Raw genomic sequence first — 69,159 nt, forward strand, 5'->3', positions numbered from 1 at the left:
AGTTCTTTGATTAGCAGCCACAGCCACAGTTCCCAGGTACTGAGCAAACACCCAATGTCCAGTCTCAGGCTAGGAGTGTCCCACCTGGCTTACTGTGCATCTTCACAGGCTTCCTCCTCCCTGGAAGGCCTGAGCTAAGCTATGTTAGCCTCCCTCATCTGCAAAGACAGCAATGAAAGCAAAGGACATCTATCCAGTGTTATTTTTGTTTTGGTGTGTGAATGTTTTGTTACATGTCTGTGTACCGCATGTGTGCTTGGTGCCCTTGAAGTTTTTGGAACTGGAGCTACAGACAGTGACAGTTGTGTACCCCCACAAACCTGAGTCTAGAAGAGCAGCCAGTGCTCTGCTCTTAATTGAGCCATCATTCCAGCCCACCACCCCCTCCTTTTGTTTTTAATGTTCATTGGTGTTTTGCCTGCATGTATGTCTGTGTGAGGCTGTCAGTTACAGTTGTTAGCTGCCATGTGGGTGCTGGGAATTGAGCCCAGGTCCTCTGGAAGAGCACTCAGTACTCTTAACTGCGGAGCCATTTCTCCAGACCACCCTTTTTTGGAAACAGGGTTCTACTACATAGTCTTGGCTGTTCTGGGACTCCCTATATAGAGCAGGCTGGCCTCAAAGTCACAAGGGATCCACCTGCCTCTGCCTTCCCAGTGATGGGTAAGGCATGCACCACCATGCAGGGTTAGGATCAAGTATATTTTTCCCCTAGGGGCTCTAACAAGCCCAGTTCATGAAGAAATTATTAATATAGAGTCAAGGAACATGTGTGCAAAGTAACTGAATCTGGAAGGGGGCCAAGATTTGTCTCAAGGTTTCCAAATATCATTGTTATCTGGCCTGAGGAATAGCTCAACAGATAAGCAGGGAACAGAGGCCCAAAAACTGTGTCTGGGGACCTCATAAAGATGTTATATGGCTTAGTGGCTGTGGCAGTTTGAATGAGAACTGTCCCTATAGGCTAATACAGTTGAGTGGTTCTCAGTTGTTGGGCTATTTAGGAAGAATTGGGACAGGTGGCCTTGTTGGAGGATGTGTCACTGGGGGTGGGCTTTGAGGTTTCAAAAGCCCAGCTCTCTGCCTCCATCTGGCAGATCAGATATAAGCTCCAGCACCATGCTTGGCCTATTGCCATGACAGCCACCATAATGGCCATGAACTAATCCTCCCAAACTGTAAACAAGCCCCCAAGTAAATATTTTCTTTTAAATTGCTTTGATCCTGGTGTCTCTTACAGCAATAGAATAGTAACTAAAATATGGTTGAATGTCTGCTAGTCTTGGGTTTAATCCTCAACACAAAAATAATGTATACTAATTTATCATTTATACAAGGGGCCTGGGATGGAGCGTGTCAAGCCTTCACAAAGCCCCTGAGTTCAATGTCCAAAAAAAAATACAACCAGTAAGATTGGTGTGAATTAAGAGCTTAGGTTATGGAGATTTACTTAAAAGCTTTGATCACAAGCTGGTATAAGAAAAGCTGGTAGCAGAGAACATGAGATAGCATGTTGTCTTCATGTCTGAATTCCCAACTTAAAATGTGAATGCGTTTCTGTGTGCAGTAGCTGTTTCAGTGTAAACACTACACTAGCTTCAAATCTTAGCACCATCAAGACTCATCAGGGAAAAAGCTGAAGGCCTCTGGGAGACAATTATCCAATAAAGAAATAAGAAGCTGCGGATGAGGCTCGGTTGGTAGGACTTGGCCTGGTACTGGGCCCTGGGGTCCACCCAGAGAGCCGAATAACCTGGGCGGTGAGGTTAGGACATATCATCCTGCTATATGGTGACTTCTAAGTCAACAAACTACCTCAAAACCTCAGTTGTCAGTTCCTAACACCACATGGTGGCTCAAAACCATTCGTAACTCCAATCCCTAAAATTAAAAAACAAAAACTTCTGATATAGGACACTTTAAATCCCAGTACTCAGGAGGCAGAGGCAGGCAGATCTCTGAGTTTGAGGCCAGCCTGAACTACAGAGCTAGTTTCAGGATAGCCATGGCTACACAAACCCTGCCTCAAAAAACAAACAAACAAAAAAAAAGAGAGATTTGAGGGTACAAGGGGTGTATGTGTGCAGCATGTTTAATAAAAACTCTGAGACAGATATTGGGGTTCAACCTGAAAATCAGAGCACTAGCTGGGCGGTGGTGGCGCACGCCTTTAATCCTAGCACTTGGGAGGCAGAGGCAGGCGGATCTCTGAGTTCAAGACCAGCCTGGTCTACAGAGCTAGTTCCAGGACAGGCTCCAAAACCACAGAGAAACCCTGTCTCGAAAAACCCAAAAAAAAAAAAAAAAAAGCAGAGCACTCAGCCACTGCCTCTTACCTCTACCTCACTCCAAAAATGGCGAAACCTCAGAAATGAGACTGAGTCTGAGAGCTGTCTCCTCCTATCTTATAATCCTCTCTAGGGCTAGGATTAAAGGTGTGCACCACCACCGCCCAGCTAGAAGTATTTTTTAAATTTTAAATTACAAGTTATTTTGAATACTGAAATGAAATCCCACCCAGTTCCATTTCAGCACGCCAAGGATGTGAATCAGATTTGTGTCCAGTCTAGCACATTGTACACGTTATCATCATTCATGAAAGCAGACCACGGCTATGTTCAACTGCCTGTGACTAAGTCATCCTTACTGTACTTCATAGTGTACTCAGCACAGAAGCAGTGATGCTGACAAGTATGCTGACATAGACCTATAGTTCCAGCATTTGGGAGTCTGGGCAGAAGGACTGGGAATTTGAAATCTATCTGGAATGTACAAAGCACAAACAAGCAAACATTTTTTTAAACTTTTATTTATGCATATTGGGGGGGGGGTGCATGTAAGTGCAGCTGCCTATGGAGGCCATAAGAGGGCATCAGATGCCCTGGGGCTGGAATTACAGGCAATTATGAACCAAAGAGGGTGTTGGGACCAGACCTGGGCCCCTGAAAGAGCGAATGATCTTCACTGCTGAGTCATCGCTCCACTACCACCATTTATGTATGGGGGGGGGGGGGGGCATTAGCCAAAAAGTTTCAGGCTTTCTCCAAGGGATGAGGTAAAAGGTTTCCATTTTAAAAAAGCCAGGTAATGGTAGTGCATGCCTTTAATCCCAGCACGCAGGAGGCAGAGACAGAGACGGATGGATCTCTGTGAGTTCAAGGCCAGCCTGATCTGCAGAGCAAGTTCCAGAACAGTCAGGGCTGTTACACAGAGAAACCTTGTCTTGAAAAACCAAAAGAAATGTATGGAAATAACAGATTGTGTGAAATTGTGAAGAAAAAAGTTGCAGCTGTTACATGTGATCAATGCTTAGTTGACGTGAAATGTAAGAGGCCAGGTGTGATGGGAGATGCTGATAAACACTGGGAAGGTACAGGCAAGGGGGTTGGCTCAGCCTAGCTTAGAGCAAAGAGCACTGGCTGCACTTCCAGAGGTCCTGAGTTCAATTCCCAGCACCCACACATGGTGGCTCCCAACCGTCTCTAATGGGATCTGATTCCCTCTTCTGGTGGGCACGAAGACAGGTCACTCACATACATAAAATAAATATAAAAAGTCAAGACGGGGGCTGGAGAGATGGCTCAGAGGTTAAGAGCACTGACTGCTCTTCCAGAGGTCCTGAGTTCAATTCCCAGCAACCACATGGTGGCTCACAGCCATCTGTAATGAGATCTGGTGCCCTCTTCTGGCCAGCAGGCGTACATGGAGGCAGAATGTTGTATACATAATAAATAAATAAATCTTTAAAAAAAAGAAAAGTCAAGACGGAAAAAAGTACTGCAGGGTTCTGAGCTCAGGCTTCAGTTAGACAGGGATTTTGCTTCTGAAGCAGATCGCCAGTTCAAACCACAGGGGATTTCAAAAGTACAAACACCAGAGCCATGTTCAAAGACCCAGGCTAATCACACACAAAGTTCATACGGGACCCATGTGACCAAGGCAGCTTCTACTGCCCACCCTGTACTCCCCTTACCCACCTCACCACATTCAGAAGCTCAAGCACTAAAGTACCCCCACCTCAGGATCTCGGCACTGGCCGCTACTCTGGTGGCCGAGTAGCTGGGGCACTTGGTCCAAGACCACCTTCGCTTCGGGCCGTACTGGCCACTCTACACTGCTGTGCTTTGACTTTCATTTTCTGCCCCTCAGAAGAGAAAACTGGCCCCAAGTTCAGTCACTTGTCAAGATCACAGCAGTGACTCAGGGCACCCTGGCCTCTGAGCCTGCCAGGCACAACCTCGCAGCAGGCAGGCAATGGTCACACATTGGCTTAGTCAGAAAGGAGTTCATCAGGGGGTGGAGATAAATGAAACACCTCTACAAACCCAGCACTAGCGGCTCCACCCCTTCAGAGGAACTTTCCCCTGATTAGCCTACTGTTCCCAGCTCTACAGCCCCACCACAGCAGCTCAGGCTGCCAGGGAACTCAGGGCAATCCCCCTACCCCAGCCTTCTGGGTACTAGGACCACAGGCGCCTATCAGCTTTAATTTTCGCTCTCAAGTTTTATTCAGCATCTCCTAGTATTCAGCAAGTATATACTGAATCTGCTGATTGCTGGCACGGTGCCTGGTGGTGTTCGTGGGAACAAACATGATCATCATCATGGCAGGAACAAGAGTTCTCACACAGGAAGAAAAAACTTAACTGCCCACTGAGTGACAGCTAGGGAGGCCCCAAACTACTACAAATCAGATGGGCTAACCACAGAACCCACATGTCACAGTCATTAGGCCAATGTGGAAAGAGATGTTTCCACTTGCCTGTCTGCAACAACATGGGAGTCCCTTAGTGATACAAGCAACAGCTCTGCCCTGCTCTTTCAAATGCCACGGGGACAGTCTTCAGTGAGCCATCCCTCTGTAATAGCATGCAGAAGCCGGCCCTTCTGAAGCAGGAGTATCCTTGTGCAGCTCACGACCTGCCCAAATGCACACGGGTGTCTTTCCTGTCCTCAATAATTTGAGACCAAAAAAAACCAAAACAAAACAAAATAAAACAAAACCACCCTGCCGAAGCTGTCAATGTAGCTTAAGTTGTGGTTAATATCGTTATACTCGTGTGTTTTCCAAGATTGTGAGTGAACCCACAGAGGCCAGGAGATTCAACCTCTCCATGTGGAGGGAACCAAGGAAGACAAAATAAAACAGACAATAGTGGTGAAAAACCAACCCTCAAAAAAACCACTTTAATCACAAGCCAACAGCGCCAGGTGCAATGTCTGGGGAGACTCTGGGTACAATGCTGTGTGGCAACCACACACTCACACGCGGCTCTGAGAAGGCCCCCAAGGGGGACTTACCTTCAGGGACTGAGCCAAGGGGGGGGGGGGGGGTTTAAGGGGCAGCCCCAGAATGGGGACCGGGACACCCCGTGGGGGAAGGCGCTACTTCTTGGCAAAAGAGATCTTCATGGCATTGTTCTGCGTGATCTTAAAGCCTTGCAGGGCATCTCGTGCTGCCCCAGCCTGCACTTCGTTGTCAAACTCCACAAAGGCAATGTCGTGCCGCCCGGGGACCAGACGCACCTCCTTGAAGCCAGGGAACCTGGGAGGAGGGAAGAGCAGACCTCAGAGACCCCCTCGGCATTCCCCTAATATGTGGCACCAACAAAATGACAGAATTCACAGCACAGACCCCATACCAAAGATTACCTGGACACAACACAGGCAAAACCCCTACTATAAACACCGTTGAAAGAAAAGCCTTAACAGCCAAACCACAACGCGGCTTAAACTCTGGCACCTCTTCCTTCCCCCAAAGCCCAAAGTCCATCTTGCTTCAGTCTTCCAGGTCCCCAGACTCCAGGCGTTCACTGCCACAATACCCAGGTTTGACAGACATTTCTGTAACTAGGAAAGCTTCAGCCCTGGTCCACTCGGCAATCCCTCACTCAAGGTCTACAGGTTCCCTCGGATCGCTAGTGTCCTCAGTGTCCCTGGCCCATGCCAGTCTAAACCGGTCCCACATTTTACTCCTCTTTTACTTTTCCCTTGTTCTGCACTTCTCAGTGTCACAGACACAAAAAGCAGCCCAGGACCTCAAATACATGGTGCTCATAGCACAGTGTGCCCCATGGCCGTCTTCCTTTCCCCCTTTCACGCCTTCAGCCACCGAGCCTACCAGACTCTATAGTGACCACCGGAACACCGGAACCCACCAGCCCAGCCAGAAGCCCCACTTACTGGTTGAAAAGCATGGACAGCATGAGCTCATTGGTCTCCTCAGGCAGGTTGGTGAGGAACAGGATGTGATTGGGTGGATTCTCGGAGAGCTGTTGGGAGAGATGGCTGCCAGTGAGCAGGGGTACCCCAGGAATGCCTGCTACTGCACTCTGCTCACCACCCTGTTCAGAATCTTTCTCACATGTTCCCCAACGCACACATTGTTGTTCCTCTCCCCATAGCCAGTGCCCATAGACTGCAGGCCCAAGGCAGCGGAGACCTTCCAGCTACTGCCACTACTGTGTGCTGGGGCTAGGACAGCACAAGGTGCCCTAGCACACACACGACACCCAGATGCAGACCTTGATTGACTTAGCCTCACCCTGCTCCCCCAGACCAACACCCAAGTCAACCCCTCTGACCCAGGATGGCTCACCCACAGAGAGCGCAGCAACACCTCCCACCTGACCTAAGAGCCCCAAGTAACTGTTCCACTTCTGCATGCAAACCATGCTTGTGAGACCTTACAGTGGGGTGGGGTCACTTACAGGCTGGGCAGGCGGCATCTGTCCAGGCATGAGCTGCTGCGGGGGCATGGCCCCAGGGGGGATCTGGCCAGGAGCAAGGCCCGGTGGTGGGATCATGCCAGGTGGTGGCATGTAAGGAGGCTGGCCAGGCATGTGGTGCATGATGCGGGGAGCCTGAGTCATGGGCGGCATACCCTGTGGAGAAGAGGGCAGGACTGATGGGCTACAGGTCAGGGGTAGCAAGGTCACAGCACCCGCAATGCAAAAAAACAGAGCTATGAAGATGAGAGACAGAAGAGGAAAGACCCACACCTGAAAAGATAAAAAACAACACCCAGCGAACACCACTGAGAGCAAAACTGAAGACTTGGGACTCAAGGAGGAATGTTAAACCAGAAAAAGGGTTTTTGAAATAGTTAAAAGTACAAATAAGAGCACTGCCCAACTTTGTTCAGATATTTAAACCGAAACCAGAGGAGGACTGGAGCGATGACTCGGTGGTTAAGGGTGGGTACCACATCAGAACAGTTTGGTTCCAGGCACCGTCAGGCAGCTCACAACTTCATGTGATTCTAGCGCTAGAGGACCCAATGCCCTCTTCTGGCCTCCACAGGCACTGTACTGAGGGGGCTCAGCGGTTAAGAGCATTGCCTGTTCTTCCAGAGGACTAGGGTTCAATTCCCAGCAAACATCGCAAATCACAAATATAAATATAAACATTACATATACACATACACGTAAAACAAAGCAAATTTTAAAAAGGAAAGAATGAGAGCTATCAGGATGGCTCAGCGGGGAAAAGCACCTGCCTCCAAGTCTGACAATCTATGTTCAACCTGGTAGACGGACCTCCTCAATAAGTTGTCCTCTGACCTCTGCTCATGTCCCATGGCATGAACACTCATAAACACACACAATAAGCAAAATGTAGCCGGGCGGTGGTGGCGCACGCCTTTAATCCCAGCACTCGGGAGGCAGAGGCAGGCGGATCTCTGTGAGTTCTAGACCAGCCTGGTCTACAAGAGCTAGTTCCAGGACAGGCTCCAAAACCACAGAGAAACCCTGTCTCGAAAAAGGAAAAAAAAAAAAAAAAAAGCAAAATGTAATTTAAAATGAAATTGATAACAAGCTAAAGACACACAGACACCACCACTACCTGAACATCAAGAGACTGAAAGACTCAAAAGACAAAAGACAGAGAAGGAAGGAGGGGCAAAATCCAGCCACCTTTTGTTTTCTGCTCAGGACTTCTGGTGTCCTGCACAGAATGAAATTCCACTTCTCATGCACTCAGCAAGACGACAGGACACTTTGAAGGTTTCTTTACTATCTTTGTAGTCTGCTGTCACATGCAGCTCATGATTTAGCCTGAGTTAATTTTTCTCAAAATGAGGCCTAAAACTACAATTACACTTTTTCAGTCCCGGATAACTCTCCAGAATTGGTTCCCTCCTCCTACCATGGGACCCAAGGACCGAACTCAGGTTGCCAGGCAAGTACTTTTATCAGAATGGCCAACACATCAAGGATCATGTTGGTTTGCCCTAGATCAGTGCGTAGTGTTGTGGAATATTAGTTGAAAATGAACATGTGTTTAATGATGCAAAGATGTGCTGCATTCTTCTACATTGCATTTGTTTCACTCTGTGAAGCTGTGTTTCTTTGCCTGTCTAAAGGTCAATAGTTAAACAGGAGAGGGACAGGGAGAGCTGGCAGGCAGAGAGAATAGATAAAAAAGTACAGGAGGTACGAGGGAGAAAAGGAGAGGGGGAGATCAGGAGCAGAGTAAGAGTCAAGAAAGGTATATAGAACAGAGAAAGGGACCGGGCGGTGGTGGCGCACGCCTTTAATCCCAGCACTCGGGAGGCAGAGGCAGGTGGATCTCTGTAAGTTCGAGACCAGCCTGGTCTACAGAGCTAGTTCCAGGACAGGCTCCAAAGCCACAGGGAAACCCTGTCTCAAAAAAACAAAAACAGGAACAGAGAAAGGGGGCTCAGAGGTTAAGAGCATTGCCTGCTCTTCCAAAGGTCCTGAGTTCAATTCCCAGCAACCACGTGGTGGTCCACAACCATCTGTAATGAGGTCTGGTGCCCTCTTCTGGCCTTCAGGCATAACGCAGAGAAAGGAAAAAGCCCAGTGGCAAAGGGTAGACAGGATAATTTAAGAAAAGCTGGCTAGAAACAAGCCAAGTGAAGGCTGGGTATGCATAAGAAAGACTAAGTCTTTGTGTATTTATTTAGGGAGCTGGGTAGTAGGGCCCCAAAGAATAAAAAACAAACAAAAACACCTGCAGTGCTGACACTCAACCTCCGACCCTGCTGCGGTGATTCCCAGTGTGCATGAACAACTGACTCTTCATTCTTCCTTCCGCTTGTAGAACTAGGGATTGAATGGAGGTCTCCCACAGGCTGTCGATTGCTTTGATTTTTACTTTATAATCCACTAGTCCCTCTAAATTTGCCTATTATTTCTAACAGGAAGCTGGTAACTTTTAACTTTCTATAAAGTCACGAACTTAGCGCACACAGACACACACACAGTACTCAAGTAAAGATACACAAAACAAAACCAAGGAAAGGGAACCAGAAGACAGATGTGCAAAAGACAGATCTTCAAAGACAATCAAGTGTACGCTGGGGAAGAGGCACCCAAGATACTCCCCCACCACACGGCTCACCAACCCAATGGGACAAGTCCCCTCAGTCTACCCCCACCCCAGGACACATGGCTGAAGGCCTGACAGAGGGACATGGTCCTGCCCCCTGGCTTACCGGTACAGGCTGAACAGCGCCCACCACGGGGGCAGCTGCCCCACCCTGAACAGCCTTTTTGGCAGCTGGTGTCTCCTGACTTTTGGGCTTCCTCTTCTCTCGTTTGCGGTCCCTTTCCACAAAGGTGCCCTTCATCTTGGCAATGATGTCCGAGTCAGTCTTGGCATATTGGATGCGCTACCAACCAGAGCAGAAAGGTCAAGGCCATGGAAATCAGGGGGAAACTGCCAGAGTTTAAAATGTGACCTCTTGAGGAGCCTGCTAAGAAAAACTATATAGACTGCTTGGCCACAACTTCCTCATCTGTAAAATGGGGATATTTTCCACCTGGCAGGACTGTGGTAGGAACTTAATAGGTCTAAGCTCCTGGAAGCAGCAGCCCTGTTAATAACTGTAAGGTAGAGGAGGTGTTTACAAGTTCTCCTATGAAGAACCCAGACATGCTCAGACACAAAAATAAAATACTTGGCTGGGTGTTAGTGGTGCACGCTTTTAATCCCAACACTTGAGAGGCAAAGGCAGGCAGATCTCTGTGAGTTTGAGGCCAGCCTGGTCTACAGAGCGAGTTCCAGGACAGTCAGGACTTTTACACAGAGAAACCCTCTCTCAAACTCGCCCTCTCACCCCCAAGAAAAATTGAGACAGGGTCTCACTATGTAGCTCTGGCTGATCTGGAATTCCCTATGTAGAACAGGCTGGCCTAGAACTCAGAGACCCATCTGCCTCTGTCTCCCTAAAATTAAAAGCATGCACTACTATGCCCAGCAATAAATGACCTCCTTTCTAAAGTTCGACGCTCATAAGGAGCCCTAGAGTATTGCAAAGTGAAGTTTTCAATCCAGTGCTTAGGAAAGGACGAATAACAAAGGATGGGGACCACCATGGACACATGGAGCAAGAGAACAGCCGGGAAGCTAAGGGATGAGAAAAGCTGAGCCAGGGACTCTTAGCTGCTCAAGACACCCAGGCAAAGGGATACTAAGCTCAACTTCTGCCTGGCTACACTGAGGATTAGAGGAAGGGATAAGGTAAGGTCAGAGGGGGACAGACCCTTTGTGCTTTCTAAGAAGCTGAGGCATTGTTGTGATGAGTGATGTGTGGTCTGTAGATAGGCCTGGGGGCATAAAGGAGCACACAGGGAGCCAAGGAAAGAACAGGGCTCAGTAAGAAGGTTCCCACAGGGCAGGTGGTGGTGCACACCTTTAATCCCAGCACTTGGGAGGCAGAGGCAGACAGATCTCTGTGAGTTCGAGACCAGCCTGGTCTACAAGAACTAGTTCCAAAATATGCTCCAAAGCTACTGAGAAACCCTGTCTTGAAAAAAAAAAAAAAGTTCCCAGTGGAGTCAGGTGATTAAAGCAGCAGTGAACAGGGTGTAGGGAATCTCTGTGCACTTTGGTTCAAGCCTATTTTTGGAAGGGTTTTGAGCAAGCTCCCATTCTATACTCCAGGGTGGGTTAGAACTCTTGGCAATCCTCTTGCCTCACTCTCCTACACGCAGACATGAACCATCATGCTCAATTTCTTGATCATTTTGTGTGCCCATGGCCCCAGGATAAGGAGCACCAAATAGAAAGAACAGCAAGAAAAAGTAGCATCCAAGAGCACACTACAGGCCACAGGACCAGCCCCACCTTGGCTCCTACTTGGAGCACACACACACAACCTCCATATTCAAGATGCTCACCATGGGCTTGTCGTAGAAGGGGAACCCCTGCATGGAACGCAGGGCATTAGTGGCACTGCTGACCTCCTTGAAGATGACAAAGGCCTGGCCCCTCATCTTCAGGCTCCGAGACACCAGAATATCCAGGATCTGGCCAAACTGGGAGAAGATGGCATACAGGGACTTCTTGAGCTCTGCATTCAAGGAAGACAAGACACACTGTGACAAAAGGCCTGGCACTGTGTCCTGGGATTTGCACTATCTTAGAGGATGGACAGCCCAAATAAGGGGCCACCTGCCAACTGACAGAATATTCAGAATGCCATAGCTCAAGAACCCACAACAGCCAGGTAGTGATGGCACAGGCCTTTAATCCCAGCACTCGGGAGGCAGAAGCAGATGGATCTGTGAATTCAAGGCCAGGCTGGTCTACAGAGCAAATTCCGGGACTGTTAGAGCCACACAGAAAAACCCTGTCTTGAAAAAGCCAAAAAGAAAAAGTTAAAAAAAAAAAAAAACCAACCAACCCACAACAACAGAAACAGCCAAGAACCATTCAAGTGGAAACTCACGTTTACATAACCTTACAAGACGTGGACAGCTCTGTTCTGCTTTGAGTACTGTTTGCTACAGTGTGAAGCAGTTTGGTGAGGTTGGTGGTGCTGGATTCAGATGGGAATTGAATTGTGGTCCTGGCTGGGCCAAGTCCTTCTCAGCGTCCTTAGGATACCTGCTCTTGGCTAGGGGACATTTATGTTGTGTGTGGTGAGGGGTTGGGGAGATGAGGGATAGAGAGGAGACAATGACAGGATAACTCTGGGGAGTCAACTCTCCTCCCACCACTGAGTCCCCAGGAATTGAGTCTCCTGCCTCAGCCTTCAAATGCCCAGAACTCTTCTTCCGCAAGGACTACCCCAACTTTGGGCAACCTGACCACAGACCCAGCAAGCTCACACGGCACACACAAGGAAGTCAGAGGGTACTCGCCTCCTAGCGTGGGACCTGGGAAGGTCAGGCTAAGCACCAAGCATGCTTACCAGCCAAACTATCCTTCAGAACACTATTTCCAAAAAATTATATGCAAAAGGGGGCCAGTGTAGAGGTGGTAGAACCTCGTGACCGAGTATGGCCTCAGGAACCACAGAGGTAAGAGCCTCCCTAGAGCTGTCCTGATCAAACACGTGTGTCAACATTGATAGAGTTTGCCTGCTCCTATATCTGTGTGAGGGTGTGCTATCCCTGGGAACAGAAGTTATAGACAGTTGTGAGCTGTCATGTGGGTACTGAGAATTGAACCCAGGTCCTCTGGAAGAACAGCCAGTGCTCTTAATCACTGAGCCATCTCTCCAGGATAAGTAGGTTTCTTAGCTGCTGAGGTTCAAACCCAGAGCTCATACCAGGCAAGACTAACACTATTTGCAGTTTTGGAAACAAGGTTTTGTATGTATCCTAGGCTGGTCTGGAACTCAAGATCCTCCTGCCTCAGTCTTCTGAGGACTGGGATTACCAGCCTGCACCATCACACCCAAAGAGATTGTCTATGGTCTCTTTTTTGCCCCTTGTGCTGATCAGGTAGTCCAAACTGGCTTCACTTCAGCTCTCCCTGAGTAACTGAACTACAGCCTTCTGCCATCCAAATCAGTTCAAGAATTTACATAACCAGAGTCCCACACTTATATCACAACCATTTTTCTTGCTATTTGATCTCAGGCAAGTTATGCCACCCAAGCTCCGATTTCTTCATCTAAGAGGCTTGTGAGAATTAAATATATCCAAGACTATAGACTCCTGCACACATCCCCCATGTTACACAGCATTACGTGCGTATCTCATCACTTCTGGATGCTATTTGCATTATAGTCAACCACGAGGACCAATGCCCAGAGGTCCACAGAGACAGTCTCATGATGTAGGATCCAGCCATGATAAGCTAAATATGAACAGATCACCCAAAGGAAGTTCTTTAATTCCACCATTATCACCTGCCAGAGTAGAACTCAACCCTCAATAAGTTTAATGGAGGAATGAAGTCTCAGTAGTTTACCCTGAAGCAATACCTGGTTGCAGAAAGGACCATAAACTAAAGATTACCTGAGTACCACCCAAGAACAGAACCTCCAAAGGAAACGCCTAATGTTCTAACCATTGTAGATAGGATCACCTGCCAGTACACTCACCAGGACACCCCTAGACAAATGTCAGCCAATCAGGGGTCCTGAACCACAGAAACCCCTCACCCCTACCTTTACTACTATAAAATCCCAACTCTAACTGAGCTCAGGGCTCTCCGTTTATTCCAATACGTTGGACATGCGGAGAGACCGAGTTTGCAAACTTGCTTTTACATATGGGACTCGGTCTCCTCGTGGGCTTTTGGGAGATTTCGCGGATTTGGGCATAACAATGATAGCAGACTGAGCTGTGCTTGATGAAGAGAAAGATTCCAAAAGGCTTCACAAAAAGAAGGGGCCGGTGAGCTAAAACCTTGAAGATTATCAACAAGGCGCACAGGTTAAAGAGCAGAATGCAAAATGGTTAAGCGCGTGTTGAAAACCAAGGGCTCGGTACGTACAAAGGCCAAAGTTAACTCTTAACAAACTGAATGGGGAAGGCTGAGAAAAAGCGGGTGCTAGAGGTAGAAGAGTCAGCTCATGTGAGATCACCCAGAGTCCAGGCTATCCCGAGAACTTACCATCCTTCTTGATCTTCTCATTGAGATTGTTGATATAAATAGTGTGGTTGGGACGGGTCTCAGGAACTGCCATGGTGTGAGACGCTCACGGCTTAAAGGGAGAAAAAGAGGCGACTTCAGCCCTACGTTTCCCAAAATTCTTGGTTCTAAGGCCTGATGGGCTCTGTTCAGGGCTCTGGGATCCTTCCAAGAGTAAACTGGGTAAGCTCGGAATGGGGGGAATAAGGGCACAGCTTGGCAACAAAGCCAGCTTCTCCAGCCCGCGTGCTAGGGGAATCTAGAAGGTAACTACGAATCCCAGAATGCCCTACGAGTCCCGGCAGGCGGAGCGTACCAAGCGGCGATTTCAATTAGTCCACGCGCACGAACGGCGCCCTGGGAGGAAAAAAGAACCCGGATGTCGGAGCCAGTTAAGAAAGTAGGGACCGATTTTAGACATCCTGGTCTCTCAAAGAGAGGCCTCCCGAAATAACGCGGCCGAAGGCCCGACGCCAAGTGCTCCACTCGCCTCCCCAACGCCAAGCGGCGTCTACACCCGCGAGAATTCACCACCTGAGCCGCCGCGCCTTCCACGCTCCCCTGCTCAGGCACACAGCTTCCCGTCCTGGCCCCGGCTTCCCTCCCCGCGAGATGCTCGCCACGCGCAAACTCGGTAGGTTTTGACTGTTCGGTTAAGTCCCCGGCCTCAGCGCCTGCCAATGAAAGGAACACTTGGGTTCCCGCCTTAGTGATAATCCCCGCCCCCTTCCCTAGAGTAACCAGACCAATCGAAGAAAGCTACGAGCTCTTGGCCAATCGGGACATCACTAGGGCTCTAGTGCCTTCCAGACTGCCTTTCGGAAGCCACACCTCTTCCCCTTCGGCCAGTGGCCTTGAGCCACGTGATCAACCGCGTGGGCTGAGAAAGGACGGTGGAGTCTGGTAGGGTCAACGCCGTTTGCTCCCGGTGGGAAGCGAGCAGTTCCTGAGTTCCTAAGTTCCGTTCCTTAGTCGACCCTTGATCGCTGAGCCTCTCTTACTTCCCGACTGATTCCAGGACCCTGCCACCACTAGGCTGTTTTCCCAGCCACGTGATCTCTTGACCTAACTCCTACGGGCAACCTTAACGTTCCAAATTCGAGCCAGGGATGTGAAATGAGGCAAGTCACCCCAACCTCATCCCGGATCTGAGCATCCTTATTACGGAAGTGACCGAAACTAGCTAGCTCCGGGGGGATGAGATGACAGAATTTCCCACCTAATGTAAGTCCCATCCCCATAGCACAGCCCACCCTTCTGGAGCCTTCATCTGACTTAGCCCAGTTTCTTTTTCCACCGTTTCAAACACTAACCCAGGTTCTTCCAGACCGACTGAATTAGGTGCCATATTCTGCAATTCAACTCTAATTTTTAATTTTTTAATACAGATTTCTGTGTGCGGGCCTGAACGCCACATCCAGTTGCTCTAAAAACTGAAACTCTATCCTTGAGATTTGGGAGGATCCTTTCTCGTTCTCACATCGGCTCATCCTGAAGACCCCACATGACTTCTCCATGCTCTGTCCCCCTAAAACCCACAATCCCCCCAGTAACCCAAGACCCCAATATTCCACCTCCTTTACCCCCAGATCCTCTGGACTTAGCTTTGCCATCCCCTCCCTGTAGTCCCCAGGCTTCAGTTCCACCCCCACCCCCACTGCCTCCTCCACCCTCTACTGTGGAGGTTGCTCCCCCTCATGTCTACGGCGTGGAGAAGAGCCGGCTGCTGAAGGAGGCCTTGGAGAAGGCTGGCCCAGTCCCCAAAGGCAGAGAAGATGTGAAGAGGCTCCTGAAGCTGCACAAAGACCGGTAGGGTCTCCAAACCCCTAACACCACGCCAAGTCTCATCCAGCCCCCTGTCTCCAGATCACTTCAGCCACTCCTTGGGGTTTCCCATTTTTTTGATCTCAAACAGCCCTATGTCTTAAGTCCCCTACCTAGCTCTTCAGTGATTGGCCTCCAGCATCAGAGAAAGCGATGCTCTGTCCCTCCACATAGTGGCTCCCAGAGCAGCCAGGGTTGTAATAACTGGGTCCAAAGGGAGTGTGTGACTCAGTGGTGGCTTCTGAAAGACAGGCAGCTACGGATGCTAGGGAGCAAGTTATGGAGGCCTGTCCCTTGAGAGCAGACAGCATAGGCGCAGGTCTACAATAAAAACATACGTGTTCTCAAAGAACACAAGAGCTGGGAAAGTAGGTGAGCAGCAGTGTGGCTGGCTGGCTGGGTCTCTGACTAGTCACAAAAAGGCGTTGCCCAGAAAAGAACTAGAGTTAAGAGGGACTAGAGGTCATGAATGGAGTCCAAAGTCCCAGGAAGAAAGTGATGCACCCCAGGACACAGGCAGTAAGGGAAGAGGATAAAGAAGACACCACAGGGGCTGGAGAGATGGCTCAGTGGTTAAGAGCATTGCCTGTTCTTCCAAAGGTCCTGAGTTCAATTCCCAGCAACCACATGGTGGCTCACAACCATCTGGCGCCCTCTTCTGGCCTTCAGGCATACAGACAGAATATTGTATACATAATAAATAAATAAATTAAAAAAAAAAAAAGAAGACACCACAGGCCCCTCTCCAAATTGATAAAGAAACTCCCCCAGTGCCTGACATAGGGGCACGAGCCTATAATCCCAGTGGTCAGGAAGCTGAGCAGATGAGTTCCAGGCCAGACGAGCTACATAGTGAGACCTTGTGTTGGAAGGAAAGGAGGGAGGGAGGGAAGAAAGAGGGAATTCTTAAACTCCCAACCATACTTAAAAGGCACACCAAGTGCCTAACCACCATTATGCAAATTGGATGCAGACAGCCTGTCACCACATTAGTAAGTATTTTCTTCTTAAGACGAACCTCTCCACCAAAGCAAATAATCCCAACAGACCAAATCAAACCAAATTAAGAGATGCCCATGTTTAATGGAGTGCTCCCAGGTGGCCCTGGAAAACAAGGAGAGGGGAAGAGAGATAAGAGGAGACCACTTGTTCTTTCTCTGGGGGGGGGAAGGGGAGCAGTTTAAAGAGTCTTGACCTTCCTTGGGGAGGAATTATCCTTTGGCAGGCTTTCTTGACCCTCCCTGGGGAGGGGCTTTCTCAGAGGTGGAGTTTGGACCAAGGCAACTCCCAGGGGAGGGACCTTATGCCAGGAGCTGGGGTGCACCCAGCCAAGCAATCCAGACTTTTTATATAAAGGAAGGGGTGTTAGGGAACTGAGGTGACACTTTTGACCAAGTGTAATCAATGTCAGATTAAACGGATTTTTTTTTAATCGGGCATTGGTAATGTATGTCTTTAATCCCAGCACTCAGGAGGCAGAGGCAGGTAGATCTCAATGAGTTCAAGGCCAGCCTGGTCTACAAAGTGAGTTCTGACAGCCAGAACTAAACAGTGAAACCCTATCTTAAAAACAAAAACAACAAAAGATTTCTTTACTTTGTTTCTTGGGCTATTACTAGTTGGGTTTGGGGAGTTTGTGTGTTTTAGCTAGGGTCCCATGTAGCCCAGGCTGACCTCAAAGTCGGTGTAGCTGAGAACACCTGTTCCTTCTTCCTCCACTTCAGGAGATGACAGATGTATATTACCTTCACCAGCTGTTTGGTGCTGGTGGTGGTTTGAAACAAGGTCTCTCTTTGTACCTCTGGCTGTCCTGGAACTTACTGTGTTGACCAGGCTGGCCTTGAACTCCCAGAGATCCACCTATCTTCCCCTCCAAAGTGTTGTGATTAAAGATGTATGCCACCACACTGGTCTGTTGTGTTTGTTTGTTTGTTTGTTTGTTTGTTTTTGACCCAGTGTCACACTGTAGCTCAAACTGACAGAAGTCTGTGTTGCCCAGGCTGGCCTGAAACTCAATGGCAGTCCTGCCTCTGCTCTCAAAGGCTGTTATTACAAGCATGGATCCCCATGGCTGGCTGAGTTTTAAAGATGTGTTGCTCTCAGCAACCTCATGAAATAGGAACTGTTTCTTTCCTGTTTTCTGGATGAGAAAGCCAAGTCTCTTAGAGGGCTGGAGAGATGACTCAGTGGTTAAGAGCACTGGCTGCTCTTGCAGAGGATCTCAGTTCCCAGCACCCACATGGTGTAATATAGCCATAACTCTAGATCTAGAGGACCCAGCACCTCTTCTGGATCCCGTGGGTACCCACACAAGTGACATTAACTCTTCTATACACAAGTCAAAGGAAACGTAAATTGAAAGAAAGCTGAAGCTCTTAGGGGCAGTCACTTAGCCACAGTTCAAAGAAGGAAAGAGATCTCCATTTGAATTCCAGTAGGGGATTTGGTGCTTCTAACCACCCTGCTGTGGTCAGGAGTTACCTCAAACTAAGAACCTGGAGCTTTGTGTATTTATCATGGGTGTGAGCATCCCCATCACCACCCCTGGCTTTGCCCTCCTGCTGGCCGTGGGACTCGAGGGACTGAGATTCCCTGGTCAGCCCTTCTCAGCTTCATCTGAGGTGCTCTCTTGGGCCTTAAGCATATTGTCATCTGGTTTTATGTAAGACTGAATTAATCTATTTATTTGTTATGTGGTATATGTATGCTACAGTTTTGGTGTGAGTGAGGTCAGAAAACACTGCATGAGTCATTTCTTCCAGCATGTGGGGCCTGGGACTTGAACTGAAGTTGTCAGGGTTAGCAGCAGATGCCTTTATCCGTTGAGCCCTCAAACTAGCCTCCCATCTGCCCCCTCCCCACACACACACCTCAGACCTGGTAGAGAGAATAATCAAACGCTGGCTCTGGTAGCACACCTTTAATCCCAGCATTGGGGAAACTAAGGCAAGAACATTGCCATTGGTTGGAGGCTAACCTGGGATACATTTGAAGATAATGTCTACAAAAAAAGAAAATAAAAATCTTAGCATTTGGGTACAAAACATACCACCTTCTAAAATTTTTCTTAGAGAAATCTTTGTGATTCATGGTTGTATAGGTTCTGCATCTGCTCTGCCTTTCAAGCCCTGTGAGAAGCAGCAGGAAAAAAGCAAAATAATGATCCCCAGATGAGAAAACTGAGGCTTTGGGTGTGGGGTCTTACTGCCTCAGCAGGGGAGTAGCCTGAGGCCTTAGTCCTTCTCCACGGGTGATCTGAGAGCCATTCCCTGTGACTTATTGTTCTGCTTCAGGTTTCGAAATGACTTGCAATGGATCCTCTTTTGTGCCGACCTACCGTCGCTCATCCAAGAAGGCCCTCAGTAAGTACCCACTGCTCTGACGTGAGAGGGTCCTGCCAGTTTTCTAAGGCTAGACTGGCACTGTGGGAACAGTACTCTGCCCTGGGCATCCTAGGGAGGAGGGAGAGAAAGCAGGGCCTTTTCCTCATCATCCGTGTGTGTGTGTGTGTGTGTGTGTGTGTCTGTCTGTCTGTCCGTGTGTGTGAGTGATACAGAAGGACCATCTAAATGAGTAGCTGAATGAACCCCAATGAGTGCACAGATGAAGTGTCCCGTCTCCTTAAACCCAGGTTTGTCCCCACCTTCCAGCCTATTACTGTACCTGGCATGGGAGAGGAGATAGGTCCCCTAGACAGTACACCCCTCCCCCCTCTGAGGTCAGGGGAGTTCAGTAAAGATACAGCATGTGCTAGAGTGGGCTGTCTCTCTCAGGTGTGGACTGGTGGCCTTGTGGATGGCAGGCACTCTTCTGTCAACCCCGGACACTGACAGTGTCTCTCTGGAAAGACTGGTGCAGGTAGCCATGGAGAGAGGCTACACGGCACAGGGAGAGATGTTCTCTGGTAAGTTGGCTAGGAAATACCTCAAGCCCTAAGTTCCACTGGCTCCTCTTTCTAGGCCAGCTGAGACACTGAAGGTGCATGAGGAGGTCTCATTCCCTTCTGGCCTACCCCCTTGCAGTAGTAGACCAAAGGTGGTACCAGGAAAAGTCAAACCATCTTTATGGCCAAGTGGTTAAACAACTGACCCTTTGTGCCTCACTTGGTTTTTTGGGGTTTTTTGTAGTATTGGGAATTGAACATAGGGATGTAAGGCAGGTACTCTATTGCTGAGCCACGCCCCCAGCCCCTCACTGGGGGATTCTAGGCAGGTGCTCTACCACTGAGCCACACCCCAGCCCCTCACTGGGGGATTCTAGGCAAGGCCTCTACCACTGAGACACTCCCCCAGCCCCTCCAGCCCCTCATTGCGGGAGTCTAGGTGGGAGCTCTACCACTGAGCTCTATTTCCAGCCATTTTTTTCTTTTGAGACATAGGCTCACTAAATTGCTCAGTCTGGTCTTGAACTCACTGGGTAGCCCAGGCAGGGTTTGAACATCTGATCCTCCTAACTCAGCCTCTGAAATAGCTGGGATTACAGGTCCATGCCATCAGGCCCAACTTGTGCCTCATTTTCTGAAGTTACACAAATGATAAGCCCTTTTGAAATGATTCTCATTCATTCATTCACTTATTTAATCTATACTTTCTCCTGCTCTCTTTCCCTCCCTCTTTCTCCCCCTCCATACCCCCCCCCTCCCGCAGTGGCTGATATGGCCAAACTGGCCCAGGAGACCTTGGACTGCCAGACTGAGCTCCTCTGTGGTGGCCTGGGTGGTCCCAACAGAGATCGGGTCCTGCAGCACCTCATCACTGGACATCCCTTGCTCATCCCGCATCCTAGGACCTGGGAGGGAGCAGGGCAGGGGTGGTGAAGGGTAGGATCCAATTCCACACCACAGTTTGGACCTTAACACCAGCTCCAGCTATGATGAGGATTTCAACCATGAGCCGTGCCAAAAGAAAGGCCATAAAGCCCACTGGGCAGTGAGCGCAGGTGGGTCCACCCCACCTTTGACCGTGTGTGCCACTCCCTAGACCTCTTCACCCACTAGTAACCCCTGTTCATATTGCATCACCACTGAAGGTGCCTGCCATGCACTGCGATGTGAACAAGAGCTTGGCCACCCTCTTTCCCATGCAGTACTTAGCAGATAGCCCAGTAGGTATGAGGTCCCTCAAGCTTCTACCAGTTAGAGTTCCCTCGAACAGGCTCAGAGCACAGACTAGGGGGGAAAGGGGCTCGAGGTGCAGCCCAGGCTCTTTAGGCTCCGTAGTTCTGCCTAAATTTCTTCACCTCTCCAGGCCTATTGCCCACCTGGAAATTGAGGGGGTGGGGGAGGGGTGCTAGGTTTCCTCACAGAAGCACTTTGAGAGGTTTCTGTGGCTCATGGTCAGGGGATGGTTCATGGAAAGGAAGGCAGGGCAGCTGTTGGCTCTGCTAGTCACGGAGGAGCCAGGAACAAGAACAGCTTGTTTCTGCTTGACCAGGAAGCAGAGAGCTCCACCCAGAAATGGAAGTTGGACTATAACCCTGCACTTGCAATTCAGCCCCACCCCAGTGACCCACTTCCTCTAATAAGGTCCCACCTGCTGAAGGGTCCCCCAGCTCTCAAAATAGCACCCGAAACGGGATGGTGTACATACAGACAGTAATAGGGGCAGCACTGCCTCCCTGCTCTTCAGGCTGTATGGGCATGTGACACCTATAGAACAGGGTTGACACTGCATGTCTGTCACGAGCACTATCCTTAGCATCCTGCCTGCCTGGGAGAAGGACAGATTTGTGTACATCACCTGCCTGGCCTCTAGAAGTGTGTCTGGCTCTGTGTGTGGGTCTTTCTGGGGCAGTTGGAAATGTTGGGGTCTTCATTTCAATGCTGTCCCCCACCTTCAGTGTGCTGCAAGAGGCCCTGCTGTGTACCCACAGTCCTAACCTTGTGGCAGTAAGGCAGCACCTGGCCTGGAGGGTTATGGGATGCAGGAGCCCTGGCACCTAGCTGTAACCCAGGCAACTTACATCCTCTTCTTGTCCCCCAGGGGTCCTGATAGGTGTGCAGAGTGTACCGATATTTGGCTACACAGAAGACTCTGAGTTGCCAGGCCTTTTCCACCCAGTGCCTGGCACGCCCTGCCAATCACCATCCCTCCCAGAGGAGAGCTCCCCAGGTGCCATCTTCCTTCTCTCCAAGCAGGGCAAGAGTTGGCATTACCAGCTGTGGGACTACAACCAAGTCCGGGATAGCAACCTGCAGCTGACAGACTTCTCTCCTGCCAGGGCCGCTGATGGACGGGTGTACGTGGTACCTGCTGGTGGGGTACAGGCTGGCCTCTGTGGCCAGGTCCTGCTGCTTAGACCACAGGAGTAGAGCCATTAGCTGGGGCTGGGGCACCTGCCTTGAAGTGCCCTCCATCACCATTAGAGTACCTCAGCTTCATCCCCTGTGAGACGTCTACAGTCCAGCCTGTATCTTGAGGGCCTTCGGCCTTCTGCTAGAAATCTCTCACACAGTCACCCCATCTATGGCGTCACAAGCTTGACCACTGTCCAAAGTCTAAATTCATCACTTGCAGGATTAAGCATGCCTTTGGTTAAGGGAGACTTTTTTGGGTTTTTGTTTGTTTGTTTGTTTGTTTTGTTTTTCGAGAAAGGGTTTCTCTGTGTATCTCTAGCTGTTGTGGAACTCTTTGTAGACCAGGCTGGCCTCAAACTCACAGAGATCCACCTGCCTCTGCCTCCCTGAGTGCTAGGATTGAAGGCATGTGCCACCACAGCCCAGCTTCTTCTTCTTTTTTTTTTTTTTTGTTTATTTTTTAAAGCATAATCTCTGCCTGGGGTGGTGGCACCTACTTCTAAACCCAGCACTCAGAAGGTAGAGGACTGGTTCTCAGCCTGTGGATCATGACCCCTTTGGGGATCAATACCCTTCAACAGGGTTGCCTAAGAGCATTGGAAAACACAAATATTTACATTATGATTCATGACAGTAGCAAAATTACAGTTAAAAAGTAGCAACAAAAATAATTTCATAGTTGGGGGTCACCGACCATGAGGAACTGTATTAAAGAATCACAACATTAGGAAAGTTGAGAATCACTGAGGGACAAGGGGAATCTCTGTGAGTTCGGGACCATCCTGGTTTACATAGCAAACTCCAAGCAGCCAGGGCTACATAGTGAGACCCTGTCTCAGAAAATAAAAATAACAACAAAAAGGTCTCACTATGTAGCCTTGATTACCTAGAACTCCCTATGTAGTAGACCAGGCTGGCCTCAACCTCAGAGATCTGCCTGGCTTGGCTTCCTGCATGCTGGGATTAAAGGCGTGTTCCCTCGTGCCTAGAGGAACAGTAACGAGGATGTGCTTAGGAATGTGCTTAGGATAGTAACTCGGATCCCAGCCACGCTCCTCCCACTTGAATGCTCTCTCTTTGGGGACAGCTTTTTTGTTTTTCAGGGCGGTTTCACTGTGTAGCCCTGGCTGGCCTGGAACTCGCTATGTAGACCAGGCTGGCCTCAAACTCACAGAGATCCACTTGCCTCTGCCTCCTGAGTGCTGGGCATGCACCACCACCATCTGGCCCTTTGAGGGCATCTTTTAAGACACTGTCAGTTCACCGAACATCTACAAAAGCCTGGACCTTGTTAATCTGACCCCCATCTCCACGTTTACTCACAGAACAGAAATTAACCCAACTCCCTTCTTGGCTTACCCAGACTATCACTCACCTGCCTGACAGCCATCGTGGCGTTCAGATACCAAGACTGTAGGCACCAACACCAGCCCTGAGCTGGTGAGATGGCTAATGGGCAAAGGTGGTGCCAAGCCTGATGACCCAGGGACCCATGTAGTGGAAGGAGTGATTTCCACAGGTGGTTACCTCACCTCCACTTGGTTGCTGTGCACTCAACACAAATTCAAATAGAATAAAAGTTTTTAAAAGCTTATTTCCCCTAACTTTTCCATCTTGGCTCCAATATCATTTCCTCTTCAGAGTCCCCAGGACCCCTCTCCTTCCACGTGAGGATAAGAGAGGAAGAGGAATATGATGTAGATTTTTGTTAAAGATTTATTTATTATGGATAGTGTTATCCATAGTGTATTGTATTATTTAGTTATTATGGATAATGTTGTACATGGTGCCTGCATGTATGTCTGCAGGCCAGAAGAGGGCACCAGATCTCATTATATATGGGTTTTGAGCCATGTGGTTGCTGGGAATTGAACTCAGGACCTCTAGAAGAGCAGCCAGCGCTCTTCATCTCTGAGCAATCTCTCCAGCCTGTTTGTTTTGAAAGACAGGTCTTGTTATGTTATGCAGTCCAGGTTAGCCTTGCATATGCCACATCGTGCCCAAGGCTGGGATAGTGGTGTAGGCCTATAATCCCAGCATTTGGAAGGTAGAGGCCAGAGAACCAATTCAGGCTCATCATTGCTAAGTGACAAGTTCAAGGCTAGCTTGAACTGTGACTCTTAAATCACATAGGAAGCAGCTGTGTGTGCCTCCTACTTTATCTGTCCTAACAAACCAACTATAAAGAAAGTAATTGGCACCTGGTACACCCACTCAGAAGGGGAGGAACAAGTCTGGGGTGCTACAATGCTCCCAGCAAAAGGTCACACTTTAGGGGAGGCGTATGGTACAGTATGTAGTCACCAGCGAGTGGGGTGCGCAGCAGTCTGAATCCTGACCTGATATTTGGTTGGCACTGGGAGCCCTGTATCTAGCATAGAGCCAGGCCCAGGAGACTAGCAATACCGGCTAGGCATGGTGGCACACACCATCTCAGTACTCTAGAGGCTGAGTCAGGCGGGTCAAGGTGAGTTTGAAGCAAGCCTGGGCTACACTGTGAGTACCAAACAGTTTTGGGCTACAGAACAAGACCCTGTCTCAAAACAACAAAAAATAAAAGAAGCTGGGTGTGGAGGCCCATGCCTGTAATTCCAGCAGTCTGGGGGCCAAATGGGAGGACCTCACATTCCAGACCAACCTGAGCTACAAAATTAGAAAAGGGGCTGGAAAGATGTCTCAGCAATTAAGACTACTTGCTGCTCTCACAGAGGACCCAAGTTTGGATCCCAGAACCCACATTAGACAGCTCCAAACCACCTGTAGCTCCAACTCCTGGGGGCAGGGGGTCTAGTGCCCTTTTCTAGCCTCCTTAGGCTCCTGAACACAAATAGTTAACATATACACACATACAAATACCAATCTTTTTTTCTTTAAAGGTTTGTGTGTGTGTATGTGTGTGTTTTCAAGACAGGGTTTCTCTGTGTATCCCTGGCTGTCCTGGAATTTACTCTGCAGACCAACGAGGCTGGCCTTGAACTCAGAGATTCACCTGCCTCTGCCTCCCGAATGCTATGATTAATGTGCACACTATCACTGCCCGGATAACAAGATAAATCTTGTTTTTTTTTTTTAATCTAAACAAAAAATTAATGGCATTTTGGGGTCTTAAATGAGTGAGCGACCTCCTCAGCCTTCCTCTCCCAAGGTAACCACTACCCCATTATCCCACCCCAGCATGAAGGCCCAAGAATATGAATTTGAGCCCACATACCCAGATGCCAAGAAAATTCCACAGCATTGACTTTGTCCTGTTTATTGGGGTGCCATTGTGGGCGGGAGGCCCAATAAAGTCATTTTGCCTGGATTCACTGACACCACCCCAGCTAACTATCTCGTTTATAAATATATATAAAGTCAGTAGAAAAGGAAGACATGTTGGCCTGGAAGATGTTAGGCCTTAGGGAAGAGGTAGGTTCCTGTCCTCACCAAGCCCATCCGTGTGGGCCAGGAAGCCAAGGTTCTGGAGAGGTGCTGCAGCATAGAGATAGAGTGGCTTCTGCCCTGTTCCAGAGTACTCCAGTCTTTGGTTAGAACCAGGTAGCCCATGGCAAGGGCCTGAAGCCCCACTCACTTGTGCTTCTGGGCAACCTGGCAGTTCATTCTGTGTGTGGGTAGGGACACTTACACGGTGAAGCAAGGCAACTCTAGTTCCCAAGGAGAAACCTCCTCCCCTGCCTCACTGGAGAGCCCCGGGGTCTAGGGCAGAAGGAAGAGGCCCTGAGGCTAGAGCTAGTGCACCAAGAAAGGAAGATGGTTACAGTGCTGGCACAGGCGGACATGGCTGTGGTCTGGCTCTGCAGCAGCCTGAAGAGTTCACAGAGGAACAAGGGATCCTTCCAAGCCTCAGCACGGAGGAGGATGAGCTGTGTTCCCACACTGTAGCATCAGGCCTAGGGCAGCATCAGCAGGTGTCCCACGTCACACCCTCCTCTCAGCACTTGAATGACCTCCAGGTGAGGCTGTCACTGCCCTAGGTGGAAGTAGCTCCTGCAGGTCTTCACAAATATGCCCGATCCTCTGGGGAACAGAAGCTAACTTGTTGAGGCTCTGCGCTCAGAAAGCCAGCTCAGGGAGGGTTCGCGGTTCTAGCCGTGGCCCCTGGTACTCCCCCGGAAGCTTCCTAGCTGATCAGGAAACGCCATTCATGTTCTGCTAATTCTTTCTATGCCTCTACCTGTCTTGTTCCCCACTTGTAAGGGAGTCCAGTGTTTCCAGGTCCCCCAAAGCTCCTGAGACCACGCTGATCTGGTGACACCTTGAAATACCTCATCTTCATCAGCAGCCTCAAGCCCGACAACATCTTAGAGCTCCTCCAGCCAGACACATGCTATCTTGCAAGTGAGCCTAGCAGCAGCAGATGACATCAGCTCTGGGCCAGCCCCTGAAGGAGGTGGATCAAATTGTCCAAACCCCAGAGGTAGCCATCTTCACGGTTGCCCTCGGCCCAGGGCAGCCTGTGACTGAGCGTTTGGTGGTCAGGCAGGGTCACTGTCTTGCCGAAGTCAATCATCCAGACCTTGGCCAGGCCGGTGTGGTCGTGCACAAAGAGAAGGGAGCTGCCCACCACCTGTAATAGTCAGTGAGAGAGAAGAGGTTAGAGGAGCAGGCACCACCAGTCTACTCCCCAATGAGCAGTAAAGCAGACACTCAGGAATCAGGCTGCCCATGTTCAAATCCTGACTCTGCTACTTCTAGGCTGTGTAGCCTTAGGCAAGCATTTTACCCTCTCTGTGGCTCTGCTTCCACAGATGCAAATAGAGAATAACAGTATACTTTACACACACACAAGGCATTTCAAATGGTTCCTAGAACACAACAAATACACAATAAATGTTACAAGTTATCGTGTGTGTGTATTCTGGGATGGCCCAGAGCCTCCAACAAGCTAAGCAGGAGTTCACAGCTAAGTTACATCCCAGCCCATTGCCTCCGTTTTCTAGCTCTCATTTCTTGTTTGTCTGATAGGGTCTTACATAGTCCCAGATGGCCTCCAGCTATCTATACAGCCAAGAATCGCCTGAACTTCAGATCCTCCTGCCTCCACCTCCCCCCTGTGCTGGCATGAACTCCCAGCCCGGCTGCTTCCTCTTCCCGGGTGCTAGAACAGTGTGAACCAGTACTCTGGGCTATTTGCTGTCATCATTTTTTAAGCCACAGCACAAACTCAAATGGTATCAGGGTTGTGACTGGGTCAGAGAACTCAGATCAGACAGAAGAGATGGAAAACTTTCTCCAGAATAGGGCAGTGGCTTCTTAGGCCCAGTGGGCTGTGGCTGATGACGTTAGGCAAGTGGCTTCCTTCCTTTGGCTTTGGTGTCCTGTCTGTAGAATGGGGAAGTTGGTAACACTACCTCCTAGGGTCACATAGCGCCCTGCAACCCACAGGCTCATAAAATGCCTCCCAGTGTCTGCCTTGAAATACCCCTGGTGGTGCTGTGCACACCTCGGTGGGGGCTGTTAGTGGTGCTTGGATTTACTTGTCTTAGATACAGTCACTGCTGAGCAGGTGTGGTGACACACGTCCACAATCCAAGCATTTGTAAGGCAGATGCAGAAGGACAGCCACAAATCTGAGGTTAACCCCGGCTAGGTAGTAAGCTCCAGGCCTGCCAAAGCTCCAGAGTAATAAAAAGTTGTCTCAAAAAAGACACTAAACAGTCATGGTGACACAACACACACCTTTAATTCCAACACTCAGAAGGCAGAGACAAGCACAAATCTACGAGCTCAAGGCCAGCCGAGGCTACAAAGTAGAACTCTACCTCAAAACCAAATGGCCCGGTGAGATGGCTCAAAACAAACCTGATGACCTAAGCTCAAGTCCTGGGCCCGCATGGCAGAAGAGGGAAATGACTCCACAAGAGTACCATGGCACTTACACACCCCATCCGACATTCACATACTCCAAAGTCAACAGAGAGTTATGCTTTTTTGTTTTGTTTTTTGGGACAGGATTTCTCTGTGTAGTGTTGATGCCTGTCCTGGAACTTGCTCTGTAGCCCAGGCTGGCCTCGAACTCACAGATATCCATCTGCCTCTGCCTCCCGACTACTCGGACTAAAGGCATGTGCCTAAAGTTACGCTTTCTCATAAACAAACAAACAAACAGCTGCTGCCTTCCCTTCATCTAATGTAGGTTTCACAAGGCTCCCGCACCTCCATCTGTCTTACAGCAGGTTTCAACACCGCCCTGCTCCCAGGCCTCAAGATTACAGGCCTTAGCCGGGCGGTGGTGGCGCACGCCTTTAATCCCAGCACTCAGGAGGCAGAGGCAGGTGGATCTCTGTGAGTTCGAGGCCAGCCTGGTCTACAAGAGCTAGTTCCAGGACAGGTTCCAAAAAAAACCACAGAGAAACCCTGTCTCGAAAAACCAAAAAAAAAAAAAAAAAAAAAAAAAAAAAAAAAAAATTACAGGCCTTAGTCTTAGCTACTTGGGAAGCTGAGGCAGGAGGACAGAAAATATTCAAGGCCTATAGCCTCGATCAGAGTGAGCTCAAGGGTAACCTGGGCAACGTAAGAACTGTCTCAAAATAAGACCTTAAAGAGGCTAACCTAGTCTACATAATGAGTGTGGGGCTATATTTCAGTTGGTAGCATGTCTGCCCCTAAGCATGGTGACACACATCCACAACCCCACACCCAGGAGGTGGAGGCAGAAGGATCAAGGGCCCAGGTCATCCTCAGCTACACATCAAATTCCAGGCCAGCCGGGGCTATGTAAGCCCATCTCAATAAAATAGTGGAGGGTGCGAGGCTGGAATGTAGCTCAGTGGTAGAGCACTTGCCTGGCAGACATGAGATCCTTGGTTCAAATCCCCAGCACCAAACAGAAAAGAGGCAGCCTCAGGCCTGGATACTGCTGCATAGAGATACTGGCAAGCATCTAGGACTGCTATGTCTTAGGGAAACTAGAAATGCCAATTTCTATGTGAAATTTCATATTTCAGATGGAGGCAAGACACTAGGCCATCAAAACCAAACAGAAGGAGAGAGGCCTCGACTTCCACATAAAGCCTGAAGATAGTAACAGGGACATTTGATCAAAACAAACATGATTATGACAGCTGGCACTCATGATGGTTTACCATGGGCTGGGCTCTAATCTATTAGCCTACTTAACCTTCATCAGTGTCCACATGGCTGCCGCTGTCACTCACACTCCAGGAGCCTCCCGGAGTGGCTGCTTGGGCTTAGGAGGCTAAGAAGAGGCAGAGCTGGGACTGAGACTTATACAGGCAAGACTTTCAGCTAGGGCTTTCTAGAAAAGTCAGAGAAGAGGGGAAAGGGCTGAGGGGCAGAGGAAGAGCCTGGGGGAAAGAAGGAGGTGCCATCACTTCTCTGACTAGCAAACAGCCGCCGAGCATCCAAGCTGCCTGAGAGACACAGGGTGACACCAAGCATAGTGGCAGACAACTACAATCCTAGCGCTTGTGAAGGCTGAGGCAACAGGATTGGGAGTTCTAGGCTGCCCTAGGCAACACAGCAAGTTTGAGGCCAACCTGAGTTATGTGAAAGCCTCAAAACAAAACAGACACCCTCTGGTCTGGCATGATGGCACAGTGGGAAGGATACGTGCTGCCAAGTCTGGTCACCTGAGTTTGCTCTCCAGGACCCACATGCTAGAAGGAGAAAACAGACCATCACGTGTCCTCTGTCCTCCCACAAATAATAAAAACATGGAAAGAGCAGTGCTAAGAGAGAGGCTAGGAGCAGAAAGAAAAGGAAGAACCGCACATCAAGGGAGGCACCTAGAGACACACCATTAAGTCACACACTGCTTCCGCTTCTAAGAACCCCGAGTACAGAACGTGAATGTTGCTTCCCAGTGACTCGCAACCCTCAGCAGTCCTAGGAGAGGGTATCATCACCCCGGCTGTGTCAACATATGAGACTGTCTGCGGGGAAGGCTGGGTGTGGTGCTCTTCCCTGTAATCCCTGCATGTGGGAGGCTAGGACAGGAAGATTGTGACTAGGAGGCCACTCTGGGCTACATGAGACTGTGTCTCAAAAGACCATGCCACTCTCCCAAAGGAAAGAAAGCAAGGACAGGGGATATATGCTCAGCACAGTGATTGAGAAACCCTGGTTTTGACTCCTAGCCCTGGAAATAGAGACTGAGGAGAGACCAAAGTTACATAGAAGAGTCAGCCTCATCCCCAGACCGCCTGGCTTGAATCCATGCTCCCACTCCCTCCCTGCCTGAATTCCCTAAACTGGAGGCCACATACACCTATGGCACCCAGGGCTCGCACCTCGTGGGTCTTGAAGAAGGGAGAGTTCTCCAGAGCCTTGCGGAGGTCCTCCAGTCGCGCCACGTACTTTCTCTGGGTGTGAGAGAGAAGGTGTCTCATTAGCACAGAAATGCAGCAAGCCCTTGGTGAGCCACCTTGAGATGACACTTCACCCTGTCATCCTGGACAGTCAGTCAAGGTGGGATAAAGAGAACCAAGGAAGTGGCAGGAAGAGGGAGTACTGGCGTGAAGCCATTAAGGTAGTGCACACAAGAGTGAGACAGATTAAATGAGTTCCACCAATCCCCATAGCTCCCCCATGAGGTGGAGTCAGTTTCCCCTTCCCCCAGCTGGGCTTCGTCTCTCTCATGATAGGACCTGTTCTTCCCAACAGAATGTGGTCGTGCTGTCTATGCCTAGACACCAGGGGACCTCATACAAAACACCTGCTATCTTAGCTTCCTGTTCCCATGGTGAGAACAGCACAGGCTAGCCTGCTTTATTGAACAGACAGACACTCAAGTCCCGAATAAGACTGTGAACCAAGGTAGACATAAAAGCCATGCTAGCTGGGACCAGCTAGTCTCAGCCAAACCACCAGCTGACGGCAGACTGTGAGCAAGACTGGCCAGGAGCAGGCCAGCCCAACCTAGCCCAGCCCAAAGCAAGGGAACATGACTCAGAAGCAACAATAAATGGTGGCTAGGTCAGGAGAGGAGCATCCCACTCACCAGGAGTCCAAGGTCTCCGTCTACAAAGTCTTCCAGCACCTTCGTCACCTGCTCCAGTGCTTGTGTCTTCTTGAAGTTGCTGTTGCAGGTCCCATCAGCCTTCTGCGAAGCAAGAGGTGAAGTGCTGTCAGGTGTGCTGCTTCACCCCAACGCTGGGCAACCTCAGGTACCCCTAGGGTACCCCACCAGCCAAGATAACCCCTACTCAGGGCAAAGAGTCCACCTGCCTGGCCCAACTCGACCCAGTCCCCTGCCACACTTTTATGTAACCTGTCCTCCCACATCTAACAAAACAGTCACGGCTGAGCTCATCTTGCAAAATAGGCTGTTAGGGGACTGGGAGTTGGCTTCAGCCGCGAAGCAGCAAGAGCCAGTCCATCGACTGAGTCCCGTGTAGCTGAGGCTGACTGAAAAACTCCCAGCGGAGCTCAGGTTAGCCTTGAACTCCTGGTCCTCCTGCTTCCTTCTCCCAAGTGTACTACCTCATTCAGCTTGACAAGACCTACTACGCGCCTCAGCCTCAGAGGCCTCGTGTGTTGGTATCTACTTCTTGACTCTGGGCATGTAGGACCTGGGGCCCACAAGATAAATGAGCAAAAGTTCTTTGCGCTTCAAACTCCTGATCCCTGTTTCAACTTCCCAAGTGCTGGAGTTACAGACATGAGCCACCACACCTGGCCATTTTCGCTTATTGACTATGTGATTAATTATTCAAACAGATGAGGGGTGGAGATCTGAGCCAAGCGTCTCCTTCATACGTGCTAGGCAAGTGCTCTATTACCACGCTATAGCTCCTGTCTTTATTTGGTTAGTATTGTTTGTGTAGTGCTACTGAGAATTGAACCCAGGGCCTCACACAAGCTTAGTCTTCTAACACTGAGCCACACCCCCCAGGCCTCTTTTTTCTCTTTTAGCTTTTCATTTTTTCATTTTCGAGACACAGCTGGTCCTGAAGTTACGCTGTAACTTGGATTGAAGCCATGTGCCCTTCTGCCTTAACCTCTTCATGGGAGGAAGGTGTGAGCTCTGACACCCAGCTTTCCAAGTCTATTTAATTTATGGAATAAAAACTTCAAAGACCCTTCCAGCCACTGCGTTCCAGAATGGAGGGAAGAGGGTCAGGGAAGCCAGAGACACAGAAAAGTCTGGACTTGGGGAAAGAGAAGCTGGTATATGAAGATGTCCCAGTAGATAAAGAAACCTCACTCGCCTCTGCTACACGCAGGGATGGGAAGTGGGGCCTTCCCTATACCGGGCTGTCTGGACTCTGCAGACATGGGGTCTGCTTCCTTCTAGTGTCCCCTGCCACCCATGCTCCGTACGAAGCCAGTCCACTGCTCCAGCCCCAGAACTCTGAGTGTCAAACAAACTGGCTTTCTCCTGGCCCTCACCTTGATGCCTTCTATCCGGAAGCCGAGGGTGGAAGTTGAGCTCAGGGTCTCCCTCCACTGCATATATCGGGGCTTGGTGACTGCACCCTGAGCATGCTCCTCAGGAGTGGGGGCCGCAGGGTCCACTGCCATCATCTTCTCATACATATCTTTCCGGGGCCTGGGCCGCTCTCGTGCCTTCACCAGCTCCTCTTCCAGGTAGGTCCTGAGCACACAGGACGTGACAGAACAAACCATTAGAGACAGCTGGAAGGCTTGCACTTCCTGACCGGGATGGAGGCGCAGGCCTTTGAGCCCAGCACTTAGAGGCAGATGCTAGCCTGTGAGTTCAAGGCCAACCAGAGACACAGTGAGACTATCTCAAAACAACAGAACAAACAAAACCCAATAAACTGCACAAGTTAAAACAACAAAGCACTAAACAACAACAAAGCATATGGAAGAAAACTGGAGAATGGTTTCATGCTATTTAGTAGACAAAGACTCTTCAAACACAAGGCCATTAACGATGGCAAAACAAAACAAAAACAACGTCTGACATTTTGCTTATTGGCTCTTGGCTGGGCTGTCACTTATCTAAAATACTGGGGACCAGGAGCTGAAGAGGTGGCTTAGCAGTTGAGAGCGCTGTGCTCTTTCAGAGGACCTGAGTTCCAGTCCCAGCGCCACAAAGTGGGTCACAAGTGTCTGCAGCTCCAGTCCCAAGGGATCTAACACCCTCTTCTGGGCTCCTTGGGTATAAGGCACACAAATACATGTGCAGGCACAACATCTGCACACATAATTAATAAAAAAATTCCCAGGACCCACATGGCAGTTTACAACTGTCTGTGTGACTCCAAGTCCTGAGGATCTGAAGCCCTCTTCTGGACTCCTTGGGCACAAGGTACACACAATGGTACAGACATAAACCAGGCCCACACATAAAATTTAATAAATAAATAAAAGGAAAATTAAAATAAAAAATACTTGGAACCAAAATTACTTTCTATTTTGAGGTTTTCAGATTTTCGAATTATTGTATAAAGTTTCCAATTTCACAACAAATTTTTTAAATTTTAAAAATCTCAGATTTTTAAAAACATGTACTTTTACTGCAGAGGGAACATGCTTATGTGGCTAAGGGGACAGTTTTCAGGAGCTGGTTGTTTGTACACCACATGGGTCCTGGGGGTAGAACTCAGGCTGGCTGGCTGGGTGGCATGAGTGCTTACCCAGTGAGTTGTCTCATAAGCCTCACCAGAGTTTTTTTATTTAACTTTGAAACAGGGTTTCACTATGTGGCCTTCCTGGTCTGGAACTACTGTTTAGACCAGGCTAGCCTCAAATTCATAGAGATCCAACTGCCTCTGCCTTCTGAGAGCTGGAATTAAAGGCGAGACTTCTTATTTATTTTGTTATTTATCTGTGTGAGTCTGTGTGGCTATACGGACACCATGTGCACGAAGGAGCCCTCGGAAGCCAGCAGCAGGTATTAGAGTCCCCTGGGGCAGGAGGTGCAAGCTGCTGTGCCACCACATGGGTGCTAGGAAGAGCACCAAGTGTCTGGAACCAGTGAGTCATCTCTCCAGCCTGCCCCCGACCGGGAGAGGGTTCGAGGAAAGAATAAAGATTCTTGTTATTAGAATCAATGGTATTAAGAGAGTGAAATGACAAATGCAAGGCCATGGCTTTGGTCCTTGGTTCCAGGGGAAAAAAAGAGAAAATGGGAAATTTAGAAAATATACCTCTCTCTCTCTCTCTCTCTCTCTCTCTCTCTCTCTCTCTCGTGTGTGTGCATTATATGTACGTAAAACAAAGGATTTATATACAGAATATGAAATAAACAAGAGAAAGAATGGGGCTTGGTGGTTGTGGTTTGAAAACAATGGCCCCCAAAGGGAGTGGCCTTGTTGGAAGAAGTGTGTCACTGTGGAGGTGGGCTTTGAGTTCTCATATGCTCAAGCTACTCACAGTGTCATAGTTGACTTTCTATTGCCTTCTGATCAAGATGTAGCCAGCACCATGTCTGCCAGCATGCCACCATGCTTCCTGTCATGATAATGGACTGAACCTATGAAACCATAGTGAGCCACCTCAATTAAATGTTCTCTTTCCTAAGAGTTGTGGTGGTCATGGTGTCTCTTCACAGCAATAGAAACCCTAAGACCATGGTGTAGATTTACAATGTTAACACTTAGGAGGCAGAGGCAGGAGGATTGCCATAAGTTTGAGACTAGCTGAATCTACATACTGAATTCCACACCAGCCATGGCTATACAACAGATCTGGTCTCAAAAACAAAAGTAAAAAACGAACAAGCCCAGGGCTGTGGATGTAGTTCAGTGCTGTAGCTAACAGGGCTTGCCCAGCATGAACAAAGCCCTACATTCAACCCCCAGCACCAACATAAAACAAAAGACAGTATTGACTAAGGAACTACTACAACCAAAGTGAGTCCTTAGCTCTAGGAACTAATAATCAAATAATTTTTTTTTTTTTTTTTTTTTTTTGGTTTTTCGAGACTGGGTTTCTCTGTGGCTTTGGAGCCTGTCCTGGAACTAGCTCTGTAGACCAGGCTGGTCTCGATGCGCCACCATCGCCCAGCCTAATAATCAAATAAGTAAAACTCTGGCTTAGGGGCTGGGAATGTGTCTCAGTTGGCAGGCTACCTGCCTAACTTGCACAAAGCCCTCGGGGTCTCATCGTCAGCATAAACCTCACGGTGTCATACGTCTGCAATCATAGATAACATTTAGGCGGTGAAGCCTGGAGGACCTGACACTCAAGGCTATTCTTGGCTACACAGCCAGGTTGAGTTGAGACCAGCCTGGGTTACAGGAAATACTCTCAAAAAGAAAAAGAAAACAGTAACAAAAAATACACAAATACAATGTAATTCCATTATATATCCAGTAGTTTAAGTTAATGAAACAAGTGATACCAAGATAGAACCAAGAATACCAAGAAGGAACAGCAGGCCGGCACATCTGGAACCCTCATGGCAGGCCTGCACACCTGAAACCCTCACACCTGGAACCCTCATGGCAGGCCTGCACACCTGGAACCCTCACACCTGGACCCCTCACGGCAGGCCTGTACACCTGGAACCCTCACACCTGAAACCCTCACGGCAGGCTTGCACACCTGGAACCCTCATACCTGGAACCGTCATGGCAGGCCAGCACACCTGGAACCTTCATGCACCACTGGCAGGAACACACACTGATATAGGTACTTTGAATTGATTTGGCCCCATTTTCAAAATTATCCACCACCTTCCCTGACCTTGGCCCATCGCTGCCCCAATCCCACCTGCTGCCCATCTTGCAGTCCATGATAGAGGGGCCCTCAAAGTCTGCCAGAAGATCTTCCATCTGATTGAAGGCCTGCCCCTCCCGATGCACCAAGCCATAATAAGCAGGCACAAAAGGCCGCAGGGGGTCTCCCATCAGCTGTTCCAGGCTGCGCTGCTCACACTGACAGAAACGTTTCAGAATCCGACCATCCTCACCGGCCTGGAAGTTCCCTGTGTGAAGCAAGACCAAGAAGAGACTGCGTCAGACCGAGACCTGCCACCCGCTATTTCCCGGTATGTATCAGACCAGCCACTGCCATCTTTCGGACACCCCAGCAATGCTGTCTCTCCCTCCCTTTCTGTTGTGTTTGTTCTGAGACAGACGGCCTTGAACTCAAAGATCCCCGTGCTGGGACTAAAGGCTGGCGTGCCCAGCTCATGTCTGGCTTTAGATGGATTTATTTCTACTCTCCATTGTTTATTCAGGGTCCAATTTACAGCATATGCCATTATTTATTTTGTAATTTTAGAAAATATTTATTTTTACTTTTATATGTATGGATGTGTGAGAGTGTTCAGAGGCCAGAAGGAGGCATCTGATCCCCCAGAGCTGGAGTTACAAGTGACTGCAAGCTGCCCAGCATGGATGCTGGAACCCAACACAGGCCTCTAAGAGCAAGGCATGCTCTTAACCACTGAGCCACCTCATCAGATCCAATTTCGTAATTTAAAAAATGTTTCGTTATTATTCTGTGTGAACCTGTGCATGGTGCCAAGACGATCTTGTGGAGGCGGTTCTCTCCTTCAACATCTACATGGCTTCCAGGGGCTCAACTCAGGTCGGCAGGTTTGCACGGAAAATGCCTATATTCGATGAGCCATCTCACCAGCCCTGTTTTGTAATTCTGAATGAGTGATCTTGTCTTCTGAGGGAACTCTGTGAGATCTAAGTTGACAACATGGCTCTCCACAAGAGACCTGCATTTGATTCTCCAGGGACCAGCCACTTGGGTTTATCTAAATTAATTCATGCTAGACACTGTGACTTGAACCTATAATCCCAGAAATCAGAAGGTTCGGGTGGGAGGATTGACACAAGTCTGAGCCCAGTTCAGGATACACAGTGAATCCAAGGCAAGTGTCAGCTTCACAACAAGACTCTAGGGAAACAAATAAATTTCACAGTGCTGGCATTATCCGGAGCACATACATGGAGAAGGTGGAATTCCAATTTTTTTTTCTTTGACAAAAGGGACAGTTTTGCTTTGCTTTGTTGGTCTTGCTATGTGGCCCAGGCTGGTCTTTATTTTGGCAATCCCCTACCTTAGCCTTCTAAACGTTGGGATTATAAACATGTGCCACACCAGGTGTGGGGGTGCAATCTTTTAATCCCAGCATTTGGGAGGCAGGGGCAGGAGGATCTTTGAGTCCAAGGCCAATCTGGTCTACAGAGTAAATTCTAGGCCAGCTAGGGCAACAGAGTCTCAAAACAAATAGATAAGATAAAATACTGACTAGGCCAACTGTTTCTCCTAGCAGCCCCGTAGAGTGGGGACTGTCACCACGGTGATAGTAAAGACACTGAATCTATACAGAGCAGAGCTTTCCCTAGCCCACACACCCATGCCAAGCTCTGCCTGTCTGCCTACCAATTCCCCCAGTCTCACCAGCATGTCCGGAAAGCTGGACCCAAGGGTAGTGGTGCTTATGGAAGGAGACCATGAAGGGCGAGTATTTCAGAACCGTCTTCAGCTTCTTCCAGGGTTTGCTCTGTAGGGAGGGCGAGCATGAGGTATGGTCAAGGCCAGGGAAGTACTCTCCTGGGGGCTTCATGGGGCTATGGTCCCCAAGCTTATTGGGGCCATCGAACCCCACTTCGTCCAGAGACCATAAGACCAGCTTGTGGGGAAGAGTCTGCCTCTATTACTTTCTTTGTTCTGTCTCTGTCTTTGCAATATCAGGAAAGATAGGGTAGGCTAGGTCTGGTTACTGTAGCAATCACCAAATTCATATACCTTAAAACCTACAGTCACCAAATGTGAAGCCAAGCTTCTAAATAAGGCCAGATATGGAGCAAACCATAGAGGCAGGAGTGGAGGAATAAAGGCCAACCACAGAGAGACACAAGGCAGATGACAGTGGCCAACAGAGGCTGGTCACCAAGGGTTCTGGCTTGTCCTCTTTTTTTTTTTTTAATTTATTTATTGTGTCTATGGTGTTCTACCTGCATGTATTCCTGCACTCCAGAAGAAGGCATCAGATCTCATTACAGATGGTTGTGAGCTACCATGTGGTTGCTGGAAACTGAACTCAGGACCTCTGGAAGAGCTGTCGGTGCTCTTAACCACTGAGTTATTTCTCCAGCCACCCTGCCTTTTTAAATTTATTTATTTTTATTTTATTGGTGTTTTGTCTGTGTGAGGGTGTTGGATCCTGGAGTTACAGACAGTTGTGAGCTGCCCCATGAGTGCTGGGAGTTGAATCTGGATCCTCTGGAAACCACTGTGCCTCTCCAGCTCCCTCTTTGTCCTCTTGAACTGAGGTTATGGACTTGCTGTGCCAGTGAACTGTGACAGGAAGTGCTACTTCCAGGTGGAAGCTGCGAGCCAATTCAGATGCTCCATGTTCAACTCCATACTGGAGGTGAGGAGCTGGGCAAGGGAACAGGCCTCGGCCCCTAAAGGGGGACAGCACAGAGCAGGACCCCCAGCCCACAAAAAAAGGTAAACTTATGCTGTTCTAAATCATTCAGATTTGGTGCAATTTGTTACCATAGTAGATCTTTAAAAAAAAATTCAATCTGATTTATAAAAGTTTTGCCTACATGCACATATGTGAAGCATATGTAGCCTGGGGCCCATGGAGGTGAGAAGGAACCAACTCCCCTGAAACTGGAGTTTATGGATGGCTGTACACCACCATGTCTGGGAACCAAATCCAGGTCCTCTGTATGAGCAGGCGATCTGAACCCACTGTAGAGATGGGCTGGAGAGAAGGTGCAGAGGTTGAGCATGTAGGGTCCTTACAGAGGACCCCAGTTCCCCACACTGGATACCACGGGGCAGCTCGCAACTGCCTGTAACTCCTGCTCCACAGGACTCAACACCCTTTTCTGGCCTCCACAGGCACGAAATTCATGTGCATCCTTCACCCCTACACACGTAAAGACATAATTCCAAAAATAAAATCTCAGCAGGGCATGGCGCACACCTTTAATCCAATCCCAGTCAAACCTCTGTCAGTTCAAGGCCAGCCTGGTCTACACAGCTTCTAGGCCAGAGTGACCCCAGGAGACCTTGCCTCAAAAATAAATAATTTTGTTTTCTGAGACAGTTTCTCTGAGTAGTCCTGGCTGTCCTGGAACTCTCTACGTAGAGCAGGCTGTCCTTGAACCCACAGAGATTCACCCGCCTGCCTGAGTGCTGGTGTCAGGAGACCCTGTTTCAGAATAACAAAAATTAGGGCCAGCTAGATGGCTGGGGGTGGGAGGTGGGGGTAAAAGTGCTTGCTGGCAAACTGAAGACTTTCAGTTCAATCCCCAGAACCCACATAGTGGAAGCAGAGAACCAGAAGCTGCCATTAGACCTAAACAGAACAAATGTAATGAGAAAAATAAAAACTACAGAAGAATAGTAGAGAGAAAAAAAGAGCTGGAAAGAAAAAGAGTTTGGGGTGGAGGGAGAGGCCAGGAGAGGGATGCAACAGAAAACCAGAGAAGGGCTGGGGTGTAGCTCAGCAGAAGTGTGAAGACACAGCACAGGGCTCTGGACTATTCCCATCACTGCTCAAAAGAAACACACAGCAGGACCCAATCTTGCTATTTCACTTCTGATTCAGGCGCGAGTGCGTGGCTTGGGGCGGGGGGGGGGGGGGGGGGCACGCTTAGTGTGAACTGGGAGAGTCCGTAGCCTACAGGGAAAGAAGCCGAGTGCTCACCCTGCGCAGCCGCCAGGGTCAAGGACGTGTTTTCTCCCAGCTCTCCACAGACCCACAGACAGCAAACTGGAGGGAGCCAGGTGTAGGACAGCGTGGGATCCAGGAAGGGAGGAGATGATTAATCAAGGTTCCTGTTTACTAAGCACCTGGAACATTCCAGGCACCATGACAAAGACTCTGTGTGCCATACCCCATTTAATCCTAAAAACAGCCCCAGGAAGACTGTTGTCTGTGTCAAAGGAGAGGAAACCGACTCAGGGGTGAAGCCACTGGCCTAAGTCATCAGGCACAGCGCTGGGTTTCTGGTTCTATCCCCACCCCATTGCCCTGGGGCTCACCCACTGCATTTCAGCTGGATTGAAGCTTATGGGGAGGGAGACTGCTGGGTTACAAGTGTCTCTAGCACCTGGGGTGACACAGCAGGTGTCCCGAAACACAGTGCTTGGAATAAAGGTTACTTGACACTGTCTTTTATTATCATAAGCATGTAGTGTCCTGTTTCCACCCCCCCCCCCCAAGTTCACCAGATGGAGATGACACCCCAGACCTCCTACAAGCTCACCACAAGTGCTCCACTACTGAGCCACACCCCAGTTCCTCACTGGGGGATTCTAGGTAGGGGCTCTACCACTGAACCACACCCCAGCCCCTCACTGGGGATTCTAGGCAGGGGCTCTACCACTGAGTCACACCCCCAGCCCCTTCCCTCACTGGGGGATTCTAGGCAGGGGCTCTACCACTGAGTCACACCCCAGCCCCTCATTGGGGGATTCTAGGCAGGGGCTCTACCACTGAGTCACACCCCAGCCCCTCACTGGGGATTCTAGGCAGGGGCTCTACCACCCAGTCGTACCCCAGACCCTCACTGGGGGATTCTAGACAGGGGCTCTACTGAGCTACACTTCACAGGCCCTTCTCTTTTCAGTGTATCTTAATCAGGAAACAGCTTATCATGGTCTCAGCTCACACGTCCTCTCCTCCAGGAAGCCCTCTCTGATACCCTAAATCTAACCCACTATATACCAGAGACTCCTACAACCCCCTAAGCTGCTCTCATCCAGCCCTGGCCACTCAAGCTGCTAGTATCTCTGGAGAGCATCTGTGTTTTGAGGGAGGCAGTTCCCTGTGAGTTCCAGGTCAATCTGGTCTATGTAGGAGTTCCAGGTCAGCCAGGACTACATGGTGAGACCCTGTCGTAACCCTGAGAGTTGTGAGGATAATGTTTTGGTCTCACATTTGTCTCTGAAGATTAAAAGGGGGCGTGTGTGTCTGTCTTGATTACTAGTATCCCCAGCAGCACAGGACTTCAGAAACAATTAAAATAGAACAGGATGTGGGGGGGGGGGGAAGGTCAGTTAGGATTAGGAGTTCAAGCTACATAGTGGAGTTCAAGGCCAGCCTAAGCTATGGGACCTTGTTTTTAAAAACAAAAGGGGGGGGGGGGACATAGCTGGGACACCAAAGTCAGATGTGACTTCAAAATTAAAGAGAAGGAAGCAGGGGACGACACGTGCAGGCAGGCAAACAGCAGCCACCGGTGGATAGCGTGCACTCCGGCTGAAGGGTGGTGGGACAATTAGGACAGCAGAGGGTGGTTGCCTGAAGACAGGACCCAGCCTTGAGTTCCTGATGGCTTCAGGAAGGTGGAGGAAGGATCTTGATGGAGTGAGGCTACTGAAGGAGCTTCTGGAAAGACGAAGAATTCAAGATAAAGAAGCCTCAGAAAAAAGGCAAGATGACAACAGATGCACGGATCAAAGGGGCTAACATGAAAAGCTTGAAACTCGGCTAGAAATGAGTCCAAAAGTGTGGTTTTGATTTGACTAAGCACAAGATGCCTTTCTGTGTCTCAGTTTCCCCATCTATAAAACAAAGATGGAAAGAATGCTCATCTCATCGGGGACTCAGAGGCACACACAGTAGAGCTGCAGAGGTGGAGGACTTTAAGTTCCAGGCCATCCTAGGCTACACAGTGAGACCCAATGTTAAAACAAATGGGAATAGAAAGAGATGGAGGGAGAGAGAAAGGGAGGGAGGACAGGCAAGGAAGCACTGTGTACAGGCTTGTAATCTCAGATCCTTGAGATGCTGACTGAGGTAAGATGATGGTAAATTCAAGCCTGCCAGGGACGCATACCAAGTTCAAGGCCTGGTAACATGGGAAAATCCTGCTCAAAGTAAACACTGGAAAAGAAGACATAGTTTAGTAGTATAGTGCCTGCCTAGCATCCACAAGGTCCTAGGTTCATTCAGTTCCTCAGGGTCAATAGCACAGAGAGAGAGAGTGGGGGGGGGGGTAGGAAGCGGGGGAGAGAGAGGAAGGAAGAAGAAGAAAAGGAGAGAGGAAGGGAGAAGAGAAGGAGAGAGGGAGAGAGAGAGAGGAAGAGAAGGAGGGGGGAGAAAGAGAAGAAGAAGAGAAGGAGAGAGGGGGAGGGGGGAGAGAAAGGGGAAGAGAGAGAGAGAGAGAGAGAGAGAGAGAGAAACAGAATGGGCCAGTGAGACGGCTCCGCAGATAAATATATGTGTTGCCAAACCAGACAGCCTGAGTTTGATCCCTGGATCCCACGCAGTAAAACGAGAGCAATAACTTCCCCAAGTTGTCCCATGACCTTCATGTGGATGCTGCAGCATGTGCACATCCACACACTAAATAACATAGTACATAAATAAAGGAAACAAAACAGCAAAGTAAAGAAGCATTGGGCATGGTAGAGCACAGTTGTGATCCAAGCACCCAAGAGGCTGAAGAGTATCACCTTAAACTAAAGGCCAGGCAGGGCAGTGGCTACAGTCAGTACAGGTCAGCCTATACTACTTCTGTACTACTTAACAAGACTACTTGATCTAGGCAGGCACTTACTGCTTCCAGAGTAGGGTTTGAAATATATATATATATATATATATATATATATATATATATATATATATACACACACACCCACACTTCAGATTTAGGCTAATCTTTTTTTTTTTTGGGGGGGGGGGGTTAAGACACGGTTTCTCTGTAGCTTTGGAGCCTGACCTGGAACTAGCTCTTGTAGACCAGGGCTGGCCTCGAACTCACAAAGATCCACCTGCCTCTGCCAACCGAGTGCTGGGATTAAAGGCGTGCGCCACCACTGCCAGGCTAGGCTAATCTGCTGACGAGCCACAGCACCAAGCCTAGGGGCTAAATCTTTGTTTGTTTATAGATAGGGTCTCATGACATCATCACTCTGGCTGGCCTGGAATTCACTAGTAGACCAGATCTACCTGTCTCTGCCTGTGGGATTAAAGGCGTGCACCACCACTTGGCTTCTAGGGGGTTAAATCTTAAGTCTGTGACCTCCCTGGATGAGTGATTTCATCTCTTGTGCCTCAATGTCTTCATCTATTAAAAATATATATAAGGGATAACAATAGTATATGTGTCACAGGGCCGCCGCTAGGCGGAATGAACTAGCGGAGCATGCATGCGTGTGACAGTTGCAGCCATCGACGTCGGTGCTCTGAGTCATCCAGTCCCAGCTCAGCTGTGTGGAGATGTCAAGGAGATGAGTGAGTGTAGACACAGGGAAGAGCCGTGGCAGAAAGCCCTGGAGGGTTGGCTCTTCTGTGTGGGTATTAGCACGTCGAGGCAGGTCTGTTTCTCACAGCTGGGGCCACATGTGTGAACACGTCCCTGAGGGAGGTACACTAGCTAAAGGGGGATCAAGGTAGACTCCAAGGGCCCAAGCCCAGTAGGAGGACTCCTCAGACAAGCTGGCAAGCAGCCGGACTCTGAACCCCACCTGGAGCTCTATTCCACACCTGCGTCTGCTCTGCCTCTCCCTCCCTGAACCTGCCCTGCTTGCTCTCGTGATTCATCAGGAGAGAGCCGCACCCAAGCCACCCAAGCCGGGGATGATGGTGGAAGATGTAAATAAGAGTCTGAGGGGGCCCCTTGGGGAGCAGAGAACGACAGGGAGACGAGGTGGGTACCTGGGTAGGCTGAGGAGCCCTGCGCACTTTGCCCTTTGAACATCTAATGAAAAGCCAGGAATAGCCATCCTGTTGCTCGCTCACGCCTGTAATTCCAGCACTTTGGAGGACTGAGGTATCACAAGTTCAAGGCCAGCCTGGGTACAGGGTGGTACCTAGCTAGGCTGAGGATCCCTGAGCATTTTGCCCTTTGACCTTTTTTTTCAAGACTGCAATTTTAATTATGTGTATGTGGGTGTGGACAGGTATATGGGATTACAGGTACCACAGAGGTCAGAGGCTTTGGATCCCCCTATAAACGAAGTTACAGGCAGTTGGGAGCCACCCACAGTGCTGAAAATCGGAGTCTTCTGCAAGAACACTATGCGCTCTTAACCACTGAGCCATCTCTGCAGCCCCTCTTTGAGTAGTTAGTGAAACCTGTCATCCCAGCCTCTGGGAAGCTCAAGGTAGCAAAACTGTCATAAGTTCACGGCTAACCTAGATACATGTTGGACACCTGGATATTCCTTTGAACATCTAATGAAAGCTAGAGGCAGGAGGCTGTGTCAGCTCATGCCTGAAAAGGCTTATTGGGGGGACTGAAGAAATGGATCAAAATACTTATGCTCTTGTAGAGGGCTGGGGTTCGATTCTCAGCACTGACATAGTGGCTCATGACCATCTGTAGCTCCAGTTCCAAGGGATCTAAACCCACCCTGCATGGCCTTCCCAGGCAGCATATGCTTGCACACAGTACACATACATACATGCAGGCAAAACAATCACACATATAGAGTAAGTAAATTTAAACAAAAAGTAAAGAAGAGGCACAGAATGGCCACGAGTTCAAGGCCAGTCTTGCTTCACAGTGAATATAAACAAACGAGTATGGTATGGAGCACATACCTAATTCCCGAAAGGCAGAGGCAGGAAAATCGTAGCAAGTCGGAGTCCAGTCTGCAGGCCAACCTGGTCTACAGAGCAAACTCTATCTAAATGGGGTGGGGCGTGGGGCACAGCGTGGTGGAACTCTAATCCCAGTATTTACCACAGCAGAGACTGGGTCATCAAGAGTTCAAGGTCAGACTCACAGGTACAAAGTTTGAGGCCAGGTTGGGCTATAGGAGAATGTCTAAAGAAGAGAAAAAAGTGCCCGGGCGGTGGTGGTACATGCCTTTAATTTCAGCCCTCTGGAGGCAGAGGCAGGCAGGTCTCTGTTGACTTCAAGGCCAGCCTGGTCTACAGAGCAAGTTTCTGGACAGCAAGGGCTACACAGAGGAAGAAACCCTGTTTGGGAGGAAGAAACCCTGTTTGGGAGGGAAAAAAAAGGACAAAGAGGCCAAGGGTCCAATCAAGCCATCTGAGAATGAGTGTGCATTCCTTCCACCTTATTGGTGTTCTTCGGAGCTGAGTGTGGGACCCCCTCCAGAGGACTCAACAGAAGTCATAGACCCTTCATGTAAAACTGTGTATCCACATAGACACAATGGTACAACGTCAGAGGTTCCTAGGCAAGACAGAGGCGGCCAGTAATCTCCACTGCAGACCACCCCCCAAGAACAAGTAACCAAGGGGGAGAGGGAAAGACAGACAGGAAAGGGGAAAGAGTAGGGGGTTCATAAAACGATTAGCAACTTGGTTGTCAGAAGGAGGTGGTCAATGCATGGAAGAGATAGCTAGAGATGTAATTGGGTTTTTTTGTTTGTTTGTTTTTGTTTTTGTTTTTCGAGAAAGGATTTCTCTGTAGCTTTTTGGTTCCTGTCCTGGAACTAGCTCTGTAGACCAGGCTGGCCTCGAACTCCCAGAGATCCGTCTGCCTCTGCCTCCCGAGTGCTGGGATTAAAGGCATGCGTCACCACCGCCCGGCCTAGAGATATAATTGTTGGCAGCTAAGAGTAACCGGGAAGAACACTTTCTAAGCCAAGGCAGAAAGGATGGGAGGATAAGAGATTTGGGATGGAGCGCATGCTCTGGGATGAATGGGTTCTACTCACTCCAGATCTGTCCTCCGAATCACTGGTACCTCCGCCCCCAGCCACCAAGTCATCCTCAGATTCATCAAAAGAGGAGGCAGAGGAGAAGCCGCCAGTGCCCCCTTCAATCCGGGATGGGGGTCCCACGGGTTGGGCCTCAGGCTCAGGAGTCTCAGGGGTGACGATAAGGCGGGGCACAGGACATGGGGAGCTGCATTCCAGGTGGGAGCACAAGTTAGCCACCAACTCCCCCGGCTCTGGTTCCTCTAATAGATCACCTCCATTGGACTCCCCCAAAACGCTGTCAGTCCAGGGACCATCAATGCCAGATTGAACCCAGGCCCCATCAGTTTCTTGTGTTGAAAAATCATCCCTTCCAGGTTGTTTCCAGGCTGTCTGAGTACTCTGTCGTATAAAGGAGCCATGAGTTTGGGACTCTGTCCAGGAGCCGTCGGGGTCATGTGGTGTACTGGAACCATCTGAGGATGATTCTCTGCAGGGGCCATCAGACCTTGGTTCAGATGAGGGGCAGACTCCGTCTGGGTGAGTTTGGAGTTTGGACGTGCTATGATGCGTCCGGAGGTGATCAACCCAGGGCTTGTCCCTCTCTGGCAGAGTCTGCCACCGCTCGAGTCTTTCCAGTCCGGTCCAGGACTCATCAAACCCTGGTTGGGTACAGAGGCTGCCTCTCTTTGGTTGAGACTGGAGATCGGATCTATGAGGATCAGTTCGAAAGCCATCTGTACAGGAACCGGCCATCTCCATCTCTGCCCAGGGGCTGTTCCTTTCTGGATGCGTCTGGAGGCTGGACCCGTCTAGCTCCTTATGTTGGATGGGTTTCTCCGACTCTGCTCCTAGGCCAGCTGCTTCGCACACCGCGTGTCGGTCTCCACAGGATTCTGCCTGCGGACTGTCCCGACACCGCACAGGCCTGAAGTCGGTCCTCTCCGCCTCAGAGTGCAGGCTGGACCCCTCAGTCCAGGCCTGAGGCCCGCCCCCCACTGGCCGTCCCGTCGGGCCACCCGCTCCGGGCCCAGGTCGCTGCAGTCCCGGTTGTCGCCGCCGCCCGCCCCTCAGCGCCTCCAACCCCATGCGGGCCCCGGCGGGCAATGCGTCGGCCTCCGCCTCGCTCAGGCTCCCCCGGCACGGGCAGCGTCTCATGCCCGCTCCCTCGGCTCGGGCCTCGGCCCGTCCGACCCCACCTTCCCCTTTAAATCCTACGAGGGGTGTGGCTGGGGAGCCCCAACTCGTGGATTCCGGGCCCGCAAAGGCTCCAGGCCGCCCGGATACCAAGGGGTTAACCGATACTCCACCTCCCAGGGAAAGCCCAAAACAACGCCCCCACCGGATGTGACGAACTTGGGGCGGAACCTGGACTGGCACCGCGGGTCTCACTGGGAAAGAACTGTCGTCTGCTTCTGATGCTGGTTGGGGTCTAGATCGCTCATCGGGGGACCCTTTTCCCTGCATCACATCAGCCTTACTCCAACCCAGTGACAAGTTCAGCCATTCACTCATTCAACATTCAGGGACAAGGTGGACTTTTCAAAGACTTAAGAGATTCCCACAGGCGTAAGTTTGAATGTCTCCGCACTCACTTCCCAGCCTTTACATTGAGAGAGTAAGAAGCCTGATGTCTATCTAGGTGGGCACGGTGGTACAAGCCTGTAACCCCAGCCCTTGGGAGATGGATGTAGGAGGTTCAGGAGTTCAAAGTCATCTTTAGCTACATAATGCCAAGCCTAGGCTTCAAGAGACCTTTCTCAGAATACACACACACACACACATGCACGCACGCACGCACACCAGGACTAGGTAGACCCTATCAAGAGACACACACGCACGCACGCACACCAGGACTAGGTAGACCCTATCAAGACACACAAACACATACACACACACGGACACACACACACACACACCAGGAATAAGTAGACCCTGTCAAGACGCACGCACGCACACCAGGACTAGGTAGACCCTATCAACACACACAAACACATACACACCAGGACTAGGTAGACCCTATCAAGACACACACACGATAGGGGAATGTGGTAACACAGCAGGTCCATTCAGCCTGATGGCCAGGTTTGAGTCCAGGACAACATGGCAGAAAGAGATCTGTGCTTCCACCACACAGCATAAAGAAGTGTTCGTTCGTGTTTTAAAGAATTCCAGGGCTGGAGAGATGGCTTCACAGTTAAGAGCACAATTTGCTCCTGTAGAGGATTGGAGTTTGTTTTCCAGTACCCGATATGGGAACTCAAAATCCTCCGTAACTAAAGTGTCAGAGGATTGGATACCCTCTTCTGGCTGCCTCAGATCATGCACAAGGTGCACAGACATACATGTAGGCAAAAACACCCATACACATAAAATAAAAAACCAGGGGGGGGGTGCACATGCTTGTTCCCAGCACTCAGGATGCAGAGGCTGGTGCATCTATGAGTTCAAGGCCAGCCTGGTCTACAGATTGAGTTCCAGGACAGCAGGACTACATAGAGAAACCCTGTCCCCAAAACCAACCAACAAATAAAATAAAAATAAATTTTACTGAGCCTGACATGATAACCCTTTAATCCCTGTACTCGGGAGGCAGAGGCAGACAGATCTCTGAGTCTGTGCCAGTTCCAGGGCAGCCAGAGCTACATATAGAAACCTTTGTCAAAGGATAATAATGATAAATAGGTAAATCTTTTTTTTAAGGAGTTTTGGGGACTGGAGAGATGGCTCAGAGTTTAAGAGCACTGTCTGCTCTTCCAGAGAATCCTAGTTCAATTCCTAGCACCCACATGGCAGCTCACAGCTGTGTGTAACTCCAGTTCCGGAGGATCTGAAACACTCACATAGATATACATACATACATACTTTAAAGTAAACCCTGAGGAAAAAAGGAATTCCAGTGTTTAAATCTGTAACAAAGAACTCTCATGTCTACACCGTGAGTGATGGCACACTCCTATAATCACAGCACTCTGGAGGTAAACAAACACATTCACTAGCTCAGCACCAACCTGGGCTACATAGTGAGAGCCTATCTCAAAAAAGCAGAGGCTGGGGATTTACCTTTGTGGCAGAGCATGTGTACTGGGGCCTTTGATTTTTAAATAAATAAATAAAGGTCTCGTGTCTAGAGGATTTGTGTGCCAGAGCCCAACACTGGATCCCTACCTCTGTCAATCACTTTGCAGTAAGGGACGCCTCGCTACAGGTTGGTTTGTTTTTTAGTTTTCCTTATGTGTATGTGTGTGTCTGTGCAGGTGCATTCAGGTGCCTTTGGAGGCCAAAAGGGGGTGTTGGATCTAGAGTTGGTATCACAGGTGGTTGTAAGCTCAACAGCTGAGCCATCTCCTCAGCCCCCCTCCTTTTAATGCTGGTGATCACACTTGCTCTATCCCTGACATATACCTCCAGCACCATTTTTTTTTCCAGTTTACCAGGGAGGACTTTTGAGATTTCTGCCGTTCGCTAGCCTTTGTCTGTAACCTGTGCCATGAACTCAGGTGTATGAATACGTGACGCAGGGCCACGGTGAGCCATACCCTGTAGGATTATTGTCTGAGGTGATTTTTCAGTCTATCCCCTGTGGTGACATGGCTTGCATCGCCCGAGTCAGACTCTTATCTTTGGAGGAGAACAGGAGGTCCTTTTAGTCTTGAAATTGAGTCACCCATAGTAGGGACATTGCGTCCGGGCCCGAGGCTCCCCGGTGAGTCATCTCATCCTGGGCTAAGAAGTCAGAGATGGGAACCCACCACATACATCATACACATTTGAGAACATGACGTCTGGAGGCGGAAGAGGGCTCTTCTGAGGTCACATAGCAAAGGGTCAGGCACAGGGATCTTTAGTTCCCGTCAAAGAGGGTGAGGCTAGACAGAGCACCCGTGTAGCGTGCTGAGGCACACATCTGCAGTTCTCCCTCTGGTCGGTGGTGGGAAAAATGTCCCAACCAACAGCTGTTTCTATTCCAAACGAGAAGAGTGAGTCAATTTTCTTCCATGCCAAGTCTCCTGACTCAGCACTGGGAATCTTGACTGTGTTCTGGGAAATGTCTGGCCTTCAGAGGGCTCCCTCCCACTGACGGCCATCTCTTGAGTGGGCGGGGAGCAGAGAGTAGGGTGCAGGAGGGAACACAGACACAGTATGCAGCCAAGGGGAGTCATGTTGAAGGCCTGAGCGGAGAAACAGTTTTCCTATGCCAGGCAGTGGATTTAGATGTGCAAGGATGGAGGCTGGATGCCAGGATGTGGGTGTTGGTGCAAACTGGAGAGTCTCCATGTGCAAGGAAAATGTTTGCTTGGACGAATGTGTGGTTATATTGCAGGGGTGTGGCTCAGTGTTGGAGAAGCTTGCTTAGCAGTCACATGCAAAAGGCCCTGCGTTTGTGCATCCACTGGGGGGAAAAATCCAAACACATACGATAGCTTTTGAGCTTGCCAAGAGGAAATGTAGCTGGATGTTGATGGTGCAGACCTGCAATTTCAGCAGGTGGGAAGTGAAGGAGTTCAAGGGTATCCACCTTTGGCTACAAGAGAGAGGGAGGATGTTAAGAGAGAAAAAGTACTGGGGAGCGGAGGAAGGATGTTTTCTCAAAGGCATCCCTCGATGCTTTCAAGAAATACTGTGGGTATATCTGGGGCTCACATGCCTCGCGGCTGACCCAGAAGGCTCACTGAGCCAATGCTTAGGTCCCACCCCCTTGCCACGCCTCCTCGCTCAGAGGGGTGTACTTTGTGCACGTCAACGAGCCGCTATGCTACCATTGGCTAACTGGTCAGAGGGGGCGGGCTTGCAGATGTTCCCGGAAACTCAAGAGGCACGGCGTGTGCTAGACCGGGAGCCTGAGCCTGGTGGACCGGGTGCTTAGCAACGGGGGAGGTGCCCCTTAACGGGGTATTTGGGGGGTACAGGAGGGGAATTGTGGATACTTAGCAGCCAAGGGTAAGGCGCTGCCTAGCAACAAGAGGGCCTCTGAGAAGTAGAGAGTAGTCCTGGAGGATCTGTAGGTGTCTAGCAACGGGGAAGAACCCTAGCAACGGCAAGGCGTATAGTGGTGGTGGTGGGGGGGGTGCTGGGGGCGCTTAGAGAAAACCTGAGTTCTTAGCAACGTGGGGGGTAACTAGAAGAAACTTGGAATTCAATTAACAATGGGGGGGGAGGGCTCAAAGAAGGGGCGAAACAAGGAGGCCCAGTCCTGTAATCCTTATTATCCCTTAGGCAATGTGGTTGGAGCTAGGGGCCGCGCTGCGCGGGACCCGTGGACCGCTGGGCAGAACTGCTCATCTGCCCTGTGGGGCCCTGGGGCCTAGGCCCCACTGGTGGGTAAGATGCTGGGGAAGGGGACCCCAAGGAAAAGAGGCTGAGGGTAAAATGATAGAGAGGCATCCAAAAAGGAGGGCTAGCTCTCCACTCCACTAACATCCACTTCTCTGCAGGGACTATGTAGGGGTTGTCGGGCCCAAAGTGTTCATCAAGACCAGTCTGGAAGAGGCCTAAGTGAGGAGGACATTCGCAGGGCACGAGAAGCCCGGCTCAGGAAGGCACCCCGGCCCCAGGTATCATTGCTTCCACCCCCACCCCACCCCCGTGATCCTCTGGGAAAGCACTGGGTCCTGATGTTGAGGAAGGTGGCGGCAGGCTGGCAGGGCTCATCTGCCACTCTGCCCACCTGCCCTACCTCACACCTTCTCCCCTTTCTCAGCTTAGTGATCGCTCGCGTGAACGCAAGGTACCTGCCTCCCGCATCAGCCGCTTGGCCAGCTTTGGAGGTAGGTGCAGCTTGGGGATCTTCTTGTGACCTAGATCAGAGGCAGCATTCGTAGGGTGAAGCAAGAGAAAGGAGGAATCAGAGACAGGGTGAGGGGGGAGAGACGAGGAAAGAGTGATGGAGTTGGCAAAGACCTGCAGACCCCAGAAAAACAGAAATGTAAACGTTTATGAGAACCTGTCCTGAGGAGATCTTGTACCGTGTGTACTTATTCCTCTATTTATGGAAGAGTTTGGGGGTGGGGGGAATGTGTGACTTGACTTTAGGTCCTTTAGCAGGATTGTTCAAACCTGTATAAAATAAAGGAATGTGTTGCAGCCAATGTATAAGAAAGGAGAGGAGACCAGGATAGCCATCTGTAATTTCAGCTGTTGGGATGTTCAAGTGCTCAAGGTCATCACTGGCTGCACAGTGAGTTTGAGGCCAGCCTGGGTTATGTGAGACCCTGTCTAGAGGAGAGAAAGGTAGAGGAAAGAGGGAAAGGAGGAGCTGGACATAGTAACACAAGCTTTTGTAATCCCTGCTCTTCAGAGGCTGAGGACGGAGGGTTGGAAAGCCAGGCCTGGTGGTGCATGCCTGGAAATCTAGCTGCCTGATAGGTTAATGTGGGACTACTTGAACCCACAAATTAAGACCAACCTGGGCACCGTGGACCTTGTCTCAAAAAAGAAAGGAAGAGAGAGAGAATAGCATAGAAAAAAACCACAAATGAATATCGAATATGGATATATATAATGTACAAATGATCTTGTTTTTTTTTATTTTATTTATTATGTATACAGTGTTCTGTCTGCATGTATCCCTGCAGGCCAGAAGAGGGCACCAGATCTCATTATAGATAGTTGTGAGCCATCATGTAGTTGCTGGGAATTGAACTCAGGACCTTTGGAAGAGCAGCCAGTGCTCTTAACCTCTGAGCCACCTCTCCAGCCCTCTTGTTTGTTTTTGAGGCAGGTTTTCAAGCCTAGCTGGCCTGAAAGCAGGCTGATCTCGAGCTCAGGGGTAAGCCTGTCTCTGCCTGCTGAGTTCTGGGATTAAAGGTGTACACCACCACACACTCCTAACACCCCCCAACACACAAATGCTCTTTCTGATAATATCTCCTATATCCTAGTCTGGCCTCAAACTTCCGAGTCTCCTGATTCCACTGCCCCACTCTCTATGGGTTATTATGGTGTAAATTTGTCCTTCATCACAGGTCATAGCTCAGATGTTAAAGATGGGCTCAGTTGAGTGTTATGGGTAGAACCTGGGCAACGGTATGCCCAGAGTTTCGATGTTATGATTGGACAATTTACTTCACTTCTCTGAGCCTCAGTTTCCCTTTTTGCAAAATGTGAGTTTTTCTGTCAACTGCGTTTCATGGAGAACAAAGCTAGCTAATGCAGGGGACACAGCTGGCATCAGTACACAGCATCAGTACACAGCATCAGTACACAGCATGGAGACGCAGAAGGGCTGTGCAGCATACTTGGCAAATGCCAGCTGCAAGCTAGAGATGGTGGCAGTGAAAGAGGCATGGGGCCTAACAAGAGTCAAGGGCTGGAGAGATGGCTCAGTGGTTAAGAACCCTGGCTGCTTCCAGAGGTCCTGAGTTCAATTCCCAGCAACCACATGGTTCCTAACAACTATTTATAGTGGTATCTGATGCCCTCTTCTGGCATAAAGTCGGACATGTAGATAGAACACTCATATACATAAGATAAATAAATAAAATCTAGAAAGAATGAAAAAGAACAAGGGTCAAAGTCTGGAATGGTAGTACACACCTTTAGTCCCACCTCTTGGGCAGAGGCAGGCAGATCTCTGTAAGTTAGGCCAACTTGATCTGTATAGCCAGTTCCAGGTCAGCTAGGGCTACTCACTGAGACCTTGTCTCCAAACGATGTGCAAGAGGAGAATGGAAGCAAGAGGAGGAAATGAAGAGGAAGCTTGGGGGCTACACCACATTGCAGGGAGAGGAAGACATGGGAAATAAGTGATGGGCATAAAGAGAAGGGCTGAGAAGCAATGCCAAGACAGAGCTTGGAGTTGACATCCGTGAGGACCTGGGTTCTGTCTGCACAACTGCGAGTAAAAGAAATATATATAAGTGAATTAAGATAAGGCCAATATGGTACGTATTCCTAAAATCCTAGCACTGAGAGGTGACATAATGAGTTTAAGGCTAGCCTGGGCTACATAAGCGTGTCAGAAGAAAGGGTAAGCGTGAGTCGTTCCTGATGGTAGCTCCTGCTATTAAGGAGATTTCAGCATGATTTCCAGTTCAAGGCCAGCCTAGACTACTGAGCCGAGCCAGACTGGCCAACTTAGTGAAACCCTCCCTGTCTGAATTGTTTGTTGTTTGTTTGTTTGTTTTGTTTTTGGAGACAGGGTTTCTCTGTAGCTTTGGAGCCTGTCCTGAAACTACCTCTTGTAGACCAAACTGGCCTCGAACTCACAGAGATCCACCTGCCTCTGCCTCTCAAGTGCTGGGATTAAAGGCATGCACCACCACTGCCTGGCTGAATTTTTTTTTTAAATATGCTAGGGATGTACAGTTTTGGTAACATCTATGAGACCCTGTGTTCAGTCAAAAGTGACAGAAAAAAAAGAAAAGCTGGGGATACAGCTCAGCTAGGAGGGTGCTTGCCTATTAACGGAGTGACAAAGGCCTCTAGACACCTTCCAAGAGACAGGGGTGAGGGGTTTGAGAGAGGAGCCCAGGCAAGCAAGCACAGAGCTTCCTTTCTTGTTTCTCAGGGCTGGCGGTGGGCTTGGGCCTGGGAGCACTGGCCGAGGTGACCAAAAAGTCGCTGCCAGGAGGAAGTCCGCAGCCTGGTGAGTAAGAAGACATAGCTTGGGCATCCAGCTCCGGCCTCCAGGCCTGGGGTTGTGCTAGAGCTTTGCTTACAGGTGATGGACTGGGCGTGGGCGCCTGTGGCTCCGTGTAAATTGTTTATCTAGCACACAGAGGTCAAACACACTGACAGGTTCCCAGGACGCACACTGGGTGGATCACAACTGCCTGTAACTCCAGCTCCACGGAATCCAACGCTCTCTTCTGGCTGCTTTGGATTTCAGCACACATGGCACACACAGACACACACACACACACAAATAAAATTTTTTGGGGGTGGGGGGGGGGAAACGACAGGATTTCTCTATAGCCCTGGCTGTCCTGAAACTCTCTTTGTAGACCAGGCTGGTCTTGAACTCAGAGATTCACCTGCCTCTGCCTCCCAAGTGTTGGGTTAAAAGGTGTGCACTACTACACCTAGCTAAAAAAAAAAGAAGAAGAAAAAAAAAGAAATTAAAATCAAGATATTTTAGACTAAAGTGAAATCAAGACTGGGCTGGATACAAAGCAAGTTTAAAGGAATCCTGAATGACTTATTTATTTATTTTGAGGCAAGGTTTCTCTGTGTAGCCCTGGCTGTCCTGGAACTTACTCTGTAGACCAGACTGGCCTGAAACTTACGGAGATCTTCCTGCTTCTCCCACCTGGGTGCTGGGATTAAAGGTATGCACCACTGTGAAGAATTTTTTGAAGACCCAACAAGTCTGGGCTCAGTGGTAAAGTGCTTGCCTAGCATGTTTGAGTTTCTAGGTTCCAGCTCCAGGATCACAAATACAATGATCACTCTAAAGACAGTGTTTATGTGGCTCTTATTTATTGTTACATTATTGGGGAGATTAAAACTTTGAATTTAACTTTTTAAATTTATATTATTTATTGAGACAGGGTCTCTCTATGTAGCGCTGACTGTCCTGGAACTCACTCTGTAGACTGGGCTGGTCTCAAACTCACAAAGATCCACCTGCCTCTGCCTCCGGAGTTCAAAGATTAAAGGTGTGGTCTTGAACTTCTGATCCTTTTGCCTAGGCTGCTTCGGTGCTGTGGTTGGAGGCATGTGCTACCACCACTGTGGCTTATCTGCCTTCTGTGGTTGACTTTATGTCAGGGGGAGGCACTCATGTGGCAAGGTTTAGTAGCTGTGTTTTCGGAACTATGTGGTCACTCTGTCTCTGTCTCTTGAGTTTACACTTGGAGAAGGAACTACACTGCCTTTGGACATACCTTGTAGAAGCTGCCTGTTGTCAGAGGCTGCACTAGCATTCTCTCATCGGACATGTCTGTCGCCAGAGACTGCTCATTCCTTTCCTGGCCGCCCAGACCCAAATAATCACACAGAAACTAGATTAATTACAACACTCTTTGGCCAATGACTCAAGTGTATTTCTAGCTAGCTCTTATATCTTGAATTAACCCATTTCTATTAATCTGTGTATCACCACGAGGCCATGACCTACCAGTAAGGTTCCAGCATCTGACTCCTTCAGCAGCTACAAGGTGTCTCCTTGACTCTGCCTACTCTCTATATATACTTTGTTTGATTTTCCCACCTAGTTCTGTTCTGCCCTGCCATAGGCCGAAGCAGCTTTTATATTAAGCAATGGTAATAAACATATTCACAGCATACAGAGGAGAATCCCACATCACAGGTCTGAGTTCAAGCTGCTGCTCATCTTTCCAGCACTTGATATTAGCGGGGGGTTAGTAATTAATAGATTCTGGGTCATTGTTTCTTTTCCCTTGAGACAGGGTCTCCTGTAGCCCAGGCCTTGAATTTACACGGATCTTTCCCAGCCTCTGGCCTCCTGACTACTGAGATTATAGAAGAATCAATCCCCATGCCTAGCTCTCTCTCTCTCTCTCTCTCTCTCTTTTTTTTTTTTTTTTTTTTTTGGTTTTTCGAGACAGGGTTTCTCTGTGGCTTTGGAGCCTGTCCTGGAACTAGCTCTGTAGACCAGGCTGGTCTCGAACTCACAGAGATCCGCCTGCCTCTGCCTCCCGAGTGCTGGGATTAAAGGCGTGCGCCACCATTGCCCGGCTCTCTCTCTCTCTTTTTTTTTTTTTTGTTATTATTTCTTACCTGTAATATCAGCACTCAGGAAGCAGAGGCAGAAGGATTTTATGAGTTTGAGGCTATCCTGGGCTACATTGTAAATTAAAAAAAAAACTGACCTTTAGTCCCAGCACTCAGGGGTAAAGACAAAGAGATCTCTGTGAGTTCGAGGCCAGCCTGGGCTGTTACACAGAGAAACTCTGTCTTGAAAAGTGAAAAACCAACCAACCAGCAGCAGAAATCAAGGTTCTTTCTGTGCACCTGTTACTGATGCTTACCTCTCTCAACAGACGGTGGCTCTGGACTGGGCTCCAGCCCATTCCTTTCTGAGGCCAACGCTGAGAGGATCGTGCAAACCTTATGTACAGTCCGGGGGGCTGCTCTCAAGATCGGACAGATGTTCAGCATCCAGGGTACAGCCTGACCCTCAACCCCCGACCTTTGACCTCATTCCCACCTCACCCAGCAGCCGGCCCTGATTTCAGGAGTTCACATGGAACCCCTCTTTGTCTCCCTCACTATTCCCCTCATCCCACTGTCTCCCAAGACAACAGCTTCATCAGCCCTCAGCTGCAGCGAATCTTTGAGAGAGTCCGCCAGAGTGCTGACTTCATGCCCCGCTGGCAGATGCTGGTGAGTATCCTGTTTGGGACAATGGTAGCTTGGTAGTGCTTATCAGTGGATTGCATAGATCGACATATAATCTATAAAGCCCTTAGTCTATATTGCATAGACAGGCATAAGTCTGTCCCTGTCACTCCATGAGAGACATGCAAGTTTGAGCCGTGGTTAACTAAAGGAGCTCATGCTAGGACGTGGTGGCACACACTATCCTAGCACTTGGGATAGATGCAGTAGGATCAGGAGTTCAAGGTCATCCTGAGCTCTGTAGAGAATCCCAGGCCAGCCTGGGCTACCTTAGACCTTGCCTCACACAAAGAAATTCGAAGGAGACTTTGTCTGTGAAAGACCCTCAGAGAGGACCTTTTCCTCCAATGAAGTCCCCCAGAACCAGGACACTCCGAGTCCAGATGCAATTAGCAAGAGGTTTATTGAGTAAACACAGGAACCTGAAGGCAGCAAAGTCTTTCGGAGGACTTGCACACCTGCCAACTGGAGAGCGGGCTTTTTATAGGGAAGAGCAAAAAGCAAGTTTACAGAAGCAAAAGCGTGGTTATCGGAATGGGGGGGGGGGGGCATGACTGTTCCTATCTCATAGATATCCTGTTTTGCAGTCAACCTGCTTTGTTGATGTCCTATCTTATTGACATCCTGCCCTGCAGTCTTCCTATCTCATAGACATCCTGCTCTCTCAAGCGCGTAGGATGTTCTTACGAGAGCAGGCTGGCTGCTGATCCGGAGAATTTTTTTAAAGCAAACAGGACGTTCCCCCGGGAGCATGCTAGCTGTGGGTTTTGAGGAGGGGGTCTGTAGGGTCTTTCAGTCTGTAAATAGGATAGTGTAATACCTAGCACTGAGCTGTTCTATAACTATATGGGGGCATAGGCGTCAGCCACCTAGCTGCCTGCTCTCTGGTCTGCTGCTTATCATGTGACCTGGGTAGTCACTGTGGCTCTGTGAGCAACTCTAACAACCATGCCAAGACCAAAGGAAACCCAACTCATTATCACTTTATGACTTAATGATTTGGAAATCCAATAAGGAATGCTATTAGTCTTCATTAACAATCCCCCTGGGCAGTGGGGGTGCCTGCCCTTAATCCTAGCACTCAGTCACAGAGGCAGGTGGATCTCTGAGTTCAAGGCCAGCCTGGTCTACAGAGAGAGTGGCAGGCCAGTCAAGATTTCACGGTGAGAGCCTGCCTTGGAAAAACAGGAACAGCAATGTCGCTGTTCCTTCTGTGGAACTCTGAGTCTTAGGAGTTCCTTCTCACATCCCTTAGTAAATCTACATTTGCTTCCTCCACTCAAACACAGACTGAATAATTGCATCTGGCTGGTCCCTCACCTGGGCAAGAGGCTTCCCCTGAGCCTTGGTTTTCACATCTGTAAGATGATGTATCAGCGGAGGGTGAGCCCCAGGCTCACTAACACAAGTGCTCGGTACAGGGAATGAACTCCGCTGACTGGAACCATGATGGTAACTGTCATGCTCACTTCCTTCAGAGAGTTCTAGAAGAAGAGCTGGGCAAGGACTGGCAGGACAAGGTGGCCTCTCTGGAGGAAGTGCCCTTTGCTGCTGCTTCCATTGGGCAGGTACACCAAGGTGTGCTAAAGGATGGGACTGAGGTGGCTGTGAAGATCCAGGTGAGTGGGGAGGCTGGGTGGGGTCGGGGGTGGGCATGGTGCTGTCCCTGAGGCACGTGTGACTCCCTACCCCTCCTTCCTCCTGACAGTACCCAGGTGTTGCCCAGAGCATCCAGAGTGATGTGCAGAACCTGCTGGCCCTGCTCAAGATGAGTGTGGGCCTACCAGAGGGTAAGGTGCCCCGTCTGTCCCCACCAAGGGAGAGGAAGTGGGGCCAGCCTGGGACAGCACTGTGGGTGTACATACATCACATGGGTGACAGGAGGGGAAGCTCAGCGAGGATGAGTGGATGTGACATACAAAGAGACAAGTTCAGACAGACGCACAGACAGACAGGCAGGCTGGTATGCAGGGTGCCACAGAAGCAGAGAGAGGCGGGCAGTCCTGTTTGTGTTGTGTCACGTGAGGGGTCACCTGTAGAAGACAGAGCAAGTGTGTTCCTGCGCAAGAAAGGCGGTAGAGAGATGTAGACAGGTCTAGAGTGAGGGATCACCTGTAGAAGACAGAGCAAGTGTGTTCCTGCGCAAGAAAGGCGGTAGAGAGATGTAGACAGGTCTAGAGTGAGGGATCACCTGTAGAAGACAGAGCAAGTGTGTTCCTGCGCAAGAAAGGCGGTAGAGAGATGTAGACAGGTCTAGAGTGAGGGATCACCTGTAGAAGACAGAGCAAGTGTGTTCCTGCGCAAGAAAGGCGGTAGAGAGATGTAGACAGGTCTAGAGTGAGGGATCACCTGTAGAAGACAGAGCAAGTGTGTTCCTGCGCAAGAAAGGCGGTAGAGAGATGTAGACAGGTCTAGAAGCGAGATGAGAGGCAGAGGGCAATGTGAGGTTTATTTTATACAGAAGGCGGAGACGATGGCCGGGGATGTAGCTCAGTACGGTGTTTGTCCGGCATGCACAATTCCCTGGGCTGAGAGCTCTGATACCCAATAGGGTATTGTAGGGCATACAGCACCCCCACACGGGGGTGGGACGGGGAGCAGACGTTCAGGGCCATCCTTAGCTAACAGCAATTGAAAAGAAGTGCTTGAGGCCTATGGCAGCTCTCACTAGAGTCAAGCCCAGGCCTCAGACTTTCACAGAGACCACAGCTGGGAGAAAGACAGAGGGTAGGTGGCTCCAAGATGAGGTGGGTAACCTGGGTCTGGTGGCTCACAATTATAATCCCAGCACAGGGAATCTGAGGCAGGAGGATTGCTGAGAGTTGGGGTCAAGCCAGGACTTTACAGAGAAACCCTGTCACAGATGCACAGGCAAGCAGAGAAGCATGTCTGTAATCCCCAGATTTGGGAGCTGGGAGCAGGAGGATCAGGGGTTCAGGGTCAGCCTTGGCTACATATTGAGTTGGAGGCTAGCCTGAGCTACATGAGAGCCTGCCCTAAAAAAAAAAAAAAAAAAAAAAAGAGGGATGAAAAGGGGGGGTTAAAGTCTAGAACAGAGGTGCATGGGACAGTGAGAGCCGTAGAAAGAGAAATATATAAGGACCAGAGAAGCAGAGAAGACAGGAACGCATAGGAGCCTGAGCGTTCTGGCCGGGGATGGGCAACCATCCTCAGCTGCTGTCCCTCACACCACCCAGGGCTGTTTGCTGAGCAGAGCCTGCAGGCCTTGCAGCAAGAGCTGGCTTGGGAGTGTGACTACCGAAGAGAGGCTGCTTGTGCCCAGACATTCAGGTAAGCTGACGTCCCCCGCAGGCTCCCGGGGACCGGGCTGGGCTGGATGTGATACTACAGACTCTTCTTCAGTTCTTTTATCTCTCCATTTCTTGCTATTGCATGTTCTCTGGGGGCCTGTGCAGGTCACTTCTCTCAGGGTCACAACCACATGGTGGCTCACAACCATCTGTAATGAGTATAACAAGATCTGCTGCCTTCTTCTGGTGTGCAGGCATTCATGCAGGCAGAACACTGTAGACATACTGAATAAATTAATCTTTAAAAACAATAGCATCTGGGAAGGTCTCACTGGGCAGTTCCTGCTGGCCTGGACCTTGAACTTACAGAATACAGCTCCACCTTTGTCTCCCAAGTACTGAATTTAAAGGGATGTGACACCAGGCGAGCTCAACTTTCATTAATTTTAAATTTCATTTTATACCAGGCGTGATGATGTTTACCTGTAATCTTATCACTTGGCAGTCAGGGGCAGGTGGATCTCTGTAAATTCAAGGCCAGCCTCATCTACAAAGGGAGTTCCAGGCCAGCCAGGGCTACAAAATGAGACCCTGTTTCAAAACAACAACAAAAACTCGAAAAACTTTTTAGTTTGTTTTGTGTATGAATTTTTTTTTTTTTGCCAGCACCATGTCTGTGCACCACATGCATGCAGTGCCCACAGGCACCAGAAGAGGGCGTTGGATCCCCTGGAACAGGATTATAGCCGCTGTGAGCCACCAGGAGGATGCTGGGAACCAAGTCTGGGTTTTTGGGAAGAGCAGCCAGTGCTGGAAGCATCTCTTGCTGAAGCTAGAACTCCCTGATTTGACTAGACTGGCTGGCCGCAGACCCCAAGGGGTGCTCCTGTATCTGTCTCCTTGGTGCCGGGATGACAGGCACAGACTGTCATTTGTTGCTGTTTGCATGATCCTCATGCTGTGCGGCAAGCAGTTTACCCAGTGAGCCGTGTCCTCAGCTCCATCCCTATCATCGGCCTCCTTGATTAATTCCGTGTGGACGTTTATATTGTATACCATCAGAATTTTATTCCAGAATGCTCAGAGCACCAATGTGTACAAGCTTTAACCTAGAAACGTAAATCTATCAAATGTGTTCAGCAAGGTGGATAAATAAGTCACGGCGTTTTTGTTTTTGAGATGTGTCTCACTGTGTATCCCTGGCTGGTCTCAAGCTTGCTCCCGTCATTCCAATTCTGCCTCCCAAGTGCTGGGATTACAGGTGTGCCCCATTCCTGGCTTTTATGGTGTTTTCAATATTACTGGTTGACTCATTTAATTATTTTGAGTATATGTGAGACTTTGGATTCTGCTGAAGCTGGAATTACAGGCAGTTGTGACCCTCCTAATGTGAGTACTGGGGACAGAGCTTGAGTCCTGGAAGAACAGCAAACATGCTCCAACTGCCGAGCCATCTCTCTAGCCAGCCCCGCCCCCTTATCTTTTGAGACAGGATCTCAATGTGTAGCTGAGCTGGTCTCAGACTCAGTGTGTGGCTGTGTTCTCTTTGTACTCCTGATCCTGCGGCCTCCAGCTCCCACTGGATGCATATGCCGCCACATCCGGGTCTCTATGGCTACAGACCAGTGCGCTTCTGTCCTGGATTAAGGACAGCTCTAGTCGGAGGGTGCAGCTCAGTTGGTGTTTGTGCACACATCATGCTCTGGCTTTGACCCCAGCACCACACACACCAGGTGTGGTGGCTAAGGCCCACAATCCTAGTGCTGGGAGGTGGAGGCTGGAAGGTTAGGAATTCAAGGTCATCCTCTGCAACACAGCTAAGTCTGAGGCAGCCTGAGCTATGGAGACACCATCTCAAAAAACAAAACAACAAAAAGACAAAAAGCAAGAGACACCTTGAGAGAAAACTCTACAGTGTAGCTCACAAGTCCGCTATGACTCCCAACATGCCAAGCTCAGGGCCCGGGGAGGAGACAGTCCAGACAGACAGCAGTCATCCAAACCTGTGTCCTGGACCCTGATGACTATGGGATTCAGTCTCAGGTCAGCCCTCACCAGGCTGTGTGGCCTGATTCTGTACAGCGGTCTCCGGAGAGCATTCCCATAGGGGAGGTGTGCTGATTAAATGCCTGGCTCTTGAGAAGTCGGGCCAGTATCAGAGACCACACAAACTAGGGCTAAATTCCAGCCCAGAGCGGGACCCTGTGGAGCAGGTCAGAGCAGCCCCACCTAGGATCTCCCAAAGCCTGCCCCTGGTGCCTGCTCATCTGCCTGTCCCCAACGTCCCCACGGGTCCTCATTCATCCTTTTTGCCCCCTGGTCTACCTGGACACTTGTGGTTCAGCTTATCATTTCTGTTGGCCGAGGCTGGCGCTGTCACCTCCCATCCACCCGGCCAGCACTGTCCAGTATCAAAACACACAGAGAACTTTATCGTTATTGGGGAGGTGATATGTGTACATGTGTGTTTGTGTATGTGCAAGGCATGTGGAGGCCAGAAAACAACCCTAGTTATGTTCCATCTGGTTTTTGAAACAGAACCTTTCTCTGGCCCAGAACTGAATGGCCATTGCACAGGCTGTTTCCCCATGACTGGGATTACAGTTGTGTGCACCACACCCAGCTTTCCCCCCATGGATTCTGGTGACAAAACTTGGGTTTTCATGCTTATGTGGTAAGCATTTTATTCATGGAGGTAACTCCTTGACCTTTCATTGTTTGTTTGGGGGCTAGAATGCCATGTAGCTCAGACTAGCCTCAAACTCCCTATGTGCTAAGGATGCCCTTGAATTCCACCTCTCTATGTTAGGACTATAAGCATGCACATCACACCCAGGTCTCAGTGGCAGACTATGACACAGAGCATTACCACTGTGACATTGCAACTGTCAACCTGCTGAAATCACGAGGCACTCCTGGAGGGAAGCGTATGTGTACCATGCTAGGTACTCTTGGGAGGGAAGTGTATGTATACCACGCATATACTTCTTGCCTCCAGCTCCCAATTGCTGAGATTACAGGCATGCACCACACATCTGGGTCAGAAAAGGATTCTTCAATTTAGTTACCACTGTTGAGAGCACAGGGCCCTCCTGAATCTATAGGGGACACATTCCTAGACACCCATAGTGGATGCCTGAAACCCAGTCAGTTCCAAACCCTGCATAGACTGCTTTCTCCTGTACATAGGTATAGAGAAGTTGGACTTACAAATTAGGAACAGTGTTTTCTGCTGCAACACGCTGATGTTACTAGGGAGATCGCTATTCCAGGCTTTTGTTCGGACTGTCATCCTCCTGCCTCAGCCTTCTGAAGGCTGGGGTTAGAGGCCTGGCTCACCTGAAGCAGCATTTGTCACGCACCATGAGTACAGCTTGCAGCCTGTGGTAAAATCATCACGGATCTCTCTTCTTAGCCACAGCTTCACAGATAGATTTGTGCTCACTGAGAGTCTTAATGGACTATGGCTTTTTTTCCTCATTGAACCTGAACATTTTACCTTTTCACTTAAAGAAAGCATGCTGTGGGCTGGTGAGGTGGCTCCTCAGGTTAAAGAACTTGCCACCAAGCCTGGTAACCTGAACTTGATCCCTGGGGCCCACATAGTAGAAGGAGAGAACTGTTACCCACAAAGTTGTCCCCTGTCATTCACACAGGCTCCATGGCATTTGTGTGACAGTCAGACAGACAGACAGACACACACACATAAACATGTACTAAATGAATATAAAAAAATAAGAAGAAAATTAACCCATTGTCACCCTCCTGTACGCAGCCCTGATGAAGTTCATTTAAAAAAGCCCTGGAGGGGGCTGGAGAGATGACTCGGCGGATAAGAGCACTGACTGCTCTTCAGAGGACAGGGTTCCATTCCCAGCACCCACACAGCAGCTCACAGCTGTCTGTAACTCCAAGATCTTACACCCTCACACAGACATGCCAGTGGGCAAAGCAACAATGCACATACAATACAAATAAATAAATTCAAAGAAAAAGAGATGTGTGCACTACCACACCCAGCAATGTTATTAAAAAAAAAAAAATGTGAAGGAGGACCAGTAGGGGTGGGACGGACAAGGGAGGGTGACAGTGAGGTGATGGAAATGCATCATTTGTGTGCTTATGAAATCGCATAGTGAAACCCACTGTGTGCAGCTAATATACACTAATTGAAGAAGACAAAAAATCATGGAGCTCACTCTGTAGACCAGGCTAGCCTTGAACCCACAGAGGTCTGCCTGCCTCTGCCTCTCAGGTGTTAGGATTAAAGGTACTTACCACCACCCAGCAGGAATTTACTTTTTTAAATTTATATTTTTACTTTATGGGTATAGGTGTTTTGCTTGTGTGCACCAAGTACATGCAGTGCCCGCAGAGGCCAGAAGAGGGCGTCATATTTTCATAGTTTCTGAAACTGGCATTATAGACAGTTGTGAGCCGCCATGTTGGTGCTAGGAGTTGAACTCAAGGTTTCTGGAAGTACAGCCAGTGCTCTTAACTGTTGAGCCATCTCTCCAGCCCTCTTTTCTTTCTTTCTCGCTTGCTTACCTGCTTTTTGAAACAGCACCTCATCATGCACCCTGGGTGATCTGGAATGAGCTGTCACAGAGGCTGACCTGCTGCCTCCACTCCCCAGTGCTAGGTTTACAGGCATGCACTACCACATGCAGCTTAGACCCAGGTTTACCACGAGTCACTGAAATTCTCTGGTGACCCCAGGAGTGACTGTTGACTATCACTGTAGAGCCATAGACTTAAAAAAAATTTTTTTGTTTTTGTTTTTTTTTTTTTTAGACAGAGTGTAACAACCCTAGTTGTCCTGAAACTAACTCTATAGACCAGGCTGACCTCAAACGACTTAAAAACTTTATAAAAATATTTTTTAATATTTATCATTTAATGTTGTGTGTACATGTGCATACACATGTGTGTGCATGCTACAGCATACATGTAGGGCTTGGAGGCCAACTTTAGGAATATGCAGGCCCTGGGGTCAAACTCAGGTCATAGGCTATGGGTCAAGTGCCTTTGTCCATTACGCCATCACAACCATAAATTCTTTCTAGGTGACGCATGAACCAGATATTCTGAGCTCCCTGTCAAGTCACCGGAAGGGCTGATGGGAGGGAAGTGGTAACTGGGTCTCCAGCCACACACAGTTAAAAGATCAGTCTGGCCAGGTAGTGGCTGTCACCCAAGGTTGCCACGCCAGAGAAGTGAGGAGGAAATGAAAGCCTAGAGCAGCGTGGCCTGAAGGGCCTCTCAGTAAAACAGCCAGTTCAAGCCAAGCCCCCACCTGAAATCTCTCTCATCCCTCGCCTTCTTCCTGCCCCAGGAAGCTCTTGGCCGACGACCCCTTCTTCCGGGTGCCAGCTGTGGTGCAAGAACTGTGCACTGCACGTGTGCTGGGCATGGAGCTGGCTGGGGGCATTCCTCTGGACCAGTGCCAGGGCCTGAGTCAGGACATCCGGAATCAGGTATATCTCCTGTGGGACAGGAAGGGGGATGGGCCGAGCTCGCACTTTCTCTCCTGGATGCCCCACTGAGATGTCTCCTTCCTCCAGATTTGCTTTCAGCTCCTGAGGCTGTGTCTGCGAGAGCTGTTTGAGTTCAGATTCATGCAGACAGATCCCAACTGGGCCAACTTCCTGTATGACACCTCCAGCCACCAGGTTGGTTCCTGAGGATATGAATCAGGGTACATCAGCTAGCTGCTGAAAAGACCATTTCCCCAGGGGCCAGAGAGATGATTCAGTGGGTAAAGATGCTTGCTCCCAAGGCTGCCAGCCCATAAGTCAATCCTCGGGACCCCCGTGGTGGAATCAGAGGACTGAGTAGCAAGTTGTCCTCTTGCCTCCACACATGCACCATACATAATACACAATAAATACAAAAAAAATAGGGCTGGAGGGATGGGTCAGTGGATAGATCCCCAGTACCCACACAGTGGCTTACAACCATCTGTAACTCCAGTTCCAGGGGACCCAGTGCCCTCTACCTCTGTGACACCAGGCACCCAAATGGTGTACAGAAATCATGCAGGCATAACACCCATACACATACAATAAACTTTTTAAAGATATATATATAAACCCAAATGAATGAACCAGAGCTAACACCATGATGGGGAAAACTACAAGCCGTCTAGGCCCCAAGATTACAGATTACAGGACAATTAGAGGAAACACTGTGAGAGTTTTCGGGGACCCACTGTGCAGCCCAGGTCAGTGCTGAACTCTTCATCCTCGTGCTTCACCTGGAATTGCAGACACGCGTGTCTGGGCCTGGCTTCTCTGTAAATACAAAGCTTTAAACTATGCAGCTATTATTATTGTATTAGATATGGTATGTGCCTACATACGAATGTAGAAGGTGTGCGTGGGAATTTCAGGGGAAATTTACTTTTTAAAATTATTTTAGAATTTATGTGTATAGGTGTTTAGCTTGCATCTATACTGTGCACCGTTTGTGTGTAGTGTTTGAAGAGGCCAGAAGAGGGCATCAGATCCCCTGGAACTGTAGTTTACAAGAGGTTGTGAGCCACTGTGTGGGTGCTGGGAATCGAACCCGAGTCCACTAAAAGACTTACTGAAGTGTTCTCAACCACTGAGTCATCTCTCCAGTCCTCAGGAAATTATTTAATGGTATTAGTTTCAGGAAAGTGATGACACTGGAGAAGGTCCCGGGAGTATACAAGCAAGGGAGGAATAAACCTGTGATGGTGGTATGGATATTTTAAGCTGAGTAGTAGGACTTGTAGGTATTCACTTATTTTTCAGATGTCTTATTTCTTCATTACTTTATGGGCCCAAGATACCCCAGGTGTGATGGTGCACACCTTTAATCCAGCACTAAAGCTCAGTCTTAGGGTACCTGCCTAGAATGCACCAGTTGGGGGCTAGGGGTGTTCAATTACAGAGGCCTGGCCTCCTCATATCCACAAACAAGAGGCTGGGTGTGTGACACACCCAAGAATACTGTCTATAGGTGTGGCTAAACCGCCAGAGTGGGGCTGTAGGGGAGAGGGAGCTCTCCTGACCACTTCAGTCCTACATTCCTGTCACCCGTTGTTCCCAGGTGACTCTACTGGACTTTGGAGCAAGCCGGGCATTTGGAACAGAGTTCACAGACCATTACATTGAGGTGAGTACCCCCAACCCTGAGGCTTCTGAAGGGTCAAGGGTCAAGATGGATAGTAAGAACAGGGTAAGAAGGAAAAGCAAACTGGATCTAAGAAATATGGGCCTTCGCTGCCGGGCGGTGATGGTGCACTCCTTTAATCCCTGCACTTGAGAGGCAGAGGCAGGCGGATCTCTGTGAGTTCCAGGCCAGCCTGGTTTACAGAGTGACACTCTATAATAGTAATATTAATAACAGCTAATAACGATCAACCACTTTGATGGAGGAAGGTCATTGGTTAATTAAATAAAGAAACTGCTTGCCCTGATAGGTTAGAACATAGGTGGGTGGAGTAAACAGAACAGAATGCTGGGAGGAAGAGGAAGTGAGCTCAGAGACGCCATGCTCCCCTCTCCCGGGCAGACGCCATAGCTCAGCTCTCTGGGGGGCACACGCGATGAAGCTCTGACCCAGGATGGACGTAGGCTAGAATCTTGCCAGTAAGCGCACCTTGGGGTGCTACACACATTATTAGAAATGGGCTAGTCCAGGTGTGAGAGTTAGCCGAGAAGAGGCTAGATATAATGGGCCAAGCAGTGTTTAAAAGATAATTTGTATGTTGTTATTTCGGGGCATAAGCTAGCCAGGCGACCAGGAGCTGGGGAGGCAGGAACACAGCCTGCAGTTCCTACAACACCACTTAATATTATTACAAGTCGCGTCTGACTGAAAGTGGCCAGGGCTACTCAGAGCTCCACTTTACAGGTGATGTAACAGAGGTTTAGAGAGCAACTGCCCCAAATCCCAGCAGGCCTGTGGGTCACAGGTAGTCTGGGTTCAGAGCCCATGTCCCAGACCTTGCTGAGAGAAGAGCCAGAGATGACCTCCCTGTCCAGCGTCTTGACATCCAGCCTGCGCCTCACAGGAAGCTGTAGCTCCTCAAGGAACGCTTTCTCACTTACGTGGTTCTTCCATTTCTTCCAAGTCAGTCAGTCTCAGAGGCTGCAGAGACCAGCTCACTTGTGTCTACATGCAGCTTAGGTTTTCTGTTCGTCTAGTTGTCACTTCAGACATTCTCCGACATCTCCTTGGTGCCCAGCCCTGCTCCTCCACCCCCGTCTCCCCATCACAGAGCTCACCATCTGTGTTCCACAGTCAGGGACACAGAAGGGTCAGGGCTAGGCTGAGGAAATGGCGGCTGTTGTGAGCATCTAGAGGAGCCTGTCCCAGATTGAGGAAGAGGAGCTTTTGAACTGAGAGCTGAGGGATGTAAAATCAGGAAGAAATCTTTCAGAGAGTTCCACTCCCTGGTGATAAATATATGAGCCTGTGGGGCCATTCATATTCAAATGACTAAAAGAGGGAATTTAGGAACATCCTTTCTGCACGGTGGTACTTCTGAACAGAAATGGCCATTTCGGGGATGGAGAGATGGCTCAGCGGTTAGAGTATTTGCAACTGAGTCTTAGTCACAGTTGTATGGCTGTGAAGAGACACCATGACCAAGGCAAACTTATAAAAGAAAGCATTTATTTGGGGGCTGGCTTGCAGTTTCAGAGGGTTAGTCCATGACAAGCAGAATGCATAGAGGGAGGGAGGGAGGGAGGGAGGGAGGGAGGGAGGGAGGGAGTTAGTTAACTGTGCCAGGTGTGGACTTTTGAAACCTGAAAGTCAACCACACTTCCTGCAACAAATCCACCCCCTAGACTTTCCCAAATAGCTCCACCAGCTGGGGACCAAGTACTCAGTATTTAAACCAATGAGCCTGTAGGGGCCATTCAAACCACTACACCCTAGCTCAGCACCCAGCACCCATACGGGCTCATAACCATCTGCAAGCAGGGGATCCAAAGCCCCTTTCTGTCCTTCATACACGGATCAAAGGGAAACCCATGTTCTGATTGGACAGGCAGGTGTTGGGTGGAGCCCAGACATGGGTCCTAGGCCCCTCTGCAGTAGGCACTCTTAATCTCCTGAGGTGCTTCAGAAAGGACTTGGGGAGGGGAGGAACAATAGAGTTGAAAACTCCCCCAACCCTGACAGCAA

At 49.5% G+C, this 69,159-nt stretch overlaps 4 protein-coding genes across 6 annotated transcripts in view; 2 read left to right on the forward strand and 2 right to left on the reverse strand.

Moving 5' to 3' along the window:
- Positions 1–5,008: 5,008 nt before the first annotated feature.
- On the reverse strand, positions 5,009–14,529 carry Snrpa (small nuclear ribonucleoprotein polypeptide A). Its single transcript, XM_041654349.1, has 7 exons — positions 14,371–14,529; positions 13,819–13,909; positions 11,148–11,320; positions 9,461–9,637; positions 6,711–6,884; positions 6,184–6,272; positions 5,009–5,545 (listed from the first exon to the last, which is right to left on the reverse strand). The coding sequence occupies exons 2-7, from the start codon at positions 13,889–13,891 to the stop codon at positions 5,386–5,388; spliced, it is 846 nt and encodes a 281-aa protein (XP_041510283.1). The 5' UTR covers positions 13,892–13,909; positions 14,371–14,529; the 3' UTR covers positions 5,009–5,385.
- CUNH19orf54 (chromosome unknown C19orf54 homolog) lies at positions 13,957–22,651 on the forward strand. Its single transcript, XM_041654348.1, has 8 exons — positions 13,957–14,470; positions 14,572–14,739; positions 15,225–15,645; positions 18,954–19,022; positions 19,434–19,564; positions 20,307–20,436; positions 20,528–20,598; positions 21,642–22,651. Exons 3-8 carry the CDS (start codon positions 15,341–15,343, stop codon positions 21,968–21,970), a joined length of 1,035 nt encoding a protein of 344 aa, XP_041510282.1. The 5' UTR covers positions 13,957–14,470; positions 14,572–14,739; positions 15,225–15,340; the 3' UTR covers positions 21,971–22,651.
- A 2,541-nt stretch (positions 22,652–25,192) lies between these two features.
- Itpkc (inositol-trisphosphate 3-kinase C) lies at positions 25,193–46,778 on the reverse strand. 2 transcript variants are annotated; one of them, XM_041653435.1, is made up of 7 exons: positions 45,458–46,776; positions 37,253–37,355; positions 35,603–35,816; positions 32,309–32,513; positions 30,918–31,019; positions 30,208–30,279; positions 25,193–26,522 (listed from the first exon to the last, which is right to left on the reverse strand). In XM_041653435.1, exons 1-7 carry the CDS (start codon positions 46,595–46,597, stop codon positions 26,319–26,321), a joined length of 2,040 nt encoding a protein of 679 aa, XP_041509369.1. In that variant the 5' UTR covers positions 46,598–46,776; the 3' UTR covers positions 25,193–26,318. The 2 variants fall into 2 exon arrangements, with proteins under 2 accessions (XP_041509369.1, XP_041509370.1); XM_041653436.1 differs by lacking the exon at positions 30,208–30,279 and having other exon boundaries at positions 45,458–46,778.
- Positions 46,779–50,256: 3,478 nt separating this feature from the next.
- The window catches only part of Coq8b (coenzyme Q8B), a 22,094-nt gene continuing 3,191 nt past the window's right edge, over positions 50,257–69,159 (forward strand). Inside the window, exons 1-13 of one of the 2 annotated variants that reach the window (XM_041653437.1) lie at positions 50,257–50,380; positions 50,657–50,761; positions 50,875–50,994; positions 51,141–51,207; positions 53,949–54,026; positions 56,386–56,508; positions 56,643–56,728; positions 58,222–58,362; positions 58,452–58,533; positions 59,941–60,034; positions 65,330–65,471; positions 65,559–65,666; positions 67,072–67,137. In XM_041653437.1, coding sequence (XP_041509371.1) covers positions 50,660–50,761; positions 50,875–50,994; positions 51,141–51,207; positions 53,949–54,026; positions 56,386–56,508; positions 56,643–56,728; positions 58,222–58,362; positions 58,452–58,533; positions 59,941–60,034; positions 65,330–65,471; positions 65,559–65,666; positions 67,072–67,137 — 1,209 coding nt within the window. In that variant the 5' untranslated portion in view covers positions 50,257–50,380; positions 50,657–50,659. The remainder of the gene's footprint in view (positions 50,381–50,656; positions 50,762–50,874; positions 50,995–51,140; positions 51,208–53,948; positions 54,027–56,385; positions 56,509–56,642; positions 56,729–58,221; positions 58,363–58,451; positions 58,534–59,940; positions 60,035–65,329; positions 65,472–65,558; positions 65,667–67,071; positions 67,138–69,159) is intronic. The other variant, XM_041653438.1, reaches the window with a different exon arrangement.

Source organism: Microtus oregoni, unplaced genomic scaffold, assembly GCF_018167655.1.
Source record: "Microtus oregoni isolate MIOR12 unplaced genomic scaffold, Mior012 000006F_ref0000085, whole genome shotgun sequence".
NCBI lineage: Eukaryota > Metazoa > Chordata > Mammalia > Rodentia > Cricetidae > Microtus > Microtus oregoni.

Bases quoted from the DNA above. Each gene is read 5' to 3' on its own strand.
- Snrpa (XM_041654349.1), bottom strand. From the start codon at position 13,891: ATGGCAGTTCCTGAGACCCGTCCCAACCACACTATTTATATCAACAAT. The intron at 11,321-13,818 runs GTAAGTTCTCGG...CCTTGAATGCAG, and splicing joins TGAGAAGATCAAGAAGGATG to AGCTCAAGAAGTCCCTGTAT. The intron at 5,546-6,183 runs GTAAGTGGGGCT...CCCTCCTCCCAG, and splicing joins CTGTCCATGCTTTTCAACCA to GTTCCCTGGCTTCAAGGAGG.
- CUNH19orf54 (XM_041654348.1), top strand. From the start codon at position 15,341: ATGACTTCTCCATGCTCTGTCCCCCTAAAACCCACAATCCCCCCAGTA. The intron at 15,646-18,953 runs GTAGGGTCTCCA...GTTCTGCTTCAG, and splicing joins CTGAAGCTGCACAAAGACCG to GTTTCGAAATGACTTGCAAT. The intron at 19,565-20,306 runs GTAAGTTGGCTA...CCCCTCCCGCAG, and splicing joins ACAGGGAGAGATGTTCTCTG to TGGCTGATATGGCCAAACTG.
- Itpkc (XM_041653435.1), bottom strand. From the start codon at position 46,597: ATGAGACGCTGCCCGTGCCGGGGGAGCCTGAGCGAGGCGGAGGCCGAC. The intron at 32,514-35,602 runs GTGGGATTGGGG...CTGTGTGCTCAG, and splicing joins GACTGCAAGATGGGCAGCAG to GACCTACCTGGAAGAGGAGC. The intron at 30,280-30,917 runs GTGAGTGGGATG...TCTCACACCCAG, and splicing joins ACGGAGACCTTGGACTCCTG to AGAAAGTACGTGGCGCGACT.